The sequence below is a fragment of the Coffea arabica genome, chromosome 10c (assembly GCF_036785885.1).
Source record: "Coffea arabica cultivar ET-39 chromosome 10c, Coffea Arabica ET-39 HiFi, whole genome shotgun sequence".
NCBI classification, from domain to species: Eukaryota; Viridiplantae; Streptophyta; class Magnoliopsida; order Gentianales; family Rubiaceae; genus Coffea; species Coffea arabica.
Genome location: NC_092329.1, coordinates 3557173 through 3626662, shown reverse-complemented (window position 1 = coordinate 3626662; position 69490 = coordinate 3557173). Strand labels below are relative to the sequence as shown.

The 69490-nt window shown below is 37.4% G+C and overlaps 8 protein-coding genes, 1 non-coding gene and 1 pseudogene across 13 annotated transcripts; 5 read left to right on the top strand and 5 right to left on the bottom strand.

Moving 5' to 3' along the window:
- Positions 1-663: 663 nt before the first annotated feature.
- Positions 664-7225, bottom strand: LOC113714738 (sugar transporter ERD6-like 6). The gene is made up of 18 exons (XM_027238777.2): positions 6896-7225; positions 6515-6577; positions 6341-6430; positions 6145-6204; positions 5979-6044; positions 5826-5891; positions 5653-5728; positions 4622-4686; positions 4443-4535; positions 4113-4193; positions 3892-3976; positions 3486-3532; positions 3198-3260; positions 3061-3120; positions 2867-2932; positions 2716-2775; positions 1396-1510; positions 664-1019 (listed from the first exon to the last, which is right to left on the bottom strand). Exons 1-18 carry the CDS (start codon positions 7088-7090, stop codon positions 907-909), a joined length of 1464 nt encoding a protein of 487 aa, XP_027094578.1. The 5' UTR covers positions 7091-7225; the 3' UTR covers positions 664-906.
- A 1899-nt stretch (positions 7226-9124) lies between these two features.
- Positions 9125-11260, top strand: LOC113714966 (uncharacterized). The gene has a single exon (XM_027239107.2). The coding sequence runs from the start codon at positions 9140-9142 to the stop codon at positions 11153-11155; it is 2016 nt and encodes a 671-aa protein (XP_027094908.1). The 5' UTR covers positions 9125-9139; the 3' UTR covers positions 11156-11260.
- Positions 11261-13877: 2617 nt separating this feature from the next.
- Positions 13878-15098, bottom strand: LOC140016191 (F-box protein At5g49610-like). The gene has a single exon (XM_072069639.1). The coding sequence runs from the start codon at positions 15096-15098 to the stop codon at positions 13878-13880; it is 1221 nt and encodes a 406-aa protein (XP_071925740.1).
- A 5043-nt stretch (positions 15099-20141) lies between these two features.
- Positions 20142-22479, top strand: LOC113713459 (zinc-finger homeodomain protein 2-like). Its single transcript, XM_027237186.2, has 2 exons — positions 20142-20724; positions 20835-22479. Exon 2 carries the CDS (start codon positions 21168-21170, stop codon positions 22026-22028), a length of 861 nt encoding a protein of 286 aa, XP_027092987.1. The 5' UTR covers positions 20142-20724; positions 20835-21167; the 3' UTR covers positions 22029-22479.
- A 3057-nt stretch (positions 22480-25536) lies between these two features.
- Positions 25537-25609, top strand: TRNAA-AGC (transfer RNA alanine (anticodon AGC)). The gene has a single exon. It is a non-coding gene; the product is annotated as a tRNA-Ala (tRNA).
- Positions 25610-26037: 428 nt separating this feature from the next.
- On the bottom strand, positions 26038-28440 carry LOC113713445 (protein RADIALIS-like 3). Of its 2 annotated transcripts, none has more exons than XM_072069299.1 (2): positions 27693-28440; positions 26038-26319 (listed from the first exon to the last, which is right to left on the bottom strand). In XM_072069299.1, the coding sequence occupies exon 1, from the start codon at positions 28016-28018 to the stop codon at positions 27737-27739; it is 282 nt and encodes a 93-aa protein (XP_071925400.1). In that variant the 5' UTR covers positions 28019-28440; the 3' UTR covers positions 26038-26319; positions 27693-27736. The 2 variants fall into 2 exon arrangements, with proteins under 2 accessions (XP_071925400.1, XP_027092975.1); XM_027237174.2 differs by having other exon boundaries at positions 27741-28430.
- An 8551-nt stretch (positions 28441-36991) lies between these two features.
- LOC113714765 (uncharacterized) lies at positions 36992-40334 on the top strand. The gene is made up of 2 exons (XM_072069698.1): positions 36992-38190; positions 39079-40334. The coding sequence occupies exons 1-2, from the start codon at positions 37066-37068 to the stop codon at positions 40126-40128; spliced, it is 2175 nt and encodes a 724-aa protein (XP_071925799.1). The 5' UTR covers positions 36992-37065; the 3' UTR covers positions 40129-40334.
- A 212-nt stretch (positions 40335-40546) lies between these two features.
- LOC140016229 (CBS domain-containing protein CBSX3, mitochondrial-like) lies at positions 40547-42094 on the bottom strand. The gene is made up of 5 exons (XM_072069703.1): positions 41607-42094; positions 41431-41512; positions 41277-41350; positions 41122-41182; positions 40547-40936 (listed from the first exon to the last, which is right to left on the bottom strand). The coding sequence occupies exons 1-5, from the start codon at positions 41892-41894 to the stop codon at positions 40794-40796; spliced, it is 648 nt and encodes a 215-aa protein (XP_071925804.1). The 5' UTR covers positions 41895-42094; the 3' UTR covers positions 40547-40793.
- A 3336-nt stretch (positions 42095-45430) lies between these two features.
- LOC113713405 (tubby-like F-box protein 5) lies at positions 45431-48605 on the bottom strand. Of its 4 annotated transcripts, none has more exons than XM_072069702.1 (7): positions 48120-48605; positions 47829-47954; positions 47566-47645; positions 47029-47402; positions 46777-46864; positions 46399-46531; positions 45431-46324 (listed from the first exon to the last, which is right to left on the bottom strand). In XM_072069702.1, the coding sequence occupies exons 4-7, from the start codon at positions 47383-47385 to the stop codon at positions 45658-45660; spliced, it is 1245 nt and encodes a 414-aa protein (XP_071925803.1). In that variant the 5' UTR covers positions 47386-47402; positions 47566-47645; positions 47829-47954; positions 48120-48605; the 3' UTR covers positions 45431-45657. The 4 variants fall into 4 exon arrangements, with proteins under 4 accessions (XP_071925803.1, XP_071925802.1, XP_071925800.1 ...); XM_072069701.1 differs by having other exon boundaries at positions 47029-47406; positions 48120-48604; XM_072069699.1 differs by lacking the exon at positions 47829-47954 and having other exon boundaries at positions 47029-47406; positions 48120-48604.
- Positions 48606-57371: 8766 nt separating this feature from the next.
- LOC113714964 (putative pectinesterase 11) lies at positions 57372-61695 on the top strand (annotated as a pseudogene).
- Positions 61696-69490: the final 7795 nt, after the last annotated feature.

The window sequence follows — 69490 nt, the reverse complement described above, 5'->3', positions numbered from 1 at the left end:
AAGTACCCAAAAAAAAAAAAAACAACAAAGAAAAGGTCTTGCAACAAACCAAATTTTTGCGACGTATAAACAAATCCTTACCCAGCCAGAGATTTCCGTACTCGTATAATTGCTTAAAATGGCCGTGCCAAAATAATTTGACAGAAATGATTAATTTTTTTTTCTCCCCTCTTTCTCATTTCCACTTTATGGCCTTGTTTCTGCTTGTTTTAGATTTTACATAAGCTTGATTATGGAAAGTAATTATAGAGAATAATGAGAATCAGCAAAAATCGCTTTTTAATACAGCACGAATTTCAACTTTTTCGACAATTAAAAATTCTATAATGTTAATGCAAAGGCAAATAGAAATATGGAAAAAAAAAACTAATTATTTCGAAATCATAATTTATAATCAGCTACAATAATCATATTTCTTATAAATGAATATGGCACATCGCTTCTTATAATAAAGACATGGACCATGTACACAACTATATATTTCTTCAAATTTAGCTTTCACAGAGAGATAGCCAAGGCAAATTATTTCCACGTTTTAGAGATATTAAAAAGAAAATTCTCACTGCCGGAAAGTTCTGATGTTTCGAGGCTCAAAAGGATAATAATGGCTACGCATGCCTTTGGAGAAGGTACAAGCATCTAAATGACAATGCAACCAGTCAATGTGCAAAAAGGACTCACCGCAGTAGCAATGAATTTGAAGAAGCAATTTGCCAAGCATTATTTGTGACTGCTGTAGATCTAAATTTGACACTATAAAGAGGGCATATTACACAACATAAGAACCGCCCCATATGGATAAGAAGACAACAACAACAACAACAACAAAAAGAAATGAGGAAAGAGGGAAAAATTTTAGCAAAAAAGGAGGAGGAGGAGGAGGAAAAAGTGGTAGAAGAAATGCTGTCATCTGAATGAAAACTGTATCTCCTCTAGCGTTTTTCCTTTTGTCTCAGGAACCCAGAGCGCCACGAACACCAGCGTGAAGGCGCACATGATCGTGAAAAAGGTGAAAGTTCCTGAGGATAAGCAAGAAAGATTTAAAGGACGAAGGTTACAATGATTCATCACGATACTATGTCGAAAACTCCACAGGGTTTCACTCAAATAACCATAGACGACACACTTGATTACCAATTTCTGTCCTAATGCGGTCACATAAGCAATCTTGCATCAGTAATAGTGCAATATGTCGTTCACTATCTGCATAGTTTACCATATTGGCCGTGTGCAACCTTTACCATGTGTGGACTCACCGTAAATTATTACATATAATGCGTTTTTCATAAACCCTGATCGAATTTCTGCTTTTTTTTTTTCGGATGCAACCATGTACCGAGAATGAGCATATATGAATACGTAGAGATGCACGCATATAGAGCGAACAATACTAACCTCCATCACTCCAAGACAACAGCAAAGGGGTAGTCATTGTAATAGCCCAGCCAACCAACCAATTACCTAGCGTAGCTACACTTCCAGCAAGGCCTTTGATTTTGACGGGAAGAATCTGCAATGTTATTCAGAAGAAAATCAGTCAGACGGTTTTCATGAGGTTGAATTGTGCGCGTGCATGTTTTTTCTTTTTCTTTCTTTTTTTGGAGCAAAGGAATAGCTTGTATTAAGATAGAGGACTGAAGTTTACACGGGAGATCTGCTGAAGTACATCATAGACTCTCAAAAGACAGCCAACCTATTCTAAACACTGAATAGGAGGCCCCCATTCAATCGCTAAGTTCTAATTTTCCACCTTCCTAGGATTCTTTCCCCAGGAGAGCACTATGAGACTGAATTGTGTTGGTGGCAGAATCATATAGATCATGCATAATATATTTCTCTGAAGTTAACTCTCTGATTCAAAATGATAGAAGTCGTAACGTATTGAGGATTGTAGGCTTCTACCCTCTGCTATTTTCTTCTGTTTGGAACTAGAAACAAATGACAGGAATAAATTCCCTGCTTAAGAATTTGGTTCGTGCTTGAAAAGTCAATCACTAAAACAAGAAGTATTTCCAATTTATGTTCTCTACTTGCTCTTTGGATTTTCAAGGAAACAAAATAGATGCCCCATCTCAAAACCCAATTGATACAAAGAGCTCTTTTCAGGCTAAGCTTTTCACAGGATAATGTTTCTGCCACCAACTATACGCAGCTCAGTGTTACTCTCTTGTTTCAGAGCTGTAGATGAGCATCCATCTAAAAGAAGTAAAATAGGATATGAGTAGGCAACCCTGAAGCTGACATCTGACTCTGGCAAAGCTACCCAAGGTAGCAAAACACAGCCTCTTGGCCAGTTTTTGAAATAGGAACAACTCTTTGAAGGAGAGACTTAACAGCATATGAAAGGGAAGAGAACCACAGGTCTCTGAAGTTCAGATGCAGGAATGAAAATCTATTCCACACTCCAATAGAAAACTGAAGAAAAGACAGAAAGAAAGGTAGAACAAAGGAATCCCTCAAAGGTGTCTCTTCTGTACAGCTCAGAACAGTAGACATCAAACGGAGATCTGAAGGTCAAGTGCAGTAAAAAGATACTGTATTCTGACAGAAAAGAAGATTTAGGGGGGAAAAAAGGCAAATTACACGACACCTTAGTCCAACTAGAGCTACCACTTTGTTATTTACACTACAATATCTCACGTACAATCAAACTAGAAGATAGATTTCCATGACCATCATCTAAAGTGAGAGAGAAATAAAATAAAACAGCAGTACCTCAGACATTATGAGCCACGGTATGGGCCCGAGTCCAAGAGAAAAAGAAATTATCATCAACTGGAAGAGCAAGGTGGTCAAATCAAAGATTGATCTTGATAGAAATTGATGAAGAATCATTATAAACTTGTTTGAAATTTAGAAGGCATACCACAACACCAACTACAGGTAGGATACTGAATATACTGTAGATGGAAGAATCGTCTGATGCATGATCCTGAAATAGTGGTTAGATAGGGAGAAAAGAATGAAACTATGTAAAGAATACATGATTACATGAATCAGACCATGCACATATTCTTGTTTTCTTTATGACGGCACAAGAAAATTCCTAAGAAAAACGACCTTGATGAAGAATGAAACAGCAACCAGTAGGAGACTAATAGTCATCCCAGAAGAGGAAATCTGCAAAAAAAATTTCCCTTTTGTTAGGTTAAGCAACAAGTTAGAGAGCATATACACAATTATTTTCCACAACTCACGATCAGTAGAAGCCGACGCCCAGTTTTGTCCACCAACCATGTAGCAACAGCAGTTGCAACAACCTAACCAATGTACGTATTTCCTTTTTAGCACATTATTGAATGCTTATATAGGAGTCAGGCGATTTAAAAAAAAAAAAGGAAAGAAAATCCAAGATGACTTTATAAGGAACATCTCAAGTGACAACTAATTTTTCTTACAGTTCCAAAGAAGAACGGCGAGAGTTCGAATCAGAGATCTAATTAATAAGTGACATTATATTTCTGATACAGATTATTATAGCTTACCTGGATAGCACCCACTGCGAATGTTGCAATATTACTCGATGAAATTCCTGTTCACATAGCGTCATAAAATTAAAGCAATTCATTTGATAATTAAGCAAATTATTGTCACTTATTTAAACCAATAACTGAAATATGAGAATCAATTCCTGTGCAAAGCACTTCTTCTGGAAGTTTTGCACCAATATCTAAGGGACAAACACCATGAATGTATAGGAGTTTCAATTGGCTAATAAATAGTGCTGCATCATTTATCTTTTTCATCAACAAGGTTTTCAAAAATTTTACATCAGTTACTAGTGGTGCAGTGTTCAAGTTGGATTAGCAGTTCCAGTTAAGGGTCAACGTTGCTGTCATTTTCCTCAATCACAAGATATAAAGTGTTTGGGGAAAAGAAATAACCAAGTACCAGCTGATTCAAATATGCTAGTGGTATAAAACAGAACACCATTAACCCCAGTTAGCTGTTGCAGCATCAGTAATCCAATTCCCACCTGCCACGAATAAAAGGAAAGAGAAAATTGATAAGACAAGTTCACTATATCATACACAACGTTCCCATTCAGCAAATCTACAGTAAAGCCTAAACAAGAGAAAATTGAAAAAAAGTCAGCAGAAAAATTAAAATACCATTAGAGGGAACCAGTATCTCTTCTGTTTGAAATCGCCAAAACGAATAGTTGTTCTTCTGCTTGTTGATGCTACAGATCGCTACAAATAATTGAAAAAAATTAGGGGGAAAACTACTACTCAAAAGACACTAATAATGTGCATAACAAAGAAAGTAACTTCAGAATACTACCTTCAACAGATTCTAATACTAATGCTGATTTCAACATAGGACTTATGAAAAATACTCATGGTCCCTGCTGCCCCTAACAACAGTTTGTCTCCTTTTCCCTCCCTTAAAACAAAAATTGCAACATAGCACCAGTTTAAGAATAATTCACGAAATTTTACCTTGATTTCATTTACTTCAAGGGAAATATCTGCATCAAAACCCCGAAGAACTTGCAAAGAAACTTCAAAATCATCAGTCATTCCCATCTTTGCCTGTGTAGTGCAAATTCTGCATTAATCGCTTTAGTGGTGCATTTAACAAGAAATCAGGGGGGAAGAAGTAATTCCATGATGCTCACCAACCATCGAGGGGACTCCGGGATGAAAAATAGGCCAGGTATCAATATTAGACAAGGCAATATTCCTGTTGAAAGACAATAACAGTAAGTTGCCTGAGGGACTGCCAAAGTGACAACAGCAACAACGGATGTTAAAGGTGGAGAATAGTTTTGCTAATTCGCATGAAAATGGCCACTTGTCAGTGCATCTCATGCAAAAGGTCAATGCATTCTATGAATTCTAAAGCATCCCGTTAAATTTTTTTTCCTTGATCAATACTTGCACACAAACCACCCTAGCCCTTTTAGGAACACTATATACATACAGAGAGTGAAAACCAAAGAGAGATCACAACACAAATTGACTGCATTTGATAGCTAGATAATCTGTCTAGATCAGAAACTAAATAAAGCACGATAGAAGTACAACGAATTTCCGAAATGAATTCCCCGATTTCAGTAGTCATTGGCCAATTCTTGTTTCTAACTACACAAATTTACAACATGTTCTTTCTGACAACAGCTAGATTATCTGTTGGTTGATTTATGCATGGTGAGATTTAACTTCAAATATATAGGAGCATTCTTATAAAGCAAATCAGCTTTGAGCACCTTATTATAATCACTATTGCTGCCCAGAATGTTATAAGGTCTCTCACAACCATAAGTACAATCACTTTTTCTCAGCATTCAATTCTGGCTAACCAGTCATCTCACAAAGGAGGAGGTATGCAGGAATTGCCTTAGTTTCTGTGTTGCAATTTAATAATAAATGCTAGCAGTCTGTCAAAGATTTTAGAACTGGTGTTTCTCTGGAAAATATGTTTTCTTTCTCTTCTAGCCACCTTCTGTTATTAGTGCCTAACAGATAAGTTAAAATGAGCATTATTAGGTAAAAATGTACAACAAAATCAACATATCTTTGTCCTGGTGAATAAAAAGATAAAGTGTTACACGCTTTCATGTCCAAAACAGTAAACTGTAAAAACTGCAACACACGGGAAGGATATGCATAAATTGATATAGCAATGAAAAGATCTCAAGAGGATTACCCAGAACAGCAAGCACTCTCCAACTGCAAAAAAGTCCCAGCAGATAAGCCAGCATAATACCAATTGTGACAGCAAGCTATATCGACAAAAACAACAGGGCTTAATTTATCTCAACAGCATCTCCGTGCACGCAAGACCTATAGTTTAAGAGGACCTTGATAAACTTAGCCAACCTGGTTCACCGATCCCAATCCCCCTCTCATGTTCTGAGGGGCTATCTCTGCGATGTATACAGGCACCTAAAAAAGAAACAAGATATGCGTGAAGACTGGTTCAGTTTCTGACAGCTTAGATTAGGAGCTAAAGCTGAAAAGTGCAGTCTTTACAGTGTACGAGATTATTCCGACGCCAAATCCTTCCAATAACCTTCCCATATACAAAAATGATGCATCCTAAACATGGTAAGAGAAATAAAAAAGGATTAACTTAACTTCCAGGATCAGCAAAGAAATCAAATGTCGTTGCAAACCCAGAAAAACAAGAAAGATTTACCCTTGCAAATGAAATGGCAAGCCAACCAATGATATTGGGTATGGCAGCGATCATCAAAGACTGCAATTTAACAGGAAAATAAGGATTATTCCTGAAACGAAGCGCAGCTTGCCTCCCTCCGCTTCCTAAGAAGAGAGAAGAAACAAAAGCAACCACGACAAACAACAACACAGTGCTACAAAAGCAACAGTTATACCCCTTTTCGCCCAATGTAATCCGCAATCTGACCGCTACATATTGCCCCAACCATCGCTCCGACATTCGATAAAGAACCAAAAAGAGAGAACTGTCCCCCAAAATTGTTGGAGTCAGTAACATTTCTTTCAAAATCTCAAAATGGTATCACAGCAGAAGTATTGCGCATTCTAACCTCTGACACAGTGAGGCCAAGATCCTTTGTGATAGCATTTTGCGTGGGCGAAGAATAACCAGCCTTCATCATAGTAATAAACATTCACTAGTCAAGCAAGTAATTCAGACAGATAAACAATATTATAGGACAAAACAATGCCAACGAATCAAAAGAAAAGTTAACCCCAGCCTTGTGCAAGATTTGAACTTTTCATCAAACCTCATTTCGTTTTCTAATCTATGTTTCCTTAACATCAGATTGTTACGTACTAATCCACATCCGCAGTTGGCAACCCACAGGATTCTTCACTTGGGCAGCAAAAAGAAGTACAACAACAATAAAAGGAAAGACAGATTGAAACAAGTAGAGAAAGGTAAATGGTAAGTAAAGTAGTAATACAGTGAAACCGAACTGGATAGGCCCCAAAGCAACGATCAAGACACAAGCTACAACAGAAATTGAGCTGTCCCTAATAGCCTGAGATGACCCCATCATGCTAGACTGGCGAGAACCCATTCTGTACCAACTCCCAGTATGCAAAAATGGCTTCCTAATATCCCCTCTTCCATCGTCACTCTCTTCTCTGAAACTCATTCTTGTGCTTCTTCAACTATCGACCAAAGAACTCAACAACACAAGTCAACCTAGAAAGCAATAACAAGAAATATTTGTGTGTGGCTGTAAAGCTGTAGGATTATTAGGAGTAGAGGAATTGTCACTGGAGTTGAATTTCAGGTGGGTGGGGGAGAGTTGAAAGATACATGTACAGTTGAGTTGGAGGAGGAGAAGCGTGAAGGAATTTTTGGTTGAACTGATAAACATGAAGGATATACTTGTAATTTCAGATACCGGCCGTGAGTCAAGACTCGAGAGCGCCTGGGTGGCTATTTTTGTTGTGATGCGTCGTCGTGTCTGTATCTCACGCATCATGAGTCATGATTTGATTTGATTTGATTTATTGGCCTTTAATACAAACAGGGGTTAGGGGGCTTCTTTCAATTTTTTCCTTAGACGCCTAAAAATTATTTAACACAAGAATCCTGCAACTAGTCATCTCCAAGAAATGAAGGAAGCAAAACCAAAAACCAACTAGTCATCGCGAGTGTATTTTTTTTTAATAAAAGAACATAGAAATAAAAGAAATAATAATATTATAGCGCTTCTTTACGATGAGTTGTGATGTATGTCAGATAAAAATATTCATGAACAATGTATTCAATTTTGCTTACTCGAATAAATGGGGTAAAACACAGTAATTACAGAAATTAAAAGCAAAGGAAGTTGGTGGAAAAAAGATGGAACTGATCATTATTCAAAAAGAAATTAAAATTTTAAAAGTTGATTAAATAAATTGTGAAATATGTACACGTGACAAAAAGACACAGAGCTTACACGGTGTAAAACACTAGACCAGTCAAATAAAATATCACATATGATATGATATATGATATCATAGGTTGATTGAAAGTTATGATAAATGTATTGAATTTTAGAAAGAGTGAAAAGTATGCAAATGTTAGTAATAGCCCTTTGTGCTGTGGTGGGAGAGTGTTTGGACTCAAACACAAGATCTGGCTAGCAAAGACTCAGGATTTTGAAATAATCTGCAACAGATTTTAAGCTGATTAAGTACGTGTGGATCCTTGAAGCCTAACCCAACCCAATCCTTAAAGCATGTTTACTTGTGGATTTTGGGCTTTCTCTTCTTATTAGTTTTAGGAAAATAGGAATGTTGTAGTCATTATAATTTTGAAAGTTACATGATATGCCTAAACAGGCTCTGGTTGCTAAGGAGGAATGACAGTGTGGTATATAAAACCAAATACTAACAGACCAAATTAAGAATCAAAATTGTGAAGCATCCGGCAGCCTCACCAAACACTGACAGTCATCATCCCACAACTCGTTCTCATATAGTGTGCAATTCCGCCTCTAATTTGTTGATCCCATGACTCGTTCTCATTATATATATCATCCCATGAATAGGAATGGCAATCGGGGCGGGTGCTCGTGAAACGCGGCTAGAGGTGGAGGGGGAGGGGCATTTTTCCCTTTATAAAATGGGGCGGGGAAGTATAATCCCGTCCCATATGTATGCGTATAATTTTGAAAAAAAATTAAAAATGTTTTGAGCTTTGTGAGAAATTTAGGAAATAAATAAACATAGCGCCATCAAATGGTAGAATATGGATTAACGTATGGCATATGCCACTTTTGTAGTTTGATATTTTTGTTAGGAAGCCTCAGCTGCAAAATTTTGGACGATCAAATCAAAATTTCACGGTTTATATATAGTTCTGATACCCATCTTCTAATATGTGGACAGTGAAATTGAGATGTCAAATGATCCATTTACGTCTCATCTAATTCTAGATGACTTGGGAATCTCAGAATGTATATATGTCTAAATAAATCAGACGAGATGTGGCATGCGGCATCACAGAGTTCTGTTCCGCTAAAAACAAATTTACAAAGGTTAAACGACACTGCTGATTCACCCCAAGTGGATATTCTTCCCGAATATCTGATAATTCTTCTTCGTAATTTGTAATCTTCGCTTGGGATCGAGTTTCTGAGCTTTCAATCCTTTTTCATCTCTGTTTTGCATCACCCCATCACCGCTGTATATATAACAGCTTAGCCATGGCAATTCATTTCACCATCACCTCATCAAATTCTCCACTAAGATATACTAGCACAATGCACTTCGAGAACTACGATCCTTGTTTCCCTGATCAGCCAGTGGTTGATCTTTACCTCCAAATATGGGGAAAATTGCCAGCTTTCAAGTCCAAACCAGCTTTCATATGGGCCGAAGATGATTCAGCTTCTTCAGGCACCGGGGCTAGCACTTGCTCAGCCATCACCTATCAGCAGCTGAACAATTCAGCGGATTGCATTTCCTCCCAGCTGTTACTTCCGCTGCAAAGGGGTGATACTGTGGTTTTGATGTGTGCTCCAGGACTGGAACTCGTAGAGATCATTTTTGGGTGTCAAAGAGCTGGCCTTTTGTCTGTTCCTGTTGTCCCTCCAGACCCGTCTTTTGCTGAAGATAATTATCACCACCTCGTCAGAGTTATATCCCAGACAAAGCCTAAAGCTGCCATTGCAAATCATTGTTATATCGAGCGCGTTAAGCAGTATAAATCTTCACCTTCGACCAATAAACAACTCTCTGAGTGGTTGCAGAAGCTTAGCTGGATTTCAATTGAGGCTATTAAAGACAAGAAACTGGACCTGCACTCGAATTCAGTACCGTACAGCGGTTGCAAAGCTGAAGAGGTGTACCTGATTCAGTACACTTCTGGTGCCACAGGAATTCCAAAACCAGTTCTTGTAACCGCGGGTGCAGCTGCTCACAATGTTAGAGCAGCAAGGAAAGCTTATGATCTGCATCCCAATAGCGTTATTGTTTCTTGGTTGCCTCAGTACCATGATTGTGGCCTCATGTTCTTGCTACTTACCGTAGTGTCAGGAGCAACCAGTGTCTTAACATCGCCAGCTACATTCTTAAAACGGCCCCGAATATGGCTCGAGTTGATTACCTTTTTCAGGGCAACTTGCACTCCCGTTCCCTCTTTCACATTACCTCTTGTTCTTAAGCGAGGTGGGGTTGCTCGGGGAACAATTCCTATAAACTTGGAAAGCATGAAGAACTTAATTGTCATCAATGAGCCAATATACAAAGATGCTGTTGAAGAATTCATTCAAGTATTTAGGAGATTTGGGCTGAATCCATCAGCCATCTCTCCATCTTATGGCTTAGCAGAGAATTGCACGTTCGTTTCTACGGCATGGAGAATCGGCAGAAATAACAATTTGCCAACTCACAATAAGCTCTTACCTAGTGCGAGGCTCATTTCTTTTGACAAAGATGAGGAAGAAGATATTGAAATTCTAGTTGTCAATGAAGAAACGCAAGAGCCTGTCGAGGATGGAACAGAAGGTGAGATATGGATATCATCTCCGAGCAATGCCTCTGGCTACCTTGGCCATCCTTCTCTGAGTAGAGAGGTATTCAATGGGATGCTCAGCAAGAGAGTGGGGCGGTGCTATGTCCGAACTGGAGATAGAGGAGTTGTCATTGGAGATGATAGGTATTTATTCGTGACAGGTCGAATTTCAGACATCATTAAACTCCCAAATGGTCAAGAATTGCATCCTCATTACATAGAAACTGCAGCTTACAACAGTCATCCGAAAATACTCCGAGGAGGCTGTATTGCAGCATTTATGGTTTCAGGAACTCTAGCTATTGTTGCAGAGATTCAAAATTTTGAAAGAGAACGAAGAGCTATGAGGAACATATGTGAAGGGATAAGGAAATCTATCATGGAAGAAGAGAGCGTAGCAGTTGGACTGATCGTTCTTGCTGAAAGTGGAAGTGTTCCAAAGACTACTTCTGGCAAAATACGGAGATGGTTAGCTAAGGAGAACCTGATAAGGGCCAAAATTCGTACAATAATGCAGATGGAATTAAAAGAGGAAAATTGTGATTTAGCAGTTAGCAAGAAGATAAATCATTCAAGAGAAGAAGGGAAGGGAGAAACATGCAAACTTAAGGGGAAGGGTGAGGTTGTAGCAGAGCACAAGCTAGGAGGGATCATCCTTTCGCTATCAGAAGCTCCAACTAAAGGACCCTTGCTATCTTCTCTATAGGAACGTGAATGCTACACCGTCTTTATACAATCTTCTTCTTGTTTTTTTTTTTTTTGGGTTCAAAAGTCATCCTTGTCTTTATGCAGTCAATCTCTCAGTTTTTTACCTTTCCTTGCCTGTAATCTTTAAACCCTGCATTGTTCGGATTTTATGACATGGTTAAAAACTCGGCCAAGACCGAGACGATTCGGCCGAGTCGTCATCGGAATGGAGTTTTTCGATCCAATATCGGGACGAGATGACTCCGAGATAATGAATCGCCGAAAATTCAACCAAGTGACTGAAAACTCGACCGATACGTCTCTGAAACAGATAGAAACGACCGAATCGCTCCGAGTCATCCTGAGTCAACTCGAATTTTTATTATTTTTATTAATTTTTTAATTATTTTTGTTTATCATATTTTTTACAATTTTAGAATATTAAGTATTTCAAAAATTTGCGTCTCATCGAAACCGCAATCTATATGTCGGGACCATTGCCAAAACCGATGTAGAACGGTCCGGACCGCGACCGTGACTTTGAACCATGATTTTATCGGATGTCCCCGAAGGGACTTCTTCTTCTTTTGACTAAAGAGCAAAGCTTGGAGTCTCTCTTGACCAAGAAATGGGGAAGCAAGGATAACAAGAACATAACAAGGAAATGCAAGCATTTACAATTTATCAGAAAAATGCAACAATTATACTCTTTATCAGTCTTTTGAAGTGTCAAGAATCATATTTGAAACTAAATAGCATTCGGAGATTGAGGGATCAAGTCAAGCTTGAATGGAATTAGTCATGTACATTAAATTGTTTGTTTTCTTAATTTCAACATATTTGACGATTTCATGGTCAACTCGACTTTGGTTCCGTTTGATAAAACTGAATCTGAATTCTGAAATCTGAATACTGAAATAATTAATTTGCTGAATTTTAAGCACTGAAAAGAAATATATGAATGTCTGAATTTTAATGTTAAACCTATTTATACTGTTTGATAAACATTTATAACTGAATGCTTAATAAGTTAAATTTGACAAATTTGCCCTTATATCTTTTCATCCAAAAAAGAAATAGAACCTATGATTTAATTAGTTAAAAATATTAGGTATGAAAATGATAATATTTATTTTTAAATCAAATTAATATAAAGATGAAATATATTATATGAGGAGTATGGAGAATATGTGAAAATCATTCAAAAGGGAGAAAAAAGAAACAGAAAATCATTAGATAGAGAATATTAGATTGTTTAATTAGATAAGAATTTTGAACATAATTAACAAACAAGGGTAGATTTGGTAGATAAGATAAGGTAATTGAAGTAATTCTATTGATTCTTATCAGAATTAAATATTCAGTTAAGATTTTTGTACTGAAAAAAGTACATACAAGTTCAGCACTACTTAACAAGTTCAGCAAATGGATTTTCATTTATCAAACACTCAAAACATCTTAATATTTGAAAAAATTCAGATTCAGCACTTTTTTATGTTATCAAACAGACCGTTTGTCACAATAGATAAAAATTTTTTTTTAGAAATATGCACAATCAAGGGACGAGCCTTGAAGTCGTTGGCTAAAAATATGTAATCATAAGCAAAGCAGCGCATTGGTGAAAATTGACTAAATGGAGCCATAGCCACCCTTAGAATTGCTTTACAATTCCATTTCTTTTTTTTTTTTTTTTTAAAAAAAAAGAAAGGAAGAAGAAGGGTTAATTCCAATAAATCTCCTCAAACTTGCCTCATATCTCACTTTCCTCCCCATGAAGGTTCAATTGAACCAATGCACCCCTAATTTTTTTACAACATTCCTAATCAACTGCAATTGGAGCAGATAACCCACTTTGTGTCTAATTGAATCATATGCAGCTCCCGTGATCATGTGAATTGATTGAGTTATCCCCAAAAAATCAATAATGAAGCGTAATCTTTATGAACAATTTCATCTGTCTTTACCATTTTTTTTTCCTTGGGACAACGATACGGGCAAATTTATTTAAGAGTTCTGTAACCGTTAAATACTATCCTGAAAGCAGACCTATGGGTAGACGCTAATGTAAAATGGCAAGTTAAGTTCCCGGTCCAAAAGGGCAAGTAAATTTATTTAATTTATTTTGCTAGCCAAGTAAATTAGTGATTTTCTAGAGATAATTCAGTCAATTCACATGATCATTGCACTGCACAGTGCACATAACTCAATCAGATAGTACAAAATAGGTTATCCGTCCGAATTAGAGTTGATTGGAATTATTTTGTCATTAAGATTCTTTTATCTTGATTTTCAACGAAAACCAAACTTTAATCGAAAAGAAGCAAAATACTTCATTACTTATTCAACATATATACAAACATTTTAATTAAATTAACTAATTTTTTTTGTGATTTTGATCCATTTTGCATGAGCATGAAGATTAAAGGTGCAAAAAAAAAAAGGCATACATTTCTCACATGTGAAAGCTCAAAAAATAAGCAGCTCCTTTTTAAAAAAAAAAAAAAAAAAATTTCGAACACAAGTTTCTTGGTTTACAATGGAGACAGATATTGAAGATCACAAGGTAACAAACTAAAAAAAAGTGTTCCTTTAGCACCCTAAAAGCCTCGGCAAATTGAGCAAATAACCCCCAAGACGTGACTGCTACAAATCTAAAAATTACAAATTGAAGACATGAATGCTAAAATATGCCAATTACCAAAGACTTGTATGCTTTCTGATGTAGTTACCTAGGATCACTCTCACACAAACAAATTCACAGATTTGAATAAAAAGGGCAGAATTTTCTCGATTGCATAGTTCCCTTTAAACTCACCACAAGCCCAAACCTGTTCCAATTCTCGAGTCTCCAAGCTGTATGCTACAATTGTTCCAGGAGGAACGTGCAGATACAGCAATTGCAAGTCTTGATTGAAACCGCAAGGCTTAATTCCGCATTTAGCCCTCAATTTCTTTACCTCGCCATTGACCGTCCCATAAAATTCTTGCCATAGAAATTCCTTCAACGTCACAAAATGACTGAACTGCCACATGCAACAGCCCTCCATGCTGCTGTAACGACCATGTTCTTGGTCCATAACTTCATCGTCGCCAATGAATTTGTATATGCAAAGCCTCTCGTTCATTTGATAACAAAAATATATGCTTCCATCTGATTCCCACAAGAGTTGAGAAAGCATGTCTAATGGTCTCCCATAATTACCCTCCTCGGCCTTTGATGGCAATGGGATGAGCTTGAAGAACTCTGCCTCGTTATCATACACCAGCATGCATAGACTCCATATCCAATACAATCTTCCCCTGCAGAAGACGCTAGGGCCAAATAAATGTGCTACATCGAAATCCCTTTTCAGCATAAGGTCGGTGTTCAAAATTGTTGCTTGAAATTCTCTCCAATCCCACGTTGCTGACGAGAAAATCTTGCAGCCAATTGTGCCTCGAACAAAATCAATTTCTTTCAAGAAAAAACAGAGAACCCTGAAGTTTTCTTTGGATGATCCATCTAAAGCAAGGCTTGCACAAGCGAGTCTTGTGATGCTGTGGGCTCGAGGAAGGGCTAAACACTGATCAAGAAAAGGGCTACAGACGTAGTAAGCCCAAGAAAGACCATCATTTGCGGCGTAGAGGAGTAAGCCTTTGCATGAATTGATCAAGCGGACGGGAAAGTTGCCTTTGATGCACGCATGAGTAGAAAAGAATCCCTGTTGGCCTTCTTGGGTTCTGAGGAAGGTTGATTCTTGAAACTCTGGATTGCGGAGGTTTCGGTTGAGGTTTTTGAGGACGATTGTGAGGCCTGAGGCAGTGGTGGGAGGGTTGCGACGGCGGAAGTGTTCAATGAAATTGCACCATGTCTTGGAAACTGACTTCAATTTTGCCAGAGATTTGAGAGGGATTCTTGAGAAGATGGAGTCTACTACTTCAGGACAAAGATTTCCTAACTCAATTCTATCGGCTTCTTTCATTTTCGCTTGTCAACCCCTTGGGTTCAAATTTCGGTTGTTTATATACGTATAGGGCGGTTAAAGCCTTAAAGGCGGTGATGAAAACACTAATGATTGGATCAGTGAAGTAGATTTTTTATGTTTCCTAAAAAAACTTTTTTTGGAAGCCGGACATCTATCCTTTTAAGAGAAAATAAATTTACACTTGGGCCCCTAATATTTGGACCTTATCCCACTTAGCCCTTTAAGTTGTTAGTTTGAACATTGGATCAATACGAAACAAGTGAAGAATATTGGCTAGCAGTAAATGGACATTTGACAAGTCAAAAAGGCACCTTTAGAGGCCAAAGTACATCTGTTAGTTCGCCTGATGTTTTGGATCCTTGTGCTTCTGTCTTGTAGAATCATTAATGGGCTAGCATTCGTGAGGAATTTTGCAGTTTATATTTAATTAAGATGTAACGTGCTACTGATAATGACATGATCATTATCAACTAGGGTTTAAGATTTTTCATTTTATTTCAAATTAATGACTTTAAGATTTTTTTTTAAGTGTCAAGCAAGATCTCAAACTCGAAATCTTTCACTTATACTCCCTCTTCCATGCTCTTGAATTTAAGTTGCCTATTGCTGTTGTTATAAGTGAGTTTAATGGACAAATATTAGATTTTAAAGTGTAAATTTACATGCAAAGTACCCAAAAAAGGATGACCGGTATATTTGTCGGGACATGGCAAGCTTTTGCCTACACATTCAAAGATTGCTAGATGGAGGTGTCAAATTCAAAGTTGGAAAAATCACACAAATAGTGTGTATTGGCTCCATAGCTTTTATATCCCTCATTTCTGAAATGATGATTTTTCATTCTTAATATATTAGTTTGGTACCTTTTACGTCCCTTACGTATAGAAGATTGATTTTTCGTTTCTTACAAATAAAAAATGCATATTTTTAGTCCCTCGCCTTATTTCTACTCATAAAAAAAAATCACATGTAACTCATGCCTCACAAATTTTAGGAAAAAAAATGAAAAATTGAAAAGAAAAAGGGAAAATTGTCCTTCAAATTTCTTTCTTCTTCATCATATTTTCCTAGCCAAGAATGTAGCAACCACCATGGTTGACTTCAGCCGTTATGCTGACAATGTCGCCGTTGGCTGCTACCATTTCTGATTACAAAAATTTCACCAAAATTCAACTTCTCACTCATTTTCTTTTTCATGTATAATCTGATTTTAATATTAGCTTTTACACAAAAAAAGAACAAAAGTGGATGAAAAATCGAAAAAATAGTGGAGGCTAGTTGAACTTTTCACCTACGTTCTTTTTTTTGTGAAAACTAATATCGAAATTAGATTCCATGCAAAAAAATTTTTTTGAATGGAATGTTGATTTTTTTGTGAAATTTTGTGACCGAAAATTGTGGTGGCCGACGACAACACCACTAACATAGTAGCCGAAGGCAACCATGGCTGTTATCATATTCTTAGTTAGGAAAATAAAACGAAAAAGCAAAATATGTGAGGGGATTTTTCTCTTTTTCCTTATGATTTTTTTATTTTAGCATTGAAATTTCTGAGGCATGAGGTGCATGTGATTTTTTTTCTGGCAAGATAAGTAGAAATGAGTCGAGGAACTAAAATCGTGCGTTTTTTATTTTTTGAGGGATTAAAAATCATCATTTCATATAAAAGGGACATAAAAGGTAAAAAAGTAATATGTGATACACAACCAAAAAAAAACATAGGGTGTGTTTGGATCCTTGTTTTTGGAGCTGTTTTTGAAAAACTGTTTTTCACATCCCAAATGCTACAGTAAATGTGTATTTCTAAAACAACTCCAAAAACACCATATCCAAACATTATATCAAAAACAACTACATATGTATATTTCAGTTATGTATATTATATATATATATATATTATATTAATATAAATTGAAATATACAAAGTGAAAATTATATATATTATATATTATATAAATATTTATATACATTAATATTATACATAATATATTATAATATACATAATATAATATACATAATATGTAATATTGTATACATAAATGTGTAAATATTTATACATAATATACAAAGTGCTGTTTTTGAAAAACAACCCCAAAAACAGGTAATCCAAACGGAGCCTTATTTTATATGTAAGAGACAAAAAAAGTACCAAGTCAATATATAAGGGACTATTTGCATGATTATCCTTTCAAAATTTCCCAGCTCCCGCCAGGATTAATTGAATATCCAAGTGCTTTTGGACTCATTCCATAAACAATGTCATGTATCAATACACCAAGCACTTTTTCCTTTTTTCCATTTTATGTCTTGCATCCAATTTTTCTTCCCTAAATGAGTAAACCCAACTCCATGAAATGCTTGGTTGCATAGTCATAAAACTCTACTCGGCTCGACGGTCGAACTTTTCAAATTGGTGAACCGGCTATAAGATCGGATTAAGTCACTAATTAGATTGGATAAGTAATAACTCATTTACTAATTAATGATCCGATGGTTCAACTAATGAACAAAAAAAATCGTTTGTCGAACCATTAACTTAAAAATTTTAGTATTTTTGTAATTTAAAATATATTGTTATATTATATAAGATAACTACTGTCCAATCCACAGTTGAATTGCCCAATCCATGATTGAACCGAAAATCTGTTGAACCAATCACCTCTTTAGACCGAGGTTTGGGTTGGATTTTATAAATATGCTTGGATATCAAGCGTCCCATTTTCAAAATTTTTCTTGGGCACTCCATTTTCCGGTTTATTATTGTATAGCTTAAAGTTTTCTTGCTACAGATAATAATAATATAACAACCAATGTGGAAAAACAAAAAAGGCTGGAAAAACAAAAAAGGCCTGATGCGCAGTTTTTTTTTTTTGGTGAAATTCTGAGAAAATTTGTATGCAAGGCAAATGGTTAAGCATGCATGATCTGTAACCCACTGATGGACCAAATGTTAAGTTCAATGGCTCGCGTGAGTTTAGTAATTCGCTGATATATAAGAAATGGTGATATAATAAAGGGATAATTTTAGAAACGTTTCCTGAAGTTTGTGATGATTGCACACATCTCCCTTTAGGTTTGAAAAATTATGAAAACGTCCCATAAAAAATATGTTTTGGTAACAAATAGTGATATCAGTACAAAAAGTCTAATAAATATCTTATATTGCCTTTATTTGATTTACAAAACAAATTAAATGACAAAAGAAATCAAATATCAATATTACTTGCTAAGTAAAAAGATGGTCTGAGATAGTTCTTTGTAGCAAAATTTAGGTCATGTTTCAAAACATCATTTTTTAATATTTAGATTTTTTTTTCTTTGCTAACTAAGTTGTGAAGAAACTATTTTCAACAGATACATCCCTACTAGTCGGCTATCTATAAAACTAAGTAAAAAGTCCATTAAAATGACCTAGGAATTGAATATAATAATGTATTAGGTAAGATGAGCTTAGAATTTTTGAACCAAAAAAATTTAAAAATGCAGATTTTTTTTCTTTACACCCACTTTTCACTTAGAATTTGTAAAGTTGTCAAGACTATTATAGTCTTTTCATGACATTAAAGGAGTTAAGTATAATTTTTCAAACCTCAAAACTATTATAAGCCTTGTTTGGATTGCTTGTTTCCGTCGGAAAATATTATCGTTTCCCGTGATCATATTTCCCTATCACCTTTTTCCCTCACATATATCAAATCGTTACAGTAATTTTTCCATGAAAAATGACGAAAAATGCAATCCAAACACAAACCTTAGGAGAGGTCTATGAAATTATACCTATAATAAAATGCATGTCTTATTAGTTATTAATTATACCACATGTTTGAAAAATTTATGGTAAAACAGGTCTATCCAAATACATTTGGCCTACAGGTAGGTAGTTGGTAATCTTCATTTTAGTGATGAAGGAAGTTATCCAGAGAGTGACACTACTACTGATATCGCATCTCTCACCACCCGTAATAGATCAGTTAATTTCTTATCACAAATATTCTCTGAGCTAAAAATTCAGTTTATTTAATAAAATCTATTCCCCAAAAGTTGCACCCCATACTGCCTATAAATGGTTAATATTGCCCGTGAGTTTACTAGATCTAGGCAGCCATAGGACGCTCAAAACACTAGGGAAAAAAAAATGCTACTGAACTTCCTTTCGCTTTCACCTTATTTTCCTCATCCATCTCCAGCTATTGAAGCACTCACTAGCTAGCTTGATATTTAGCAATGGAGTCAGTCCCTGTTCCTTCTTTACAGCAGTAAATCAACAGGCCTAGCTGCTGTAAATAGTACAGTGCCAGTGAACTTCCTCCTTGAGAAAAGAAAAGTAAAACAAGAAACCAACAATAGAAGTAGGAGGGGAAAAAGGGTTTTTGGCTTAATGAAAGAATATTAACTGTACACAGCGACAACGAAAGCTCAAAAACTATAACCCGTCTAGTAAAGAGTAATCAATACTAAGAAGATGAAAGAATATTTATCTGATTCCATGGCATCCAGATAAATGGTTTCCATTGGTCAGTTTGCTGCACTGTACCACTAGGGGCCGGTATGCAGTAACCCAACCAAGTACCAAAGCATATCACAGATCACTGTAGTCCAAGCATGGATAGAGAGAGAAAAAGAAAGAGAAGGGGAAAGCATCGATTGTATCACGGAAAGGTAAAGACATTGCTTGGGGAAAGCATGGACTTGGCAGAGGTGCGCAGGCAGAACGCTGCAGAGAAGCATAGTGTCACACACACACACGGATACAATACAATAGCTAGCCTCTTCTGCCTTTCGGCTTTCGGAAGATAGGATGGATAGATAGATGGGAGAACTGAGCAGCTAAGTTTGGCTAAGCCTCAACTCAATTTCAACTCAAAAGGCACAAGAGGACAAGTGCGCCACTGTGGACCTACCTTCTAGCTCCTTCTCTTTCTTTTTCACCTTACCGTTTACTTTAACAGTTGATTCGTTTACCCAACAGGGCCAACTCGCCTATGCTGTTTTGTTACTCGTTAAACCGGGATCAAGACTCCATTTTTAACGACTAATGGAATCTAGAACCTGGGATTATTGGGAGAAAACATGGTGAGGGAGAGCATCATATCAAATCTAATGAAGAATCATGAGGCTACATAAGGCTGTAAGCGTCAATTGGGAGTGTCATAAACAAAAAAGAGAGGCGAGTACGTGAGAGAACTGGCAAAGATAAGAAATATATAGAAAGGGGCAATAATGACGGGGGAGGGATGGGACCAAGTGGCAGGGCGTGGGAGAGGACGAACATGACTCTGTCGGTTGTTTTTATGCTCAGTTGTTGTTAATCTCATCAGTTGTTTTCCACTTATCTCCTCCCTTAGCTTCATCACAAGCAACCAAGCTGTCTCTTGTTGGATACATAGTTGGCCTGTTGGAACCACTGAAACACTCCCCCCACGCCCTCTTTTCTCCCTCTACCCCAATTAACCCTCATCCTCCTCTTTTCTTCCTCTCTTTTCTCTCTTTCACTTTATCTCACCAAGAAAAGAAAAAACCTAAACCCTGCTTCTCTCCATGTTTTTTTTGGGACAACAGAAATCCCATTCGATACAATCCTAAGGTGGTGGTGGTGGAGGAGCTGCGGCAGGCTTATTCTAAGGTAGAGTAGTCAGGGCCCCATTCATGTTTCTGCACTCTCCTTTTCAAGATATCTTGGAGACTTCTCTCTTTTGTTTTTCTTTTAACTAGTTAGGTGTTTCTTCTATCCAGATGGCCCCCATCTTCCCTCTGTTACCTTCTTTGTCACTTTAGATCTTGATTCTGATCAAGCAAACAGTTTGAAATTTGGGGATATGGGTAGTTGAGATGAGGACAAAAAAGCTGAATATTATTGACAATCTCTAAGATTAGGGTGACCACTTAGATTTTGTACGAGGACGATTTAGTTAAGCTACTCTAGTTAACCCTTTTGAAAATCAATTATAGTAGTCAATAATTGACCCCATAAAATGCTAGTAGTAGATTAATCGTTGGAGGATTTTATTTGAGGGGCAAACATCAATCTACTTTGGGTTTGATATTATTATCCTCCGACAGACATAAATGGCTCTAGCTGGTGAGGATAAGGAAATGAGAATACCATCAGGTTCTTTAGGTTATGACCCACTTGAAAACCTAGAGCATAGCACCGCCACCCATCATAACCATCATATTCAGCATCCCGAAGACCAGCTGATTCACCAAGAGAAATCTTCCCGAGGCCCCGGTGCAACTGCAGCTGCACTGAGTTCAGGTGGATCTAAATCCAAAACTCCAACTCCCACAGCTGGAAGAAGTCATAGCACTAGTAGTACTAGATACCGCGAATGCCTCAAGAACCACGCTGCTAGCATTGGCGGAAATGTTACAGATGGTTGCGGAGAATTCATGCCCAGCGGTGAAGAAGGAACCCTCGAGGCCTTCAAGTGCGCTGCTTGTCACTGCCACCGCAACTTCCACCGCAAAGAATCCAGTGGAGACGGTGCAATTGTGGTGCACCAGCTCCCACTTCCGCCGCCGCTGCCCTCTCCGTCCATGAACCAACATCGTGGGGAGTCCATGAACGTGCACGCTAACCACTGGACTACTATGGTTCAGCCAGTGAAGATGGCTTTTGGAGGTGGGAGTGCAAGTGCAGCCACAGATTCTTCAAGTGAGGAGCTGAATTTCAACGCCTACCAGTCAACATCAGTTCCTCCACCCCCGCAATTTGTTCTTGCAAAGAAGAGGTTTCGGACTAAGTTTTCTCAGGAGCAGAAGGATAAGATGCTGGCATTTGCCGAGAAGCTCGGATGGAGGATTCCAAGGGAAGATGATACTGAAGTGCAAAGGTTTTGCAGTGAGGTTGGAGTGAAAAGACAAGTTTTTAAGGTTTGGATGCACAACAACAAGAATTCTGCCAAAAAGAACCCTCAAGAATCATAAATAAACGTTTTAAGGGGAATGCAGTGTAGCGGGATTCCTAGATTTATCTCGAGTATATTAGGTGATGTAGAATGGGTGTGGGTTTTTGTATAGGGAGAGTAGTAGAGATGAGAGATGGATTACGGGCTCCTGAGTTTCTCTTCTTTCATTAGTTAAGATTCATGTATGCTTTTCTGGGGATCGATCGAGGTGCCTTTCTCTTACTTATTTTTATTATTTTTAATATTTTTTTTTTGGGGGTTCAAGTTATTAAAGTTTCTCTCTAGCTAGCATATTATTACCAAGAACTTGGTCTTAATTTCTTGTGCCATTTCCTTTGCATCTTTTGTGTTTCTTTTGCAGTCCGATGGTCCTTAAATTCTTGTACGTACTAGAGGTTGGGGAGCGAAGACCAGCTCCCCACCAAGTCCTATATATGTTCTTCATTAGTGCCCCTTTTTTTTCTTTTTTCTTCTTTCTTTATTAATTATTATGGTTGCTTTTTCCACTTGTCAGTTCTCGATTCAGATTTTATTTTCCAAGAGGCCTATCAGGCAAGGTATAAATCTGTTAACGCCTGAACTTCCACTACTTCATTGAGACATGCTTTTGCTTTTTGCACTTGAGTTGACTGTCTTTAGCTTCCATCCCTTGGTTGATAATTATATGATGCAAAAGCCGGCAACCATATGATCTAGTCTTTTTACGCCAGTTCTTTACCTATTTTAGGTGAACAACAAAAGAAAATGTTTTGTGGGCATTGCATGTCGATTTCTTTGACCTCTAAGCTTGATACAACCATTACCGTGTCATTGCATAATATTGGTGCTTGTACGTCCGGCGTAGAACAGAGGCGTGATACAATGATAATTGAAGTTAATCATTCATGCAAAAAAAGGGATTTAATTCTTAGGTGACAAATATTTGCAATTCTGCATATCTAATACGGATTGTATGAACTTGGTGCTAGTGATAAAAGGCAAGGCGTGTGCTAGTGATAACTGCCGATGTCCCGAGATAATTCAGAGTTTAATGAGAGAAAAGATGAAAACAAAAACCTCGAATGAGAGAAATTGTTCAATTTCGGGAAAAGGACTGACTTGTTTTTTACCAACCAGCTCTAACATGACCCGGAAAGCACCATCACCATGATTGAAGATCAGTGCTGCGGCTGGCTGACTGAGTTGCATGGATCTGTCGAGAGAAGATTAAGGTTCGTTTCGTTTGTTTGGGATTGCGAAATGTCTCTGATACAAGTACTTCTAGCAAAAGTGCTATTATTAATTCATCAAAAATTGAGTTTCTTAAGTTACGGGAAATTAGTTATCAAATGCCTGCTTGCTTAAAAGCACCGTAACGTCAAATGGAGCCGAAGAGGGGACAACCTAGAGAAAGGCTGCACTTCATTTAACTAAACAAGCCCACTCCTTATTGTAATATTTCGAAGTCGGCCTCAACAATGGGTCAGTGAGTTGTGATTGGCAACTGTGGACTCATTTCTTGGCCCGGTCTCATTCTGAGGGTTTCACTTAACTCCGTCTCCTCCCGCCTTATTTATTACTCAGTTGGAGTCTCCCTCAAACGGGAAAAATATATTTATATTTTGGAAGTCTTCAAAAGAATGGATGTAATATCTCCGAAATACTAATATGGTTTTTGAGTAAAAGGCAAATGATCGAGAGGTTAGCAAAAAGTGACTGATACATACCAATGCCATATGGGATCCTCAGTGCCACTTTTTCGGTGACAATTCAGTGTCACTTCTATATTTATGCCAAGTGTTTTATTCATTTAATTTGTCATGTGCTGTTCATTTAAATTTCTCTAACCAACACGTGATAAGTGAGATTGGTATTGAATTTGGCATCGAGTAGTGGCATAGAGGATCCTATCTGGATACATTTATTTTAGTATTACGTTTGCTAAAAAGTGGTAGTCCAATTTACGGGAGTCCGAAAAATAGCAAGAGCTGGAAAAGTTTTGCGTTTAGAGCTTAATAAAGGGGAAAAACGGAAAAAGAAAAGCTCCAATCATTTAAAAAAAGTCTCCTAGAGAATAACTATCCTGAGAATCACATTTTGTCATGGAACTGAAATGTTTCCTTTCCCACTTTACTTCCTTCATCGCCAAGGTGTACGCAGCCTCGAGAAGTACGAGGATATATGTTTGCTGAGAAACGCAAGCCAAACCAGTACTGCCTCATTCATAAATCATACTAACTCCTCAGTCCTCCCCTTCCCCACCAAACCAAACCAAAACCTACCCATGGCTTCATCTGACAAGCAATGTATATCTATATAGCAGCCACATACGTACGCCACCCTTTCAAAGTCTCAATCTCCTCATCCGCCTTTTTATCATCTGATCGTGCGTCTTCTTCCTCGAAAAGACCAGGCATTATTCTTCCATGAACCAAGTTGTCTTTTGCTCATCGCCCCCTTTAAATGACACTCACTGAGTTCCCCATGCAAGTGGAAACCCTCGAACTTATCTAATCTTTCGACTTCGTGAGTCGTGAGTGACCATGCATGACCCACCTGGCCCACATTGAATTAGATCTTCAGTCCGCATTGGCCACAAACAACCTGTATAGGATAGCATGGCATTTTCCGGGACCCCACCAACGAACTTCAACCAGCCATCATTGCAATTCATGAATTGGAGCTTTGGCTCCTTTTGGCCCGGGGTCAAGGGTGGCGGTGCACCGTGCATCATTGGAATTTTTTATGTTGTGGGTTCAGATTAGATCAAGCTCGAGCTCGAGCTGAACTCGATCGATCCAAACGGTCAAATATCCTCTGCGATTGCACCTGCTGTAACTGCAGAGAACTCGAATATTCCTACTTTTGCACCTCAGTGTCACGATGGACGGCGTAAGTGGTGAAGAAGAGGATCGAGGGTTGAGGAGTCAATGATGCCCAATGGAGCCATAGATTTAATTGCGGTTTATGATAGATGGGGAGGAAGGAATGTATGGCGGTTTGCTTGCTGTCCTCGGATGATGATGTTGTGTGATGAACATGGGAAGTCTTTAATTTGATGGTTTGAGCTTTTGCGCCAGCCTGCGGCCGAAGAGGGTTTTGCTTGTCCCAATTGGATTGTCGTCTGATTATGAATGCTGAAATTGATGATGACAACAATTGTGATGTTGATGATAAAAAAAAAAAAAAAAAAAGAAAGTCTGGACCACTATCATTTGCCCGAAAATGGGGCGGCATTGTAACATTAGTTGTAGACTTGTAGTAGTAAACAACTGTATATTGACAATTTCACGTGGCCAATTATATTTATGTATGGTAGTAAATTAATTGACAATTTCACATGGCCAACTATTGGCAATTAGTCAATAATTATATTCCGGAAAAACAAAAATACAAATACGTATTAGTTGGCCAAGGCAGCTAACGCGCCGGCTCGCAGGACGAGCCGGAAAAGTCCTCTTCCTATACCCTCAGCATCGTACCAGAATATCAGCAAATCTATGTTAATTATCGCGTTTGAGGTACAAGTATGACGGACCGACACCAAAGGGGATGTAGCTCAGATGGTAGAGCGCTCGCTTAGCATGCGAGAGGTACGGGGATCGATACCCCGCATCTCCACTTGGGATACCTATTTTCCCTTTGAAGCTTTTGTTATATACCAAAAATAACGCCGCCAAAACAGCATCTTCTTATCGAACGCAAGAGCCAACTGCCAAGAGCTTCTTCAGTCAATTCCAACGTAGTGTAGGCGTAGGTCTACTTGCTGCCTAATTTGCGCACCAAATTCCGTGATTCTCTTTTTATGTAAACCTAAATTTTCCTGCCCTTTTCGCATCTTTTAATGGTTTACAACTGTACCGTATCCTCCAAAGGACTTCTTCCTCTGGTGAAGATGACGGTCGAAGCCCATCTTATCATTTGATCAGTATATTCTGCACTCTGCTTTTGATTGGGTTTTTTTTTTTTCTTCTTTGCTTTTTGATCATTGTTCTGTTAGAATTTCAAATACCGGACAAGAAAGGTTGTTATAGTTATACAACACAGAAGAAGAAGAACAAGACTGCATTAACGTAGACGTAGATGGATAATAGTAATACACATGATGCCTTTTGCACAATTGGCAGTTCTGTTTTGCACACCTGGGACCTATCTATTTTATAGTTAACACTTGGTAAGTACAGCTGAACAGAAGACAAAAAACACCACAACACAAATTCAGGATTTCTGAATGAAGCATCTGCTTTTTCTTACACCACATTTCTGACTGCACTGTGCCTTGATATGCTCTAAGTTTTGAACTCTACTGTAGCTTTAGATTCTTCAAAAGCCTGTCCAAGAAAACAGCTTAATTAGTGAAATAAAAAATGTCTGTCACCTATATGTATATGTATGTATGTATTGCATGTATCGTAGTCGTTCTTAAATGTCTTATTATTGAATAATACTCATTCTTACTCCTCACGCTATCATCCAACTTTTCAATAATATCACGTTAGGTACTAGAAGAAAGAAAGTTAGATAGAATGAGGTCAGACAATAAAAGAGTAAGAATGGATGCTGGCACTTGCTTAAAATTAATTTTCCCGGTACATATACTAGTTCTAATTGCGTATAAACTTTCGGCCCACAAGATTAATAGATTGACCTCATCTGTCACTTTATCCTGCGATATCTTCTTATCTCTAGGTCAAACCACCAATAAACTATTAGGAGGGAGAGACAGCATATTCACCACATTATTTAACTGTTCAGATAAAATTTTAAAATTTCCTCGGGAAAGGTTAATGTCTCAAAAATGTCGTACAACTAAAAGAAAGTCGTTATCTTCGGTTACAGAAGAATACGATGTATGGCAAACCAAATTAAACATGCTTATTATCGTCAGCACGAAATTGATCATGATCCTTCTAGCAGATGAACGAAACTGCCTTATGTGCTTGGTCCAAGAAATGCTGTACCTCTCGAGCAAGTCTTGGGATTATTGAAAATTTATCAAGGGATGTCAGGATTTAACTTCAATTTTGTTTGGAATCACGTGAGAATTCTTACTGAGACCAGAAACTAGCATTAAACTATATGTATGTTTTCCGTATAGTGAGGTGGGCGAATTTGTGGAGTAGGACCATGTGCATGTGCTCCAAAACGAGTAAGATTAAATTTCATGTGGATTCTTGTAGGAAACCTGAACCAATTACGTAGATGTTAATAAAATATCAAGAAATCAGGTTGGCAGGGGTAATCTGTTTGCTTATTTATTTATTTGAACGGATAGTATAGAAAAGTCTTTGGAGACAATTCTTAACTTTACCAGAAATGGAACACTTGGCCAAAAAAGCAACCAGAGATGGAAAGCTCTCCAAAGATTTTAACAATGCATGTCTTATTGTCGATATCTAGGGACATATTGCTTGTATTGACAGTATTCCATTTGGCTTAGATGATGGAAACGTATCATCCTGTTTTTTTTTTTTAAAATTAATGTTGATCTAAATGCACTTGTCATGCTTCAACAATGAAATGAAAGAAGCGGTTGAACTTAATGTGGAAAGAATTCAAGCTTAAAACACACACAGCGAGAAGTTGTAACTTGTAATTAATTACCATGCTTGATTTTTTCAAGAAAGTGAATGCAATGAGCGAGCTCAAAGATTCAACAACACATAATTGAGATGCATTACGATGCAGATTGCATGGAGAATACCTGGAAAATGTGCAAGGGGGGGCAAGAACATCAGTGATCAGGAATTACCTCTGCTCGTTAGCATATCCTCTGCCATTGCTTGCCATGGACCTGTAGTTAGGCAAGGGAACTTGGTCTGATTCTATTTGCATGATGTCCTTTACAAGGACCTCATAGTGCCTCCTGACTTCCTCTTCTGATTTTCCACCCACGGCCCTGGCGATGTTATACCAGCGATCAGGAGTGTCCTTGTCATAGGTAGCCAAGGCCTCCTCAAATTGCTTGTTCTGCTTTGCAGTCCAGGACTGAGAAGAGCTGCGCGAAGATGTCATGGAACTGGATGCCATTGCAGACTGAAGAGAGTAGGAGACTTGGTTACAAGTATATATAGATGGAATTCTCCGAGGGAATACTCCAAAAGACAAAGGCAAGAAATGGGATTATTATGGGATGAAACCAAAAAGGGGGCAAGGGAAAAAGACTTGGAAGTCAAGAGAGGATGTTATGGAGAAGCAAGTTCTATTCTAGCTCCTTATAAACTGGAGGCAAAGCTCAAAGGTGGTGGGTTGCAGCAAGTTGGAGAATAAATGGTTTTTCTTTTCTTTCTTTCTTTTTTTTTTTGGGCAAATTTCTATTGGAGATGGAGAGAGGTAGAGACCAAGATGGGGATTCGCGTGCTTAGGAACCACAACATGCCGCAGGGCCAAGAGGGCGAAAGAGGTGGAGGAGAATACATGAAGGGCATCGGAAGCCAAAGCTTTTTTTCCAAATCGTGAAAAGTCATTTTCTTGTCTTTTATAATATCATCAGCAAGTGGATTATCTGAGGAGCTCACTCCCAGCTGTGGGGATTAGATCCCCAAATTCCTAACCTACTAATTACGATAGAATTGTCGACAACAAGGGAATCAAACTTGGGCCCTTTCCCTCTTCTTCCCCCAAACCCCCCCAAAAAAAAAGGGGAGATTGCAGGTCGGCAAGTAAAATTACATAGATTATTATTAAAGCATTATTTATGGTATACCATCTCTTTTGTATTATATGGAACATGTATCTCCAAACCTCATGATACTTATACGTGGTCAAGTTTAGATTGTTCCATCTAAAAACCAATTGACAAATGAACGCTGGCTGGAATTCCTTGACATATTGATATGGGACATTTTATCTATTTACAACTATCACTTATATTGATAGTAAAACCATATGAAATTGTCACAAAAAACGTGTACGGGAAAAAGAAATGGTAAACGTCTTCTATTTGTTCTGACATAATTTGGTACTTCTTGGATAGCACTTCTCTATACCAATGGCAGTATATTGGAATTGGAGGGCAATCTTGTTTTTCTTTTTGGTCAATGATAGAATACTTCACCTTATATTTGTCTACATCTTCTAACCAGTGAGCATATGTCTAAAGACAGTGCATCCACAAAGGGATGGCGAGATAAATGGAACTCTTATCTTATCTTGTCCATCCATATATGTTATCTTCTTAAATACTCAACCAGAATACAATTTCTTGGCATTTTAATTTTCAAGTTTGGCTAGTATTTGCAGGAGCTGTTGTCCTGCAGTTGCAGAAGAAGGAAAAGATTAAGGATATTACACGTAGCCGCTCCTTCTTTGAAATATGGTTTATCTTTCCCTCAATTTCTCCGTGATTGGTGCTTGTATTGGTTACTCGGACTTGGAAATGGTGTTTTATCATGTTTTGAGCAACATTCCAAGAGCTTCAGTCCAGAGTTTGCTCCATTGATGGAGTTTTTTGTTTTTCTCCTCTGATCAGCTGAGGTAACAGGTCTGCAGCCCTTACACAAGTTGGACAGCCGCAGGTTGATGTCATCTGCCTATTTTTTTATCATATCTAGAAATGGGATGTTAGCTTCTCCCCTATAATTCAGCAAAACCCTCAATACTTGAAGCGAAATTTCAGTTTCTTACTGATATTTTTACCTGTATATCATATACTTTGTCCTGTTGTAGAGCTATTTTAGCAACCTTCGACCGTTGGACGTTGGTCTCAGACAGAACTGTGAAAGAATTAACAATTAGCATGACTGGACCAATGAATGACACTCTACTGTTACTCTTACATTTGCTTGCTTTTTGTGATTCTTGAAATCTAATATGGGCACAGGAGGTCCAGTGTACCTGACGGTGCTATCCTGCTTTTAAGTACCAGTTCTTCGCCTTTGCCCCTCAATCTGATCAGGATCCACCTTAGATTCGTTTTACTGTGATCTCCATTGTCTAGCTACATTTCTGCTTAAACTGGAATATGATTCCGTACTATGCTAAGTTGATCACGAGCAAATAGGGCATTAAATCTAAGATGCGACCTCAGTTCTAACTGCATGAATTGACACAGTACTTCAATAACTAAATTCAACAAGACAATTAGAATTTTGTTACGTTGCTGTTAAGCAAGTGTTTCCACATTCCATAAACAAGATCACCTCATATACACGTCGTCTTTGTGCTGGAGATGGCGGGTGGTCATTGCACAACTTGTAGTAGTAAATTTGGTAAGTTATGTTAATCCTTTCCTGAGATTCTTTGGCTTCTGTTGAGAAAGATATAAGGGCATCAGAAAAGTGAGCAGATTGGATTTGGTATCCTGATTTAGTTAAGCTCAGGTGCCTCATATATGCTTGCCGACCAGGGAGATAATAAATGGTACACTGGCACATTGCAGGTCCTGTTTATTGTGATTGCTGATGATTGAAGCGACTGTTCTAGTGGAAACGTTTGGGCCAATTGGACCGATTTAATAGATGCTAGATTTCTTAAGACTGATGGATCAAAATCGAGATGTAGAAGAGTTACTCCTTGAAGCTGAAGGTGATCGCATCTTGAGTGGACAAATCCTCATTAAGCTGTATTTTTTTTGTTTTTTGTTTTTTGGGGGGGGGGGGGGGGTGTGTGTGTGTGTGTGTGTGTGGTGATCTTCTAGGCTATTGGCTAGAAATTCGGTTCTCTTGACTGGAGCCTCCGAGTCGACTTTCAAAGTTCTGAAATTTCTCTTTCTGAGCGTCAGCTTTCAAAGGCGTGGTATTTTGACAATACAACACAAGCGCCTTTAAATCACAATTGGATTCTTGATGATCTTGACAGCAGCCTAATCCCGCCTAGACGCCCATAAGAAGAACAAGTCAATTCTCATATCAACCAGGCTCATACGTGGCCATGTTCGACTTTTTTTTCTTTTGGGATAAAATAAAACATACGACAGAATCAACAAAAGAAGGTGGATCTCACCACCACATCTCAGAATCAGCTGTAGACTCAGCCAATTTATGAGCCACTAATCTCTTTATCCAACCTTAGCTTAACGAATGAAACCGACTCTTTGCTAGTTGCATATCACAAATCACATGATAGCTATATCTGTGGTAAACCGAACCATAAAATGACTATTATGTGCCCTGAGTGTAACCAGCGGAAAGCTTCTTCTGCACTGATGTCTTCACTAAAATCTTGACTCTAGTCCATTAAAGAGATAACCAGTTAGACAGCAAAGTATTTCCTAGTAACTTGGTGTTCCCCTCAAGACTACTTTCAGTTCAAGACAATTGATTCATGTAGACATCTTAACATAATATTGTGGATAACAGACTTTAGCGTACAGGCAATTCTCTGTTGGAAAACCAGGATTCTTGCTCTCCAATCTGATAGGACGTTGCATTTATAAAATGATAGCCCTTTAACGACACCAAAAGAAATTATTGTTCTGTTTTTTTCTGTTCTAGGGAAGAGGGGTTGGCTGCAGTTAGAATTCCCAACTGCTGACCACATGTACCATTATATATGCAGATGTTCAAGACTTTTCTGTAGCCACTTTTCTTGTTTTCCTCTCGAGGGGCCATGATACATGTATATGTGTTATCAATAATGAGAGAGGTCGACATCCAACTCCAGACTTTTTATTTGTGGATTATCATCCAGCTCGCTAGGAGCCTAGGACCATTATGAGGAACTTCTGAAAATGAAATCAAGCGATTGAGAGACAATGAGATCTCCATAGTCGCCGTTTACTGTGCAGGGGAACATGGGAAATTCTCCAAAAAGGGAGGAAGGGGGTGGAATTCCCTTTTTAGACCACTTGCTAATTGGGTCCTGCGGTTTTGAGTTCCTGCCCACATGCAGGGTGGAGGGCCCTTCTCTTTCGCACAGGTAATATTCAGGAAAATTTGAGATAGGAATCTGCAATGCAGAATGCGTTTGCTCCCTTATATCAAGAATCCTTATCATCTTTAATCCTTTAGATTTTCTCCCTTTTTACCTTAGGAACTGGTGTGATCTTCGGCCCCAAGATCCCCTCCGTATGATTGGAAGTTTGGTTATAAGTTACAACAATTGGAGGATGTTTGCGGGAAGCCTTTATTCAAAAGTCAGAATTCTAGTGATATGGTGCTGATCCACTTTTAGTTGGATTAAGTCCCTCTTTTCTTGTATGATACCATGCTCGTAAGAACGCGTAGCATTGCAAAAACCTCAAAAAGACGACTTTCTCACGTGCAGGAGAAGTCCAAACTTACCCCGAAAACGTGGTCCATTGATGGTGAGATATGCCAAGAAAAGCTTGAATGCCACACTGCAAGAGAATCTCTGAAAAGAAAGGGGAATTTTTTATTTGGGAACAAAGATCTCTAATGGTTGAATCAACACACAAGCTAAAGGGATATTTTGGTGATGAAATGTTCCAAAAGATAAGGAGATAGAAAAAATATGATGATGTTTGTGAACCAACCTTTGCGGTGGTAGACATTCTTTCCTTTAGCAGATGGGACGTCAATTTAGTATCGCACAATAAATAAAAACGTTAGTTAATTAGAGATCAGTGAAAGTTCTCATGTCCCTCATAAAGGCCTCTTGTCTCTTGGGGTCAAACGTGTGTGCTGTTCAATATTTGTGGTTGCACATATAACATATATATATAACTTGAGCCCTCTTCACTTGTACTCCATCAAGAACTGAGAATTATGTTTCTCCGGTTTTTGCTTCTTCCATTTCCTTTGATGGGAAGTTAAATGGACTCCAAAAACTTTAGGGCATCAACCTAGTTTCATTTCACACAGTCTTTTACCCCACCACACAAAAAAAAAATGCAAAAAAAAAAAAAAAAAAACCTCTCTGTGACAAAAGTTTTAATCAAGCATTGTCACGATCACTCTTTTTACGCGATAATTAAATGAGAAAAACTCCAAGTCTTTTAAAGGAGAAGGACAAAGTGAGTGTTTAACGGTCTGATTACAGACCACACAGTAACCATCACTAATGTCGTCACAGTTTTGAGGACAAATGCATATAATTCCAATCAACTATCTCCATAAAGCTTGCAAGGAAAAATTGCTTGGCATGGGAATCTTGAATTGTACATAGCTCATCACCCAGTTTTATCATTTATGAGCTCTTTAATTGAAGTGCTGACCATGGATCACGCAATTCTTTGGTCATTGCTTCAACTTGAAGTACTTGGCACAGAATCAAACAAGTAGAGGTGAAGATTCTTTTGCATTTTGCATTGCCGAGAATTATGCTTCGTTTATTCACCCTTTTGATCTCCCATAAATCCTATGGGATCCGATGTTTTTTCTCCCTTAAATTGTTTCGGTCTCCTGCCTAACTTTTGATTACCATGTGAACCAATTTGTCCTACGAGAAGGAAAATTTTGAAAAATTAGGCCAGTTGCTAGAAACTGTTCTTTTCAAGAATATGTGTTACTAAATTTAATTGTCGAAATATACCATGACTATCCAGTATATGTACAAGAATATTTGCTAGAGGCACACAAAGACAAAGTTTAAAAAAAAAAAAAAAAAGAGTAGTAGCTTTCTACTTCAGAAGAATGCGTGAGACACATGATCCAGTCCTAAACTCATTTTTGAGGGTTCGAGGCAATGAATGGAATTGTGAAGTAGATTAAACTTTCTTTGTGAGCTTGACCATTGGGACAGTAGAGTACTTCCATGAGTGCTACATGTTCTACTCCGTAAATCTTAGAAGAATAAAGAATCCAACACATGCATTGCATAAAATAAGCGCACCACAAGTGTTGTCAAATGAGTCCGAGACCATACAAAAATATATGGTGGCATTGCAAATGTAAACTTGTTCCAGACTCTGTTGACTTTTCGATCGAAATCTTGGTCCACTTAATCAGGTCCAACACTAGAATAGAATACTCAAGTTTGTTTATTTACTTGCACGAGCTTGAAATTGGATTTAAATTTGACTTGTATCTTAATTAGCTAAAGTAAAGTGAATTTTATTCAAGGGTTAAATACCAAAAACCCTCATGTGGTTTGACTAATGTTCACTTTACCTCCTTATGGTTTGGAAATCTACAATTTGATTTTCCATCGTTTCAACTAAAGTAAAAGTCTAACGGAAAACATTTAAACTAAAGTCTGAAAGGAAAATGTCTAAATTGCCCCTCTATAAGTCAAACCCTTAGAAGAATGTTTCGTGCATTTGAGAATGGGTAAAATGCCAAAAACTCCCCAGTGATTTGCCAAATGTACACTTTATCTCCCTATGGTTTGAAAATCTACAATTTAATTCCCTGTCGTTTCACTTAAAGTGAAAGTTTGACAGAAATACCGTTATTATAGATGTTTTCTGTTAGACTTTCACTTTAGTTGAAACGACAGGGAGTTAAATTGTAAGTTCCCAAACCATAGGGAACTGAGGTAAAGTGAACATTAGTCAAACCACAGGGGGGTTTTTGGTATTTAACCCTTTAATTCAATGGAACTCAAGTGAGCTCGAGTAGTTTAAACCTTCTTATACGTAAATTTTAAATATTATACTAATCGAGCTAAATACTAATTCAATATGAAATTTTACTAAATATAAAATATTGTTCATGTTTAGTTTGATTAATAGACAAATCAAATTCGGACAAGCAATAATTGAGCTTAGTGATCAACAATTTCTACAAGTGCACAGGGTCGATCGTAATAATAATTTATTTGGAGTATTTTTGGGTCGAACCATAAGGACAAGTTAAATTTTTACTTTAATTATTCTAAAATAACAAAATCTGAATTCAAGGAATGGTTTTTTCTAACTAAACAATAAAGAAATAATTAATTCAAATAGAGTAGTGGTGAGAAAACAATAGATGCGAGTCTAGGATTTCAGGTTTTAATTCAGATTTTGAGTCAATTATTTAGTTAATTTCTCAATAAACCATGAATGCATCACATAATTGTATTTTAGATTTTCTCTTGATACATCTAAAATATGCCTAATTAAATCCTATGTCTCTCTCGAGATTGCAAGTATTCAATTAAACCCTTTAAAAACTTTGGTAATATAAGTGCGTCATACAAATTTTAACCTACTCTCATGATTAGATTAAACATGTTTATCTATCTAGTGCACGGCTGTATCTCCCTTCTCAATTCAATACAAACCCTAAGAGCATATCTATGGTGGCTAAACATAAACATGTAATTAAATCAGGATAGATAAATCACAGAAGAAGGCACGAGATTAAACTAGAAACATTAATCAAATTTCTTCATAAAACTAACCCTAGAGACAATTTAGTTCAACATGATTTGGAAATTAAAACTACGAATTCAAAGAGTTACTACAAAGATAAGAAACAGAATAAGAAAATTTCTCAATTGCTTACTCCAATCTTCTCCTAGCGTACTCTATTGATTCGCCTCAGTTTGATCTTGATCTCTCAAGAATAAATTATGAAAAGATATTAAAACTAATTTAGACTAATGTTTTCCACCCCTAAAAAGGTCCAAAATAGCTCCTATTTATAGTTTCTTAAAATAGTATCCAAAACGGGGTAGGATTGAGCTTATTGGAACTAAAAAGCTACAATTTTGCACATTTTCCAATGAACACTGGCCTAAACTCTGGTGCTAGAGTTCCTTTGGATGATTTGACCAGAAGAATTCCCGCATGAATATCGGCGCAATCTATTAAAGAACAGTGGACAGATCGTTTCAAATCCGCGTGCAGATCCACTTCAAGACTAAAAGTCTCTATCATTGAGGTTGAATCAGCTCTTGCTTAAAACATAAAAGTTGTAACTCTTTGAATTAGCTTTCCAACGCCAAAGAATCAAGTCATTTGGAGGTTTGGTTGCTGAGATATGGCCAAAATACTGTTAACTGGTTAGAAGAACTTCGCAGAGCAACTATACTCCAGTATTTTGAATATTTGGCTATGAAAATGTAAAAACCAGACTTTGATGTCTTCATAAGATTTGGAGAGCATTCTCTTAGTTTCAAGATGAATCAAGAATCATTTCAATCCAATTTGTGTAACTCAAGTTATCACCAAAAATATGAAACATGTCAATCCTGTCAAACCTGTTCTTCCATTACTTCTCCGCACCACATTTTAGCCATTTTCTCTCCAATTGAGATTTTGACCTATTAGAACAATATAAGATCAAAATTAAGTAATTTCAACTCAAGATAAAGTTCAAATAACATGATTAACTAACAACTTATACCTATAAATGTACCACAAATTATGCCCTATCACTTAGCTTAATTTGAGTACCAAAATAATTTGGTTCTCGTTTCATGCTATGAAACTTGACTATCTTTTCAAAAATAAAATTTGGAAAGGAGAAAATAAATTAATTTAAGTTTTAAAAAAAAACTACTAAGTTGAAACAAGCTATATCAAGCTCAAATACTCCATTTTGGTCGAATCAAGTAAGAATGCAGAACACATTTTTGAAATTTATATTAAAAGTTGATATGGTAAATCTCTTATATCAAAAGAAAAATATAGAAATAATCTTATAAAGAGAGGCACAACTAGATATAATAGAAGGACTCCACATAGAGAGCAATCCACGGCCTAAATCAAGTCGAGTTAAGCTGGCCTAATTTGAGGCGTGTGTTGCATAGTGTAGTTGCAGTGCGCTAACAATTATGCCAACCCATCCTCTCTGCATAACATTAACAAAAGAAAAAATCAGATTTATAAATTAATCAGTCAATTCTAATCTTGATTATTCAACTCAACCGTCAGTCAACTAGGGAGTTAAAAGCAAAGAAAATGAAAAGGAAAGAGAGAATAAATTTTCGACCATTATTTTGATTTTCTTTTGGTCTCTTTCTCTTTGTTAAAATTTTTCGTTTGTTTGTAAAACGGGTCCTAAAAGTGGTGAAATAGGTTTGAAGGAAACGTCGCTCCGGGAAATGGCTCAACCCATCCAAAACTCTATTGGATTTGCAGGTTCTTTCGGTGGCAAAATGTAACCCAAAAGAGAGCCCAAGGTTTGCAGGCTCCCAAAATGTAACCCAAGGTTTTGGACTCCTAAAACCCCTTCACCTCCTTTCAGCCAAGTCATCCTTCCCAAAGCAAAAGCAAACGCACCACAGCTGAGGGAGGAGGGTTAGAGATGCATCTCAAGAACCTCATTTGCAGGCAAACATTCAACAACATATCAAAATTCAATCGCAGAAAAGTTTCGTCTTTACCGCGACCATTGTTTAATTCCAGAAATACCAACTTCAGTACTTCTTCTTCCCTCGCCTACCGATCAAATCATTCAACAAGAGCTGAAGTCGATAACTTTGTTCAGCCCAGTTGGATTTTCAATAGATGTATCAGCACTTCTCAAGGAGCCCTTTTGAGGGATTCCTCTTCTAAAGACGATGAATCAGAGGAAGATGAGGCTACGAATGAGTTCTTGTCAAGGTTTGTTTGGATAATGCGGGGGAAGCTCTCTGAAGCTTATCCGGAAAGTGACAGGAAGACAATCGATGCGATGCTTTTGATTATTGTTGAGAAAGTTGTATCAGAAATGGAAAAAGGTGGTGTTGAAGGAATGACTGGGACAGCTGCGGCCACCCCTTCTGAAGATTTTAGTGAAGATTTGTGGAGAACTGTTTGGGAGGTTAGTCAAGTGGTTTTGGAAGATATGCAGAAAGCCCAGAAGAAGGAAAAGATGAAGAAATTTTTGCAGTCTGACGATGTTAAAGAAATGTGTAGGTTTGCAGGGGAAATTGGGATCAGAGGAGATATGCTTAGGGAGCTTAGGTTCAAATGGGCTCGCGAGAAAATGGAGCAAACTGAGTTTTACGAGGGTTTGGAAAAGTTAAAGGAGGAGGCTAAAGAAGGTCAAGAAGAAGTAAAATCAGAAAGCAGGGCTACTGAGGAAGACGGGGTTTTTCTTGGTGCTGGCTCAGATGATAGTGTGAATGAGGAGGTGCCTAATGTTGTAACACTTCCCAAGAGACATGGGAAGTTGAAGTACAAGATTTATGGTCTTGATTTATCAGATTCTAAGTGGGCTGAAGTGGCTGATAAAATTCATCGAACTGAGGAAGTTATTTTGCCTCAAGAACCACAGCCAATATCTGGGAAATGCAAAATTCTTACGGACAAAATTCTTTCTCTGCAAATCGAAGATGATCCATCTCAGCTTTTAGCTGAATGGGTGGAGCTGCTTCAGCCTGGCAGGATTGACTGGATTACTTTGCTTGATAAATTGAAGGAAAGAAGTACAGGCTTATACTTGAAGGTTTGGTCATACTTTTTTCCTTCAACGTGTAACAATTCATTACAAGGTTCTTGATTTGTCATCATAGTTTAGTCTTGCTTTGTCTTCTTATTAAGGACTTTTTCATATTCTGACCGTTATGAACTAGAATTTCTTCAAGGATAATACCTACAAAATAATTTTGACCAACATCCTGGTTCATTATATATGACTATAGGGACAGCACGGTACTAATTATTCTACGGTGTTTCACTAACCTTATTGACCTCTTAATCTTTTCTCTAGATCAAGGGAATTTTGACCAACATCCTGGTTCATTATATATGACTATAGGGACAGCACGGTACTAATTATTCTATGATGTTTCACTAACCTTATTGACCTCTTAATCTTTTCTCTGAGCTGGAAATGAACTTCAGTTTACTAGATTTTCAACTTTTGGCCATGTTGGTTAGGTACTTAGCACAATAGTTTAATTGGAGTCATGGTATGTGGGGATATAAGTCTCTTACAGCTTTTGTGGGAACGAGCAGTTCTGCATAGGGAGACACTCTTCTGAGCTACCTGATCCTTTCTGTTCCCTAATATATGGAATTCAATCCTAACCATAGGATGGAAACTTTATCTCACATTTTCGCAGTCTTGTAAATGACCTTCTAGTGCTTTAGGACAGAAAATATCACAGCCCAATATTATAATAAGATGAAAGAATGCATTTCCTTGACATGGAGTTGGTGTTTGAATTTGTCTTATCACAAGTCGTGCTGCTACAAAATCGGGACATTATTTTGTTCAGCTGATTTATGAAACTCGTGCTTTGATGTGGGAGTAAAACAGAGGCATAGTCGTCTTCTTTATTATGCTGTCATGGTTGGTTATATGGTGTTTGCTGATACATTACTGCTTCAGATTGCAGAGCTTATACTTGGTGAAGAGTCCTTCCAAGCAAACATACGTGACTACTCAAAACTGGTTGATGCCCATGCTTGTGAAAATCGCTCAGAAGATGTTGAGAGAATTCTTAAGAAGATGAATGAAAATGGAATTTCACCTGACGTTCTGACATTAACAACTTTGGTCCACATGTACAGTAAGGCAGGCAACCTTGACCGTGCCGAAGAGGCATTTGAAAGCTTGAAGCATCAAGGATTACACCCAGACATGAGGGTATGCAACTCAATGATCATGTCCTACATCAATGCTGGCCTACCAAAGTCAGGGGAGTCATTAATGAGAGATCTGGAGAAATGGGATATCAAACCAACTGAGGAAATATATATGGCATTACTTAAATCATTTTCTCTGCTTGGTGACGTTAATGGTGCTGAGAGAATTGCTTCCAGTATGCATTTTGCTGGGATCCAGCCTAATTTGGAGTCTTGTACATTGGTTATTGAAGCATATGCAAAAACTGGTGACCTTAATAAAGCGAGGCAAAATTTTGAAAACATTATTAAACTCGGACTTAAGCCAGATGATAGGTGCACTGCTAGCATGATTGCTGCTTATGCGAGGAAGAATTTATTGGATAAAGCTTTGCATCTTCTGTTGCAGCTGGAAAAGGACGGCTTTGAGCCTGGGGTTGCTACTTACTCTGTTTTCGTGGATTGGTTAGGTAAATTGCAAATGGTTGATGAAGCCGAACAATTATTGAATAAGATAGCCGAGCTGGGCGAGGCTCCTCCTTTTGATGTTCACATCAGCCTTTGTGAGATGTATTCGAGGGCTGGGATTGAGAAGAAGGCTCTTCAGGCTTTAGGAGTCATGGAGGCTAAGAAGGATCAGTTAGGGAAAGAAGGGTTTACGAGGATTATACAGGGGCTCAATGATGGAGGATTTGTTGAAGATGCTAAAAGGATGCTTGCGTTGATGAAAGCTGAAGGAATTTCAGTTCCTGAATCACTCAAAATATCAATGATGTCATCAACCATAGGCCTCAAGACGCAAAGAAAGAGTTAGCAAAATTTCAGATACTCATGTTTTGTTTGCAGTTTGCACGTGGTCAATTATGATAGTGCTAAACGCTTTTGCTGATTCTCGGAATCTAGTCAAGATGTCTTTTGTCGTTGTAATTCCTCCAGCATGTTCTTTTATATCTGGCATTCTAAGTAATGCCAAGGTATGGTCCTCCAAATGATTTTAATGCAGAATCCTGCCGTTCATTATCTCGGCTACTGTTTGGAATTGTGCTGCAGGCGTCCTTAACCTCACTTGTATCATTGGTGTATACTTTGTAGTTTTTTCTGCTGTTTTTTTTTTTTAATATTATAACATCTTTGAAAAGGCATCAGACTAGTTTTTTCACACGTTATACTTTGAAAAGGCATGTTTGCCGTCTGTGGTACAAGTCTCGTTCCTATCAAGAAAGGTTCAGGAAGATATGAGAGTAGGAAGCCATCTATTGTAATTTGTAACAGTCAAGGGATTTGCAAACGACGAGAAATCATCACTACAGGTCATTGTAGTGACCATCAAATTACACAAACATGAAGATTATCTTCTTATTTTCTCTGCCATTGTTGATCTTTGGTCCACGATTGAGATAAACCAACGATAAAATTGGCCATTGGAAGTCCCAGCTGATTTCAGGAGTCCCTGCTGCTTGCTTCACCTGTATACAATGGCTAATAGTATTCACCCCTAATGAATTCATTCAGCCGCTTCATATCTCCACTTTGCTGCTCCACCACTGCTCGAACAACATCTACAATGGATATCATTCCCGCGATCTTTCCATCTATGACAGGGACATGTCGTATGTGGTTTTCTGGAACACATAAAAAATGTTATCCATAAATTTTTTTGCAGTCTGGGAAAAGCATGCACGAATGCTGCTAGTATGGAATGATTTTTGTTTTCTGAATCATTCTTCAAGCATTAAGGAGATATTATATTTTAGTATCATTTGATGTGTCACATGCATATAATTGAATCAATCAGTAGAATAGTTACCGGTCATGAGTTGCATCGCGTGGAGGATGTTTGTATCAGACGTCACTGTTACTAAATTATCCTGTTGAAAGGATGGAGATTTTAGACCACATATGGAAAAGAAATGGCTAAAGGTATCTAGGAGATTTTAGTATTGAGGACAAGGAAGCATTCACCTGATCAGTCATGATCTCCCCGACTCTTGTGTATTTAGATGACCTATCCTGCACAACTACCTTTCGCAAGTAATCTGTTTGCCATTTACTTCCACATTAGCAGATGTATTACTTGCAAGAAATTTGTAATACTAGTCAGCAAAGATTCCATTACCCCTCTCCGTAAGAATGCCAGCGATGAGTTGTTGCTGTCCTGGTTTGAGAACCACCAAAGATCCAATATTATTTTGTGCCATCTGCAAGATTATTGCTTTTCTCTGTTAATAATCACTTAATTTACCATTACGAGTAAAGAAATAGATTATTTATGCGCAATGATGCTTCACAGACTTGCTTCACAGCATCATATACAGTGTCGTCCGCGCGACAGCTGAGCCAAGATCCAGCCTTTTCGCCTCCCTTTGTCATTAGTACTTCTGCTACTGTTACATTCTCCAACCCTTTGTGTTGCAAGGGTGAAGACTCCTCCGCTGGCCTTGTGCCCTCTTCAACTGTCAGATAAGAGCTGATGGAACCAAGTCGCAAGAGATTGTTTTTCATTGCAGTTGTACTCCTCAAAAGTGAATGCCCTAATAGCTTTTCTTGGTAAGATCTAATGGCTTGTAGGAAACCTAGCATGTTGATTCTGCCACAAAAAGAGTTAATAGAATGCTAAGAAGTGAGAATGCATGAGACCTTAATGTTGCGATAATTGTTGACGCTGCTGGATATATTAATATTCTTGCTACTTATTGCAAGATGCTCTATAAACTTCAGTGGATGGGTGTATACAAATGATGATGAACGTGCAAATTTCATACGTTTTATCATAGGTGTGGCTGGTGCAGGCATGCCAAGTCTAAGGCAAGCAACAAATAGAACATACCTTGTCGTGCAGGAGCAATCTGCATGAGCAACAACGCTGGTCCTATTTGAGAATATGATGAAGCCGTTACATGGGGTATACCTCTTTGTTCTTTGCTTGAGCAACAAATGTTAAGGAAGGCTACGTTTGTTCAATTTTTGTTTTGACGCCCCATGCTACTTTGCTTCTTATTGTTGCCAAAGGTAAAAAGTCACCCCTTGTGTTTTCTGTCTCCTCTTTTGGTTTGATTGTTTCTTTTGTCCAAAATTTCCCTTTCTTTTTGTATCTTTTAAGCTTTTTCCTCATAGTATAATAAGGTTTGATGGATCAATGAAATGGACTTTGCATTACATGCCATTTCCTTAAAACTCTTTCCAAGAAAGGAATAGATCAATGTCTTTTTTTTTTTCCAAAAAAATAAAAAATTTCTTTATTCTTTTTAATAAATCAAGTATTAATAAACCTTGGCATTAGTAGAGAAAATGTTGTTCTCAACACAAAAAGTTCCCCACATGTTTCACATGTATGTGGCGCAAACTGTTGGGTTTGGCCAAGAACGAGAGAAGAATATGCTAATCTACTCTCCAGAGGAAGAGGAAAATAAAACAGCGTAAGATCTCACCACAAAGTTGTAAAGACATGCCGTGATGAATTCCCAAGAGTGAGTTCATTGGCCTACTGAAAAAGATGCTAGCTGATCTGCCAAGGAAAATCAGTTTAAGGAAGGAAATCAGACAAGGCAGGCAAAGAAGGAAACAATGGCAAGTAAGCAGACCAAATGTATTTACAAACTTTCCAAAGAATCATATGAGAAGCTATATATGTTGCATTTCGCTCCGTATGCCAGGCAACCAACTCTTAGACCTCAAAATTCAGTTATTTACTTCATAGGTCACTCCCATAAACCTCTATGGCAGACCAAAGACCAGCATTCCGCTTTCGTCTTCCCTGGTTACCAGCTGCACCACCCCCACGTCCAACAATTTCCCCCAGGCCACCTGCCCAACCTACTGCTGCTACAACCCCGCCCCAAACAATGCCACAAACAACTGCAACCCCAGCCCCTCCCCAGCCCTCCGTCACTGCCACCCCTCCCCCAACCACGCCACAAACAGCTGCAACAACCCAAGCCCCTTCCCAGCCCTCCATCTCTACCACCGCTCCCCCCGCAATGCCTCAAACAGCTGAAACCCAAATCCCTTCCCAGCCGAGCACCACTACAACCCCTGCTCCCACTACTCAAACAGCTGAAAGAGCAACAGTTACCCAGCCTACGATAACTACAAGACCTGCCCAGACACCCACTCTGCAGGCACCTGAAAGGCCACCATTCAGGCCTCCAGGGGTAGCCCCAGCACAGGGCCCTCCTCCTCAATCTCAGACATCCAGAACTGAATCGCAGCCTTCATCACCATCTCGTGCCATCACTCAACCCAGAGTCCCTTCTCAGCCAGCGTCTCTTTCTCGTGTAGACACTCAATCACAAGCTCCTTCCCAGCCCTCGACTCCACCTCATGCAGCCCCTCAACAAGAAGCTGTATCTCTACCCTCATCTCCATCTCGCAGATCAACCCAGCTCCCATCAACACCCCAAACAGCCACACAGCCCAGGTCCCCTTCATTAGCCCCTATCCAGGCAGGCCAGACATCTCCACCTCCTCCATCTAGCACAACCGCTCAACGGCAACCTACAACAGCAGCTGCCACCCAGCTCACTTCTCCACTGAAAACAGAGCAAAGCCCAACTAAGAAGAACTCTCAATCTTCTGCCAGTTCCACTGAAGGGTTTTCTCCCTCTGATAGACAAGAACCAAAATCAGCAGTATCCGAATCACTTCCTCTCGAATTTCAGCCAAAGACAGCAGTCCCTGCAGATAACATTCATGACTCTCAAGATCGAGCCCCAATTAAAACCAGTGTTCAACCCAATGAGATGACACAGCAGCCTTTAAAAGAATCAGGGAAAATAGCAGCAGAAGTGTTCACTACTACTGAAGGTCAAGAAACACCTGTTGTAACACAGAAATCAACTTCTTCGACTATCAATGGTAAACCTGAATCATTTTCTGAAGATATGAAACCAGAGGAACCCAAAGAGGTGAAGGAAGTCATGCAAGACATTAAAGACAAGGCACATGACAGAGCCAGGCATATAGGAAGTGACCTTAAGGTGGAACAGGGGCAGACAGTGCAGACTAAAGACCTATCTACCATTCCATTTCAGTCAGAACAAGCACAGAAGACTATTGCCAGAAAGGAGATGACAGCAACATCTGCTTCTAATGGTAAAGAAAACAAAATACCAACCACCCATCCAAGAAACAAAACCATGTTGGCTGACAGTCAACAGAAACAAAGTAACTCCAGTGGAGACCACACGTCCCTGCACAAAGAGATCAGAGACGACATTTCAAAGCTTGTTAATAAGATGGCTATTGGGGATTCCAAGCACTCCATAGATGACAGGCCAGTCAGTGTAATCACTCTTGCTGGTGAAAATAGGGGAGCATCAATGCATGTAGGCTTTGACACATCAAAGAAAGAAGGGTCAATCCACATTCGCAGAGGCTATAAGATCAAACCTGATGACAGTACCGAAGCAACAACTGATGGAGAGGAGAGTTTCAATGGACAATCTGACAACTCAAATGCCAAAGAAGATCAAGCATCAGAGGCATATGTGAACAGCAATGCACAGGGTATCAACAACTCAATTTTATTCAACGCATCCATAACGGAAGGAAATCCTGGTGTCCACCTGATTCACTCGCATTGTCCAACAGAATTAAAGAAGCCGTCTCAAAAACCAGAGCTCATTGAGACACGAAAGGCTGAATTCCACATGACCCCCTCCCAAAAACTTACTCATGAGCCTACAGTCAGAAGAAGATGTCTCAGAGGCCTGTTTCTGGAATCAAGTGATTCTGACTTGGATGCTGCGAAGCCTCGACGTCATGGTTGTCGTGTTGGCTGCAAGGAGAAGAGTAAAGAGAACAACATTGATGTTCTCTGAGCAAGCAATATCCTGAACACCATACTAGCATGCTAATACATATGAAATAAATGTGCATACATCACATATTCAGAACAAAATCCTCATAGTATCTGTGAAGACATTCTTTAAATCGAACAAAAGTAAATAGTAGTAAGGATGTCATAGGTTCCAGAATGATATGGTTTTACCTGCATTATGTTGTTGAATTCATTATAAACAAGGATATTCTGTGGTAGTAAAATTACATATAAATCTCCAATCCCAAAAGGACTCAGTTAAAGCTACTAGCCAATCTTATCTAAAGTTAGATCCTACTTGCAACATTAAAAATGTAAGACTCCAATAACTTTGAGAACATTACAGACTTCTGGGAAATAAAATCACGATAACTTACACTTTCCAGGATCAGATACATTTGAAAACTGAACATAAATGTTTGGATTTTCACACATAATCGTCCTATCTAAAGACGAAGCTCAAACAGGCTTCCTTTGGTATATTTACACACAAAAACTAACTTTGGAAAAAGCAACATGGTACAACTACTCGCATGCTGGTTTAGTGTCAAAGCTGCTTAAACAGATTGCGAAGGCCTGGAAGGCAGAGAGGGGGTATCGATAGTCCATTGTAAAGATATCCTTTCCAATCTTTCCAAATTGTAGGATCACCTTATCTTGTTCTTCAACTGGAATAATCTCGGATGGATTCATGGCTGCCACCAGCTGAAAGTTCTTGACAGAGGCCACAGTAACACGCCCTTTGAAATTTAGGCACCAGCATTGCAATTGCTCATGCCATCTAGGCGCCTTGTTTCTCAAGACCAGTGGATTCTTAGTGCTCTGAATTGATTCTGGGGGCAGAGGGAGTTTAATGAAAGTTGATTCTTGAGTACTCCCTTTTACAAATGAACAAGAAGAGGATTCTCCATCCAGGCAATTCCTAAATGCTTCTGGAGCTGGAGTAGCACCCCCTTCTTGAAGTGTAGATGCAGGAATTGAATGCATGGTGCAATGCATTCTTCTTGGCCCTCTTGTGCGAAGAACATTCAGCTCATAGCATATAGAAGCTGTACTGTAGTTTCCAAGAGGTAACCTTGGCAGGACCTTCTTTGAAGGGATCCTTACATGTGATTGGCCACTTGAAGAGACTGGAGAGTTGCATGCAGGATAAGAGTCGTACACAATAAACTTGGTGCCAAGGAAATTGGACCTATTAAAGGAAACTAATTAGTTCCATGAGAAAAATCAAGGATGACCCAGAAAAGAAAATTTTAAAAAACCAACCTCAACTTTCCAACGTAATAATCATTAGCTCGAGAATAATCATCAGCAGAATAGGATATCACAAAATCAGTCTTTGTGGCTCTTCTAATCTTTTTAGCCGCTAACAACAGTTTACTAGCATTTCCTGAAAGTGCTGTTATAACATCGAAATAACCAGCTCATGTAGTAAATAGATGGAGGCATGCTGTAAGTATCTGATTTATCAGTTCTAAGAAAAATAAATAAAGCCCAATAAAAATCGGGTTATGGATAAATCCTTCAAATGTGGAAGACAGTTAATTCCACAATAAAGCAAAAAGTAAGGAGGACAAATCATATAAAGTTCCTTAAATTAAGAAGAATAATAGTAATTGTTAAGGCGAGGATAGCATCATTTACCAGGACTCAATCCAAGATACAAGCGAAATGTCGAAGTTCCTCTTTCTCTTCTGATAAAGCATTGGATTGGATAATCCCTTGGCCCAGGCTAATAGAAGTACAAAGGGTAGCACCCAGAAGAAAAAAGAAACTGTTAGTTACCCTTGCCCTTGGACATTCAGGGTGGTACTTCAATCTTGCTATGTGCTAGAAACTAATACACCAGACAGATCTCAAAAGACAAATAAAAGAATTTTGATGCTGACGGATTACCTGCTTCAGTGACATGGGAAAGGTGAGCAAGCCACATTGCTCAGGAGTCCTAACAACTTCCTTAGTTACTTCTCTCCAGGACCGGCAAACAGCAGCACAAACAACCACATCCCTTCTGGCAGGCCATGAGGTCTCACTGGACTCAACTCTGCGAATGATATCAAAAAGCAACTCGATAGGCAAATTCGCCCACCGACTTTGTTGAACAACTGCAAATACGGATGGTTGTGGACTTTCAGGAGCTATATGTGATCTCCCGCAGCCTAGGACAGACTTCTTCTCCCCTTGCTTCCTCCACTTAGTCTCTCTGCCACTGCTTATTGCCCTAAGCTCTCTAAAAATGGACTTCAACGACATTCTCCAAACACTCTTATCTTTCTTCACACAAACAAATTTCACAAAATCCAATTCCAAATCAGTAAAAGTCAATCACGCATCCCAAAATTTATAACAAAAGCAGCAAGACATCACCAATCAGAAATAATAAAAACAAAACCACGATTCTTTTGATGATAGCTTTTTTCAGCCTTTCTTTACCTGAAGATGAGTCTGAAAGTTCAGATTTTCAACGAACAGAATTTAGGGCCTGCACAAAACACCACATTCCACACTGCAACCTGCGAAAAACAGCCAAGCGAAACACTCAAGTTCCAAGTTTTTTCCAGTTAACACCGTGACCAGTAGTGTTCATTAAACTCAGAAACCTAGCAACTTCTGCAAGCGTGCTTGTAAGATAAGAAACAGTGTACTTAAATCAAGAAAAGGAACTATTCAAACTTTAAAATAAAAATCCTTATTACTTGCGAATCAAAAGGGTAGTTGATATAATGCCGTGCAAATAACAAATGGAATCACAAAATTTTCGCATCCCAGTTGTGATTGCCATTTCAAAATCCTTTCTTTTGCTCCAAAATTTTCTCAACAGCCTAACAAAACCAGTCACATTAGAAATCTTACTCAGTCAATGCAGAGACAGAACGAGATAAAGATCCAACTTTTTCACATTCAGACAATAATAATTAGCACATACCCTTACAAAGTAAACTATACATTAAAAAGATAAGAAAACGCAGATGCCAAGGGGGACTTACTCTACTTAAAGATAAAACCCATTCACGTTTCGATGTCTCCCACACACAAAGCACAACCCAGCTTCTGATTTCTACGATACCCGTCGTCCCCGATGTTTGCAAAAAAGAATATACGTAAAGGAGAATATTATATAGTACTTCAAAGTAAATATTGAAGTATGACTATTTCTGGGAGAAAACAAAAGCCAACAACAAATTGGCAAATGCCAAACGAGTACTCTCTCGAAAGGGTGTGCTTATTATGTGAGTTGTTTATACTTTATAGAAATCACATTTTTTTTTTTAGACTTGAGAGTAACCACCATCACCACAGCATACGGCGGAAAGAACCACCGCGAACCACTACCAAAAACGTCTTGTTAAAGGTCATTTGAGCATGGAGGGACGGATACGTGTTCTTCATGTAATCGTGGGATTGGCGGGGGCTGTGTTGGGTTCGTGGTTGGGGTGGGGTGCGGGGGTGGTGGTCGGCCTTTTTTACAAGGAACGTCCGTTAAATTAACGCTGGAGGGTGGGTTCGGTGAGGGAGTTTTATGGGCTACGTGGAATTGGTTGGGTCTGGGGGTCGGGGCCCAGTACCATACATCTTGATTAGTTCGTCCTTTCGGGATTTGCACCCGCCACCTGCACCGTGGGCCCCCTGCATTTAGCACTGTAGATCGTATTCAATATTGCTTGATTATTTGGAGTGGTTGATTATGGACCAAAGGGATTTCACCGTGCCAAGCTTTAGTGGATCTCAATAGCTTAATTAATCCACACACTTTGTAGTAATCTAATCGAGCTAGAAGGGGTTTTAAACATTGAAGAACACAATATAAATAACTTTTTTTTTTGTTTCAACTTAATACAAATCATTGGCAATGAGAAAATTTGATTGGAGAATTAAGTAGCTTAATTGACATTTCAATTACCTACTTATAGATTTCAATTCCTTATAAATACACTTGTTGTCGTTCAGCAAATTCTTAATCAACATTTACTTATTAGTGTTTAAAGCCAAGAACAAGAAATGAGATATCTAAAAGTATAAATTCGACACTGCTTAAACGTAAAATCGATATTACCTTACAGTAATATTCACGTAATAGTTAATTTTCTAGATCAGCGTTCACATAATGGTAGTATGGTTAGTACTAGCACTCCCTGCTCAATGTTGAAACTGTTTGATATGATTCAATCACACACTCTATTCTATTAGAAATAAATATCTTTCAAACTCCAATTTGGAACATGAGTTGATCGATTGTCTTTGAGTGGAGTGAAGCTGAAAAGCACTTGTGAATTGGCCAAGTTTGTTTACCTTGCTGCCCTACCTGTATATGGAAAAGTTTTTTGTTTTAGGTTTGAAGTGTTTGGCAACGTAGGAGGAGCTGAGGAAAGGTTCATTGCATCGACATTATCAAAAAAATTTGCAATTACGTTTATGGTAATGCAACCAAAAACATACTTCTCGTGCATGCATCAAAATGTTTCTCTTTTGTTTTTCCTTCTTGCCCTCATAACCTCCTCCGTCTCTAATGAGCTTCAAACCACTTTCACTCTTTTTTCCGCTGATAAAAAGCAAAAAAGATAGATAAGATAGCCCTTTTCGGGGATCACCATCTTCTACGTACTCTCAATTGAAAATGTCTTTTCTGTTTTTCAGCCCCTTTAATTACAAGTCTATACTTTTAGTAGTAAACGCCTAGGCCTAGCTAACATATAGTTAAAATTTCCCTTCGCTTTAGATACATATGTATATATATATCTTCCCGTACGTACAGAGTGAAAACTCGGGCATATTTTCAAGTCCCGGACAACGTTAACCAAGCAAATTGCGGGCAGGTCTCTCCGACAAGCGACTTTGTGCTGTGAGATACGCTGTCAATTTGAGTCGAAGGCGCACGTGCGTGCATCTCTCCATCCATTTTACTATTGCTGCCTTCCAATCTCAATCGACCCCTTTTGCATTTAAGTTTAGACTAGGTGGTAACACCGCGCTATGCGCGGTGGTATACATGCCCAGTTAACGTTTAGCTAGTAACACAGGGGAGAATGAAAATTAGCAGCACAAAATGGAGCTATATTATATAGGAATATGAGCGAAAAATCAGTTGTACTGGAAAGGTGTAATTATATGGGCATTGTAAATATGTAAAGCAAACAAAATAATATATCACCGTATAATGCTGCCTTAAATTTTTTATGTACACAAATACCTGTGACTTTGTAGCTCAAAATGAAAAAAAAAAAAAAAAAAACAGCCCAATGTAATATTGCATCAAGGCTTGGCCTTGTTATTAGAATCTGATACAACCAATCACCTGTTTTCGTAATTACATATCAACCTTAGTGAGATAAACTGCATTTGACCAAAAACGAAGGAGGATTACTAATGCAGGGTGTATCCTGTCAATACATCAATAGCATAGGGGATGGTCAACTACTTAACACACACAAAAAAAAGGAAAAAGGAAGTTACACAAGCCTTGATGCAATTCTACCCTTGATTATTGGATGGACGTCAACAGTTAGAATCCCATAAAAGGAAAGATGAGTGCATGAGATAATGTACATTTATGAAACTTAAGACCAGTAGACCGCAGTTCAGAGGTTCTCGTTACATATCAAACCTGTTCCCGAAGAAAAAATAATGCAGTGTGTAGTGTTGCATCAAGGCTTTTCCTTGTTATTAGAATCTTACACTTCAAACTAACCCAAGGACCAAAAAACACATTACTGTGTAATACAATAACCAAAAAGGTTTTCATTAGCCTGTAACTTAAAGAAATCCGATGAAAAGAAACTCTGCTTACATATCACCTTTAGTGGGATAAATTGCATTTGACCAAAAAAGGAGGAGGATTATTAATATAGGCCACAATTCTATCCTCTGAATACATCAGTAGCAAAAGGAATGGAAACTCTTGGTACAAAATAACTGACCAAGTTGTACAAGATTTCAATCCAAACAAAAATATCATGATAACACCATCCACGTGAGATATAAATCCACGTGAGATATAAAGCATCAAGAGCTGATATACATTTATAGTAGGTAATACAGAGATCGCATAGCTACTGTTAGTGCAAAAATCTAGTATCCAGGGTCATATGCTTCCAGGCTTTGATCTTGATAATGCTTCAAGGATGGCCGATTCTGCTTCCTACATAACTAAACACGTAGTTTTGTTAATCAGATGGCAGAAGCATTCTTGAGTGGTACTGCAAAAATCCACTTTATACGGTTAAATATTGGCAGCAATTACCATATTTTCCAAAAGTATATCATAGTTTTTTTTTCTTTTATCATTAGCCCTCCCATTTTAAGCTAACTTTTTTCACTTACAGGAACATCAACATCTGTGTCTATCTATGCACCTATATGCCAGACAAGCTTTTTCCATATAATTATCCCTGAAGGCAAAAGTATGGGGCAAAGGTTTTTGTACAATTCATAGGTTGGGGCATACTGCACCAGTGTAGCCAAATAATAAATGAACAATCTTCAATTACAATATAAAACATGCAATAACTACAAATACACAATTTTCGATTACATTATTATATACACAATACAGACACCGTTGTAAAAAAAATTTCCATTCATAGAGATAGTTATATTAAAATGAAAGGTGAAATAAAAAAGGTTACAATCAGCACTTTAAAAGTAGTAGAAGGCCATTATTTGCTTTATTATATGTCGATAAATTTAATACCTAATTCCATCATGAAGAGCCCGGTGTCCATCTAATTTAATGCTAAATAAGGACACAAAGAAACCGTTTGCAAGTTAAATAGCAGAAAAGATAATCAACAGAAACTTAATCATTTTCTCTTAATCAATAGAGGTATCTACTAATTATTAATATACAAGCACATCCATTTGACTAAGATATTTTGCTAAATAAAGTGTAACAGCTTACCTGTCCAAAGCTGAACTATGCTAAAAGCCCAAAGCTTGGGCTTAGACTGACTGATACAAAACAAAGCATTACCCCTATAAAATTCAACCCAAAAAGTGAACAACAATAAATATGAGCAAAAATAAATTGTTCATATGCAAAATGGAAACAAATAGAAAAAAAGAAGGTTATAAAATGTTACACAGAAATAATTACCAAGTTTTTAGCCAAAGACATTGTGCTTTGAACAACCCATGAATCCAAAACAACCAAAAAATACACCAAGCAATTTTCCCATACATAATAGAAAATCACATAAGTTTGTACAGGTGCTGTAGAAGGGCAGGGAAAAAAGGACAAATAAGTAACAGGAGAACTATTAAAAATGCGTGTAAAAAAATAGTGAAAAAACTGAGATCTGGAAGAATGAAACTGAAAGAAGCAAAATCACATACAATTTTTCTTGATAATGATCTTCTCTTGACAGCCTCGGTCTCCCAAGAAAGCATGGACAGAAAATCAGATTTCCTTGTTTTTGGATTTAATTCTTCCAACCATACTCCTTGTTTTGGAGAGCGAGAAGGGATCGGCGAGAGAAGAGACGGCAACCCTTTGGGATTTGAAGGAGATGATGTCGAGATAGGGTTTCTGGAACTACAACGTGGGTGCAAAAAACTTTATAAAATTTGTTAGTAAATCCTTTTTAATATTTTTTGGGCAAGAGCAAAATCAAGATACAATTTCTTATAAAGGCATTAGATCAGGAAAAGTTCCAAGAAACTTTCTCAAATTTATTAAATCCTTTTTAATGCTTTTTGGCCAACAGCAAAATCAAGATACAAATATGGCAAGAAAAGGAAGAATACAAGGCAAAAGAAAGGGAAAAAAAAGAGCAAAGCTAACCACGTGTTTTAGAACCCAATTAAAAAAAAGGGAAAAAATCTCAGTCTCACAAGAATGGTGGAAAAGATTCGAAAATTTTCACCTGCAATATTAAAAATATATACCAATTAGATTAGATTAGATTAGACAACTAAAGCTAAAAAGAAACACAAAAGGCTAGAGAAATTCAGGGAGGGAAAGGAAAAAAAATACCATCTGTTTTGGTCCTGATGTTGCCGGTTATGGAGAAGAAAAGAGATAGAAGGGCTTTGGGGGCATTTAGGAAAATGAAGAAGAAAACAGAGAGATGGGCTTAGAGAGAGGAGAATGGCGATGAACAAGGAAAAGAAATGGGAGAGCAAGTGACCTTCTTCAATCAATCACATCTGCGTTTAAAAAGAATGAAAAAGTAAATGAAATGGGAACCTAAGAAAGGCTTGGACGAACACTCTCCAAACAATCACATGTTGCGGCGTCAGCAGCACAAGCACCCTCTTGAGGCATTGCATTCCCCCTTTTATATACATGTTGAAGAAAACAAGCTATGAACCAAAATTTGAATACATCAATACATTGAAACTGCATATAAGCAAGCTAACAAATGAATTTCAAATCAAATATTAAATAATGTGCAATAAATGAAAATTTTCATAAAAATTTAGAGACTACAAAATTACAAGGATCTCATGGTAAAAGAAACATAAAGTAAACAACAATACATCAAAAGACTAAACATACCTAATTAAGGAGAAAAAGGCTAAACATAAAACAAACTTAAGTAGCATTAAAACTGGTGAGAATAATCCAAGCAGATTCCCTCCTGGTGAGACGTGTCTTTGGTCAATTTAGGATAAAAGTGAAAGGCAAGCCACCACTATCAACTGTCATCTCCAGTCATCCAGCTAAAGCAAATAAGAAAAGCATTATAGAAGCGCGTCTTAGGGAAGAGCTCGGCGAGACAGAGGCTTTGGACTAAACAAAGTAAAAAGAAGAAAACAATTGTACATGCCTTAGTAAAATGTAGCGTTTGAAGGACCTAAAACGCACAAACAAACCACATAAAAGTTGTTGCATTCTGGAAATATAAGCTGGACAAATAGATATGAGACCCAAATTCATGCCTTAGTACAAGAAGTCACGAATGAAGTGGAAGGGAGGCATCCAACCTCTCAAGTGAAAACAAAGATTTCTAGCCTCGAAGACTTAAAATCTTGGAGTTCTTGAGGCCTAAGTAAACACTTATAATCCAAAATAATACTGTCCGTCCCTTGGGTATGGCGAAACCTCCAAGATTTTAATCGACTTTTAATTTAAGCAAAAAAAGCCACTGAGATGTCAAAGTGAAACACAAGAAAACGAACGATTGAATAACAAAGCATACCTGTTAACACCAGCTATCACTTCTTGAAGGAGTGCAGAAGAGAGGTTTACCAACCAAATGCAGTGTTTGAAGAAGCACCTAAATCCACAAACAAAAACACATAAAAGTTTTGCATTTTGGAAATATAAGCTACTAACAGATGCAAGACTCAACAATTCAGAAATATCCTAAAAGTTGTGTACGAATCAGAATTGTTCACTTTAGTAAAGAAGCATTTTTCATGTGAGATTTTAAAGTAAATAAAACAGAATAACAAAACCACTAAACAAAAATAGGTTACGGCACATAAGTTGCCATCTTCACAGACAATTAAATACAAATTTATACACAATACACATCAAGTAGTCAGGACAACCCATCATTTACAAGCAATAATAGGCCCCTAAAGAATTATAGAATACAGGTTTGACAAACAAAGCAAGGAAAGGGGAAAATGTATAAACAACAAATTATCCCAAAACTATATGCAAGCAAAGGAAAAAGAAGAATTAAAAAAAAACCACAATATCATATAAAAATAAACGGCATTTGATTATGCAGGGAGCAAACAAAGAATGGAAGGTTGTTAGAAAACAAATTTAAGAAAATAAAATCAAGCTTCTAAATGCAGAAAGAATTCAGTTAAGATTTAAGAATATTATCGAATCAATTTGCCAAGCGGCCAAAAAGAAAGAGACAACACAAAATATTGCGTTAACGATGCCAAGGAAAAATATGCATTTACATTTGAAAAAAAGAGGATAGATTTCAAGTAAAATGAGAAGGAAAAACATGGAACAAGAATAGTAAGTTGGTATTAGGAATAAACCGACAAATTAAAATGATACAAATAACTAATTCTGAAAAACAAAATTACAGAACACGGAGAGGCAAGCCAAACCGGGAGGTTCAGAAACCTTCAAGATTTCTCAAGCCTAGGGTCAGAGACCTTGTTTCAGGATTTCCTGACTCATTAGCAATTTTTATACCTCAGAAATCATATACCCACCTTCCCTATCATTTAAGAGTCCTCAACATTGTACACTTAAAAAAAATATGTTTGTAGTAAGAAACCATTGATAATAATCCCAGCAGGGCCTCGTATGGTTCTACTTTGACCATCAAGTAAGATCACTTACTTCAAAATTTTTCAATACAAAAAAATTATACTCCAAGCAATTTAAACTACCAGTAATTTAAAGCAAATTATACTAACATAAGGATATTTGCAGTAAAAAAAATTCATAGTTGAAACTTAATTAATCAAAAGTGGATTTAACAGATAAAAACGGACACTGACAGAAAGAGAGAGAGAGAACCCTTGGGTATGATATTCTGGGAAGCTTTCATTTTTCTCTATTGTATCCTTTCCCTCCAAACCTGCAAATTTACCGTCAAATTCGCCTATTAATTCTTCATTTATACCCTAACAATAACAAATAAACAAATGAAAACACAATAAATCAATTCATACAAATACATAAAACGACACTTCAAATTTTTCTGAAAGATCCTAGATCTCTTGGAGCATATTAGTTAACAAAAAAATACAAGAAAATAGAAAGTGACAATTTTTTCCCATCTCTTTCTCACAAAAAAAAAAAAAACTAGAAGTAGTCCTTAGGCAAGAAAAGGGGAAAAGGGGTTTCCTTTCTAAAGAGAGAGAGAAAAGTAAAAAACTCTGACTTTTGCTTCTCCAAATAACCCATATAAAACATCAAGACACGAGATGGGGTTCCAAAATTCTAACCATAGGATCTATGCAAAATCTTGACAGTAAGGGCTTTTTTGGATCCCAAACTCTAACCTGAAAGCTCTTTAACATGTACATTCCAGAGGATTCCACTACCAGTTGCTCAAAAATCAGGCAATAACTTAGGAAGGAAATAGAAAAACAAACTCACTCTCATCGCGATGCTGGATGCTAAAAGACAGTTCCATTTTTTTTGCACCTGCCACATCAAAGATATATACAAATTAATATATAAAAATTTGACTGCTAAACCCCCACAAAAAAAAGATCCAAAAGGCTAGAGAGAGAAAGAAGAAGAGATTAGAAACCCAAAAAAATCCCAACCATCCTCGTTGTTGTTGTTGTTCTCAATCAAAATCGGAAAGAAAAAAAAATGACGAAGAAGATGAGAGAGATGAGCGGATAATTGAAGAGAAAGATCAGGAAAAAAGAGACAATGATGAAGGGGGGAGGGGGGTTTGGAGCAAACAGAGAAGTAACCGATAATAATAACAAAAAGAATAAAAAAAACCACAACAGATTGATACGAAAGTAAGTAGAAAGGAAATTACCTGTAGCAATAGACAGGCGAAACCTGAAGAACAAGCTAGACGAATCAGCTGAAATGGGTCTGCATAAGCAAAAGGAGGAGAAAGGAAAAAAAATTATGCGGGAAAGAAACCATACGAAAGCTGAGAAGCAGCTGTACAAAGCAGCAAGCAACAATAAGCAATTTACAGCAAAAGAAAGCAAAGAAATAGTGTAACTGCAGCATACAAAAGGCATATGGGGAAAATTAGAGAAAACAAAAGGGGAACACATACTGATTCAGCAAAAATGGGGGGGGGGGCGAGTGCAGGGGGAAACTGGGGGGGATTAATGGACAACAATTGTGGGGCAAAGGAAAATGCAAAAGGGAAATCGGGGATCGGGGGGGGGGGAGAGCAGGAGAGGAACGGAAGCGGAAAAGGAGATAAAAGCAGATGAACAAAAGAGGAAGAGAGGTTACCTAGCGCAGCGAAAAGGGCAAGGAAGGGGAGATGCAACAGCGGCAAAACAGGAACGAAAGAACAAATGGTTGATTGTAGGGAGAGGTAAGGAGAACCAACAAAATGGGGCATCATGGCGGTAACCTAATCTGTCAGCAGGCAAGAGGAGAGAGCAGGTGGAGAAGACGTGTAAGGAGGTCAAGGGGAACAGTAACTCGTGAGGGGAAGGAGCTGCAGGATGGGAGAGAAAGCGGGGGAAAGATGCGTGGGCAGAGCAACCTAGCAGAAAAAAGATAATTATCTGGAGAAAGGACGTGTGGAGAAGATAATTTTATGAGTGGAGAGAGAAGCAATTCGTGGCCGAGGAAGAAAGTAAGAAACGGGGAGAAGGACAGAAGCAGGATGGAGCCGGTACAGAGGAGCTGGGCGAGCGAGCAGAGAGGGGCCCGATGGGCAGGAAAGAACAGCGCATGCAAACAGGACCAAAAGACACGGCAGCAGAGAGGAAGAAGAGTGGAGGAGGAGGAAAAACTTGGAGTGGGTGGAGCCGGTACAGAGGAGGCTGTCAACCAACCCCCTGCAGAGCAGCGGAAAACAGTGCCAGCGAAAGACACAAAAGCACGACCACGCAGGGAGGAAGGATCGGGTGCAACGAGAACACTCGACAACCAATGCATTCAGCCAACGTCACCATCAAACCAATCCCACGCCGCCACGCGGAGGACGACCACGTCCACGTGGACACCGGGCTTCGCCCCTTAGTCTATATGGTTAATGATAACGATGCCTGTAGGGCTGTAGGTTTTATACAGGGGAGGAAAATTAATGGTCCTTCATTTAAAAGGGAAAAAGAAATATTATTGATTGAGTGTTCATAATCATATGTGTGTCCTTCGTAAATTGATGATGACTGTAAATTCAGTAGAGAAATGAAATTAATATGATATCAATCCAGCTGTTGCGAGGACCATCAACTAAAATTTGGACCATTTAATTGATCAACGGACTGTGATAGCACATCATCATTTGAGTAGTTCATATGATTTTCCATCAATGAAGTCTACAGACAGGAATTTTAATGTAAAACTAATCAAATTAAGTTGAGATCGTGAAACAAAAAAATAAGGAGCCGGGCCAAGTTGTATTTATCCAAATCTATTGTGGGGGTGGGGGAGCAAAAAGAAGAGGATCCCAAGAAAATGGAAAAGAAAAGAGATTTTGCCATAAGTGATTAATGAAAAGCTCGGTGTATATCACCTAGTGGTAATGACCATGGCATTGTGCTAACATTCATTAGAACAGTCGGTAAGGATAGAGCATTTTCCAACAAAAGGTCTTGGATGTGCAAGAAACCCTCTGTCTATGATTCCGGAAATATGTTTAGACTCCAATCGTGATCGGAGTGATTCTATCAAAAAAAAAAAAGAAGAGAAATGACCATGGCTTCGTTAAAGTGCACCACGAGTAGTCAAATGATTGAATAAGATGATAAGACGTGAGAAATTGCAAGTAGGAACTTTTGGTTCAAAACCTCTCACTTACAAATTATTTAAAAAAAAAAAGAAAAAGGTGTGCACTACGGGGAGAAAACCAAAGTGATAACCCCAAAATTATTTGATTCCTCGCTTCATCTTTCTTGTGGTTCGTTACGCCCCGCCATCCGATTGCTGCTGTTGAAGATATTGTCGAACTGGAACGTGCGGACAAGTGACTTCCAGACGAGAAAATTTAAAGGATGGTGACATGAATTTGACGGGCATCTTCGACGCTGTATGAGGTTAGGAGCTATGTCCCAAGAGGAAACAGCTTGAAAAGTGTTTTATCAATAGCAGAATTTAGAGCACAATTAGGGGGAGTTCTGAGCGAGCAACGACATGTACCAAATTGCAGTCCCTACTTCCAGAAGTGCATCATCACGTCTTCTACAGAAGCCTTCCCAGCTAAGGCCGACATTTCAGACAGAATTGATATGTGGTGGAGTGACTACTTTTAAATATTAAGTGCTAAGTGATCCGAATTCAAAGCCAATGTCGATTACTCTATCAACTGCTTGTGCCGGAGAGGACTTTCATACTAGTTTCTTTTGCCGTTCATCAATACCATTCAATCCCCTCATATTTTTTTTTGACAAAAATCAAAAGGAACCAAAAGAAAAGAAAAAAAAAAAAAAAACTTTCGGAGAAGAGTTTCAACTTTCAAGGGTCGAAGCATTTACTCTAACACAGTTACAAGCTAGTGTGTAGTTGGCAAAATTGTAAGGATATTTAGGATGATCAAGTTTTATTACCCTTGTCAAGTTGAACACAAAAAAGAAGAAAAAACAGAAGTTGCGTTCCGTCGATCTTTCTCGGTCCAAATTTCTGTCCTGGGCCTCCTGGCTTCCATCTTCTTTGAAATATGCACAAACTAGTTATGGGTGCTAAGTACCAGCTAACTCGAGTGGTTTTTGAGCTGTGCAAAGGTAAGAAGAAGAATGTAACTTCATCCTGTCCGAGTTTTCTTCACAGAGTTAGCTTACTTCTTATATATCTTGCAGAAAATGCGAAATGAAAAACAAGAAATCGCCATTGTTAACAGATGAAGATTACGACTCTAGGTAGGTAAAAGATCCATATCTGCTGATCTCCCCTCTTGTTGAGACAGAAGAAAGAAAAGCAGTAGTATAAGCTGAGAAAGAATGCGGAGACCGACAAGTTTCTTGGAAAAAAATGGTAGAACTGGAAAAATATTTTAGTATTAGTAACAAGGAGTCAATGAGAGAGACCTATGATCAAGACGTGGCCACGTGGTAAACAAAGCCCAAGCCCAGAAAATGTGCATAGTCCTATCCATGAATTGATGAGTTCCCAATCCAATCGCCACTGTCGCTGCAGATCCATGAACTTGGCCAGTTCATTGTTCAAGAACGATCCCGGAATTAAATCGGTCGCTTGCTCGATAAAATGACGTTAGCCAGATCGAATCACATCAGTCCGGTTTGATCTAAATCATTCTAAATATCATTCTAAATTTGAAATGAACAATTTAGATCGAACCAAGTTGATATAATCTGATTTGAATTGTGAACGGAATCCTTTTTTTTTTTTTTGGTTTATTGACTCAATGTCAAGGGAACCTACCTTTATTTTCCCGCAATGGTATGGTTGCAAGCCACAAGTACTCAAACTTGCTTGCTTCAATTGTATGTAGCAAAACATGACACGATGACATCAACCTTTTGTCCTTTTGAAAGAAGAAGGACTATTTCCCATTTCTGGCATCATATAAACGGAATGGCTACATGGACCATTGTCGATCCTGGTTCAATGAACCGGAGTCTTTTTCTGCAAAATGCCCTTGAAAAGTTCATCAGTTATAAATAATTCACCTGCGTAGCTAGTAGTGCTAGTACAAACAAACACGTATTCATGATCTTTCGTTCAGGAATAAAAACGGTGCTTCTTGTTTACACTACTGTTGTCATCTTCCTTTTCAACATTTTTATCCTTTCTCTGTAATGGGACTTCGACGGCCAGCATTGTTATGAACGTCGACCAGTCCGGAAAAGGAGATCACCGCAGAATACAAGATGCCATTGATGCTGAACCGTTCAATAATTCCCACCATGTTTATATACTGGTCAACGCTGGAACCTACAAAGAAAAAATTGCTGTGCCGCCAAACAAAGCCTTCATAACACTGAGTGGCATCAAACCTGCTACATCGAAGGGGACACTAGTACCTTTGTTTGGATTGCATTTTTCTGGATTTTTTAAGAAAAATTACCCTAACAATTTGATATATGTGAGATAAAAAGATGATTGGAAAATGTAGGTGAACCTTTACGAACTTATTAAAGAAAAGGAAAATTGAAGCTGAACCTCTTAAAACTGTGACACTCATGATTTTTCCACATGATTCTTTTGCTAGAATAGAACACTCATGGCCCGGGAGCCAAAGCAGTTGCACTGAGGGCTTCGGCCGATAGGGTATCATTCTTCTCATGTAGAATTCTATCTCACCAGGATACACTGTTGGATGACACAGAAACTGCTACATCGAAGGGGACACTGATTTCAGATGTGGAAATGCCGCTTGAGTCTTCAAGGTACCATGACCGGAATGAGCATCATGGACTGGATTTTTAGCGTTTGTCTAATGTCTACGGCTAAATCTTGTTATGCAGAAATGTCATTTGCATTCAGTTTCTCAAGGAAATGGGGCAATAACTTCCCAACCTAGGCAATCATCATCTCAGGAAACAGGCTTCATCTTTGTGGGTTGTAAAGTTAGCGGGGCAAAAAGTGCCCTACTGGGACGACCATGGGGTGCTTACTCCAGGGTCGTATTCGCCCTTTGTTACATGTCAAACGTGATTATGCCTCAGGGATGGGATGACTGGGGCAGCTCTTCCAAACAAAAAAAATCTATATTGGAAAGTTTTCAATATCTCATGCATTAGATTTTGGCTGCGGCCTTCTGGTAATCGATCAATCCTACTATACTTAATTGGAAACTAATGTGGTTGATCCGCTGAAGGGTATACATGCTGATTAAATGAACAAGCGTCTAGCTACGCCTAATCTTGGGCTCCAGGACGGTGTTCTACGGGGAGTACAAGTGCTATGGACCAGGTGCAAGGTCCTCCAAGAGGGTGCAATGGTCCTATGGCCTGACAACGCAAGAAGTCGCACCTTATTTGGGTTGGGGGGGTTATAGGTGGACCAAGTTGGATCCTATCTGCTAATTATGCCCGCATTAAGAGAATTTCTACAATAATCTCCAACAATTTTCATGGGGGTTGAGACTGTGAGAAGAATGGTAGTGGTTAGTAGCTAGCATCAGTGTGAAATACAATAGTATTAATAATTAAGCGCCTTGATCACTAGCCACTAGGATGTGTTGCATGTACCAAAATGCAGGGTTACATTTTAGCAGTGTAATCGCACCACTAAGACCACTTACTGTGTAAATACAAGTATCGGTGTAAATACAAGTTAGAGGTGGCAATTTGTCCCAAGTCCCAATGGGTTACCCATGCCCATGGGGACTTTGGGCGGGATGGGTATTGGAATTTGGTATTGGGTTTAAAATGGGACAAATCCCAATTGTACCCATTAATTGATGGGAAATTTTGGGAAATACTTGAGTACCCATTGGGCTCAAATAACATGGCTCCGTTTGGAGTAGCTGTTTTTTGGGGTGTTTTTGAAATATTTTATTGTATCAGTGTATATGAAAAATTTTTACTATAAAATTTTTTTGAAATATTTGATATACTAATATGGATGGGATGTTTTTTGAGTTATTGTATATTACTGTAACATTATATTTGAAAAACTTGTTTTTTGAAAAAATAGCCAATCCAAACGGAGTCTTAGATTAAAAAATTATCTTTAACAATTTTTATAGTCATACGAGCAAATATAATCTAGCAGTCTTCCTAGTCATTATCCACAAGAATTTCCAACATTTCAGTTAGTTTAGACCTATCATCCTTGGACAATGACGAGGATAAATATTCAACACCCTAAGTGCCTTGGTCATCTTGATATATGTTAGAATATGGCTGTATATCTATCTTTTCCTTTATTTGTTAATCCAATTTTTTGTGGGAATCCTGAGTATAAAACACTTGCATGTTTATTTAATAAAACTAAAAGAAATTTAATAAAACAAAAATATTAAAGTTATATAAAAATAAAAAATGAATTAAAGAAAAAAAATATGTAGAAAATAGATTTGGGTATTGGGCGGGATCAATCTAAACCCATCCCAAAGTGATCCCGCCCAAGTTAGTCCCAAAACACATATGGGTAAGGTTGGGCCAAAACTCATATGACTCGGCTCCATCTCAAACCCAATCAAATCCCGCCCATCCCGCCCATTTTGCCACCTCTAATACAAGTATAAAAGGAGGTCTTCTTATTACTATATAGTAGCTGTTTGTCTAGATGTATTTGGTGATAAAAGAGCCTGGGGAAATTTATCTTGGAGTAAAAAGTTGAAAAAAAAAAAACATATTTTTAGAGCTTTACAATAAGGATTCTTTTTTATCGAGAGAAAATCATTCAAAACGTCCTTCATAATTCATCAAATGAATTTTTCATCTTTTATTTTTAAAATAGTAACTTTACATTAGTTATAAAGTCAAATGGGTAAGATTTGGTCCAAATCTAGGTTTTTTTTACTGTTTTTACCCTGAATCCATTATGTAATCCATACATAATCATTTTTTTAGTAGCAAAAAAGTTAGATCCTATGTGTAGTTAAACAAGTGATTCAATCGATATTCATTTCTATCGCTGAAAAGGTATGATCTAACTTGAATCGTATTCATTTTTTTCCTAAAAAAGTAAGATTTTACTCTATCTATATTCAGTTTTACCCAAGAAAAAGTAGATCTAATCTTTTCATACATAAGAAAAATGACTGCATTTGGGTCAAGTTGTAATTTTAGACTAAAAGTTGGAATCAAATTTTGCTAACTTGAATTTGTAAGGAATGTAAAACTAAATGAATGACGAAAATTTTTTTTGACAAAATGCTAGGGACATTTTAAAGTTTTTTCCTTTTATTAATTAATCTTATATCTACTATGCACACAAAATCAAATTTAAATACTTGACACATGATACATGTATAAAATTTAGAATTCAAATTCAAATTAAGATTTGTTATCATACATTTAACGTTGTCAGTTGTAGTATATACACTTTCTACCTTCTCTTGTGTAGTTACACTGTAAACTGAGACATATTATCGATAAAGCCTTATAAGAATACAAAGGATCAATATAAAAAAAAAAAAAAGAGATCTTTTCAAGCTCTAAATTCACATTGAAATTGACGGGCGAAAAAAGAATAATGCACTTCTAAAACTATGATATCTTTTCTCCTTTTTTTTTTTACTAGTATATATATATTTTTTTTTTTTCTGAGGTAATAATATGCCTTTCCTTTTCATCTTTTCCTTTTTCCCGCCCCACAGCATCTAAAAGATGGCATCTGTGGGGGGCTTGGAGATGGGATAGGTCCTTGTCATTATTAAGGACTTCTACATTAGGATTTTCAGCCAGTAACCCACTAATTATTGGTGCCTGGATGCAGGGTTGTAAATGAATTAAATTGTTTGCGAGCACTCGTGAGTCATTCAATCAAAATTTAATTGGAGTTTAATCAATATCAAGTTCGAGTTGACCTCAAACTGATCAAGTCAAATTCAATATATATATATATATTGTAAAATTACATATACATCTCTAATATTTATTATTTATTAAGGAAATTTTTTTATTTTTAAAAAATAAAATAATTATTTTTTTCTTAAGTTCAACTATGCTCGAACTTGAGTTTGACTCAACTCAAATTTAAAATCGAGTTCAAATTTGAACTTTATATTGAAAATTTATTAAGCTCGAGCTTCTGACAAAATTGAGTTGAATCAAAATTCAATTCGATTAAATCAAAATTCAATTCAATCAAAATTCAATCAATTTTGAATTCGACTCGAAATCAAAACTTTACTTAATTAAATCAAAATTCAATTCGACTTGTCTTATTTGTGACCCTACCGGGGCCTGAGCTTGTATTTGATGTCATAACAGTTCCGTCTCTCGTTAGTGGAAGACAGTGGAACGTGAGAATTCCTCTTAAGGCTTTGGCTGCGCATTTGATGTGGGAAATTTATTAATTCATTTATTTTTTTAAGTTAGACTTGGATATTTATTTAGCAAGAGGCTAGGATGTCTTAATCTGGACAGCAACAGCCTTGGATCCAAATTTTCCTGAGCTCGGAAAAGATAAAGATTACCTTGAAAAAGAAACAAATGCATAATTTTTTTCAGGCAGAGACAACTGCATAGTACGATTCCTCTTCATTGGCTTGTAGCCCTGTAGGCCGCTGAGATGCCTCAGTCCAAATAGTTCCAGTGAGGTGGAGGATTAACGTGGAAGAGGTTATAGGTAAAAAGTTTTGAATTTAATTCTCTCATTTATAAAAAAAAAAAATTGTTAAGAGAAATGATTGAATTGAGTGATAAGTTGAGAAGAATTGTATACAAAAAGTGATAAATTCAAGATATTCCATTTATTTAAAGGAGAAAAAAAGGTAATCACGAAGACTTGTCTACATTTGAAAGGCCTTACTCTTGATTGTTTTAGATTTTGTAAAATTGATAAGCAAAAACTACTCTTTACTTAATTATGAATTTCAGATTTTTAATTATTAAAAAATCTATAATTTGAATTAAAAAATAAGCAATAACATCATAAGAAAATAATAAATGAGAATAATCAATCGAGAACAATATAAAATAAACTCACTTGGCTTTGGGATAGCCCATTCGCGAAAATTCAGCAAGATAAACTGGTAAAGCCTAAAGGTGAGATCAGCCACACAGGATTAGCCAAGATGGGATTAGAATTGGCATGACATGACACCTTGAAGCCACGTACTTTAGCCAGCGGTGATATGTACAAACTAGGAGAGGAACACCGCACTATGTGCGGTGTGAAGTTACAAGTTTAACATGCCCAGTAGGAAGTTAAAAGGTTAATATGACCAGAGCCCTCATTGGCTTTATTTTCCAACTAAAAATTATTTTTTTATCATTTTCTGTATGTGGTAGATAATGAAGCATTTTGTCAACATTTCAATTAAGAAAAGAAATAATACTAATAAAGTTGAAGAGCATAATCACACATAATTGAGATAAGCTCTCCAACTGTATGATGTATCTCATTAGCTGTGAAAAGTAAAATTTAAGATATAAGATACATTAATCCAGAAATATTGACTGCTATATCTAAAAAATGCCTCTCGTCTTTTCTTATCTAGCGTCGCGTTCAATCAGCCAATTATAGTGGAACTATGCATTAGTGGTCAAAATTTCAAAAAAAAATAAAATTCATCACACAGTTTGATATCTATACTATAGCAAGTGGCTGTTGAAGTAAATAATGACTTTTGGTAAAGATATTGGAAAGGATAAAACAAAGTATCAAGCATTCATGACAAAATTCCATGAGCTTCCATTAGCTTCCAAGTTCCAGCCATCTAAATATCAATCAGATCTGCCAAGAAGGAATCATATTAGAATTTAATAACATTTTGTGTAAATATTAGAATGACGATCTTGTTAAATCACAGGTAAAGCATCCGTAGTTTTCGCCACACTTCATGGCAAAATTGTAAGGAAATACTAAAGCATGAAATATAAAACAAAGTCGTCAAGAACACATTTCCTACTCCTAAGTTTGAGCCACCAATATATTTGAATAATACCTCTTGCCATTCAACTTTTTCTCAAACATTAATGTTGGATATATAAATAAAGAATAGAAAGCCAATAAACAGCAGATGCATTTTGAGCCACCATCTTATTTGGATAAATACCTCCTGCCAGCCAATTTTTTCTCAAACATGAATGCTAGGTATAAATAAAGAACAGAAAATCAAAAACAACATATGCATTTGAGCCTATAAATCATGTAGTTATATTTCATTCATGCCACATTTTCGCCAAGACAACATGAATGAACATAGGACATCAATTTAAACTGAAAGAAAATTTTCTCTTCTTTCTTAAAAAGCTCAATGACAAAACAAAAAGCTCCAAAAAATCAAGCAAAAGCTACAGAGAAATTTCAATATATTAGTTTGGTATTTGTTAGAGTTTATTTTTTAAATCCTAAAACGCAATTTATTCTCTATGTAATTCTTAGATTTTAATTTTCTTTTTTACATAAAGGTATTAGAAAATTCTAGTTGCCTAATTGAGAAAAGGTGGAGAAGCTAAGGAGTAATCACCACCTATTGATCATTCCCCACTATACACAATTTGGCTAGAAATTTAGGGCGGCAATATTTAAACTTACAACTGGGATGGAGCACATGAACATTTTTTTTCTACATACAAAGATCTTATCTTAAGGTTCTTTTAGCCATTTCAGTTACATCATTCCGACTACTCAAACATGAAAGCATTAGGAGGGACAGGACAGCGAGTAACAAAAGCTACAATCAATCAATGTACATCATTTTCTTAGAAATTACTACATCTAAAGAGTTATTCAAAAATGACACCATCAAAGTAGAGAAAAAATTTATAATGATTTCATCAGTAATCATAACTTTAAATGAAATAGGGTGAAAACAAATGCTATTAAACCTGGACTAAAGATCTTAAAGGAATGGAGCAGCCAAAGAAGACTTGCAACCTCTTAGTGATGAATTTACTAAAATAGGTAAAATACTAAAGAAACTGACTCTAAATCAAAAGGAAATGCAGTATCTTCACAAAATTTCATACTCCACTTTTTCCAAGAATAGTAAATAGGGTAAAGTGACCAGAAAATTATAGTAAAATGCTAAGAAAAAAATGAAGAGAACACTAAAACATCAACAACATACCATTAAGGCTAAATGGAAAAATTAGCCTCCTTTTTGCTTTGTTCCTTCATCTAACAAAAATTTAGTATACATAAATATCAGAAAAATCAAATTTATTAGGAAAAAAAAAAGGAAAAATGAAATCATATTAACTTTTCTCTATGGGAAAAAGACAGAGAGTCGATATAATGCTCACCTTGAGAAAAGAATTCGCAAATCTTAACATCTCAAGCTACAACAAACATTTGAAACTTATGAGAGAGCATAAATAATTAATATGCTAGACCATCAAATCTATCATAGGATATGTGAGACCACAGTAAGGAACAAGAAAATGACAATAAAGCATAAGGATTAGCATGAAGTGAAGAAATTGTGTTTCCCAATTAATAACCAAACATTTAGCACTAAACATCTAAAATGCATTTCCAAAATTTCACATCCAGTTCATACCGATGCAATACTTTTTCAAGTTGAATATATTCCTTTTGTAATAAAATCCAAAAGCATAACATGCAAAGGACACAAAGGAAGGGAGAAAGGTGATTTGTTGCTTTTAGCCAAGCAAAAATCAGCAAAAAAAAGTGCCAGAAAAAAAAAAACCAAAGGCAAACCTGAAGTGAACATTTTGCCAAAAACTGAACTATTCTTTCCTTCTTCAAGATATGCATTAGTCTTCATTAGTCTTCAAGATAATAAGAAAACAAAATCACCTTTTTTGTCGATCTAGGTAATAAGAAAACAAAACAAAATATTAACAGATCGTGATATGTTTAGCGAGTTAAGGAGACTTGCCTGTTTTTTTTGGAACACCCTTTTATTTCCTCTTTTTAGAGGCCGAGGGAGATTTTTTGTGGCTCCCAAAAGAAAAAAAAAAGAATTATACAGAAAAGTTATGGCAAGCAAAAAAGGAAGAAATTATACATAAAAAAGGGAAAACAAAGGTGAGAAGATAAAACCTTTGAGTAGTCAGATGAAAAAATAGTGAGCGATCTACAAGATCACACAAAAAATTGTGGTCCAAAAAAAAGTAACAATTGATGGTCAAGGATGCAAGTAATAATGCATCAGAAAATGCATGTCAAGGATGTACAAATTAAAGGATAGAATATAGAGAAAAGGGTAAAAGAAAAGCAAAATTAGAATAACTAACCAGTGTGTATGAAGAAGTCCAACACCGCACAACTGAATAATAGCAGAAGCTATCAAAGAAACCACGATCATGTAAAAGATAATAAGAAAGGTGACAAAAAAACAGGAGAGTAAAAAGAGAAGCTGATTCGCTGATAATAATTTTGAAGGGACAGAAAAAAATTAAAATGGTCGAACCAGTGCTTGAGAAAAACAGAGAAGCAAGCAAGAAATAAGAAACAAAGCAGTATGACAGCAATTCCGAAATATTTGAAGAATTAGAGAAAAACAAAGGAAAGCGAAGCGTAAAACCAACATGCTCACCAGGAAGCAGCAACGGCAACACCAGCGCAAACCAAAACCAAACCAATAAATTGGGAAAAAGGAAGGTTCAAAATAGCTAAAGAAAAATGAAGAACAATACTTATGAGGTAGGTCTTTCTGTCTAGCAAAGGAACAAGAGCAATAGAATAGGGAAAAGAAAGCAGTAGATGCATCGTTACCACTGATCATGATGATGATCAGTAGAAAATCTGGTGTGGAATGATCAGTAGAAAATCTGGTGTGGAATGATCAGTAGAAAATCTGGTGTGGAAAGCCAGAGAAACTGCATAACCATTGCATCATGATCAGTAGAAAATCTGGTGTGGAAAGCTAGAGAAACTGCATAACCATTGTGCAAATGTAATACACAAAACAATGTCAATCAACGGGAGCAAAAGAGCTGATAGTTGACAACGGGGAAAAGTTATTTTTTTGCAGATTTACAGACATAACCCAAGTAAAGAACAAAAAGACTATAAGAGCTTTTGAGTGGAAGCGTAAATACAGTCAGAAGGGATGGGTAATATAGTGAACAGCTCAGGTACAATCAACCGTCAACAAAAAGAGGCTGATGACAAGAAGTGTGAAGCGGCGGATGAAGAAATCGAGAAAGTATGCATCAAAACCAAACAAACAAAATACCGGCTACAAACAAATGGTCCATAATTAATTGCAAAGAATTGGTAATTAAGCAT

What these genes read in the sequence shown, in the direction of transcription:
- LOC113714738 (XM_027238777.2), bottom strand. Translation starts at nt 7,090, where the DNA reads ATGAGTTTCAGAGAAGAGAGTGACGATGGAAGAGGGGATATTAGGAAG. An exon ending in TCGGAATAATCTCGTACACT is followed by an intron (nt 5,892 to 5,978) that starts GTAAAGACTGCA and finishes TTTCTTTTTTAG; the next exon opens with GTGCCTGTATACATCGCAGA. An exon ending in TAGCATATTTGAATCAGCTG is followed by an intron (nt 3,533 to 3,891) that starts GTACTTGGTTAT and finishes CTATGTGAACAG; the next exon opens with GAATTTCATCGAGTAATATT.
- LOC113714966 (XM_027239107.2), top strand. Translation starts at nt 9,140, where the DNA reads ATGGCAATTCATTTCACCATCACCTCATCAAATTCTCCACTAAGATAT.
- LOC140016191 (XM_072069639.1), bottom strand. Translation starts at nt 15,098, where the DNA reads ATGAAAGAAGCCGATAGAATTGAGTTAGGAAATCTTTGTCCTGAAGTA.
- LOC113713459 (XM_027237186.2), top strand. Translation starts at nt 21,168, where the DNA reads ATGGCTCTAGCTGGTGAGGATAAGGAAATGAGAATACCATCAGGTTCT.
- LOC113713445 (XM_027237174.2), bottom strand. Translation starts at nt 28,018, where the DNA reads ATGGCATCCAGTTCCATGACATCTTCGCGCAGCTCTTCTCAGTCCTGG. An exon ending in GGATATGCTAACGAGCAGAG is followed by an intron (nt 26,320 to 27,740) that starts GTAATTCCTGAT and finishes TTTCTTGGACAG; the next exon opens with GCTTTTGAAGAATCTAAAGC.
- LOC113714765 (XM_072069698.1), top strand. Translation starts at nt 37,066, where the DNA reads ATGCATCTCAAGAACCTCATTTGCAGGCAAACATTCAACAACATATCA. An exon ending in GTACAGGCTTATACTTGAAG is followed by an intron (nt 38,191 to 39,078) that starts GTTTGGTCATAC and finishes TTACTGCTTCAG; the next exon opens with ATTGCAGAGCTTATACTTGG.
- LOC140016229 (XM_072069703.1), bottom strand. Translation starts at nt 41,894, where the DNA reads ATGCTAGGTTTCCTACAAGCCATTAGATCTTACCAAGAAAAGCTATTA. An exon ending in GGGAGATCATGACTGATCAG is followed by an intron (nt 41,183 to 41,276) that starts GTGAATGCTTCC and finishes TCCTTTCAACAG; the next exon opens with GATAATTTAGTAACAGTGAC. An exon ending in CGCGATGCAACTCATGACCG is followed by an intron (nt 40,937 to 41,121) that starts GTAACTATTCTA and finishes TATGTGTTCCAG; the next exon opens with AAAACCACATACGACATGTC.
- LOC113713405 (XM_072069702.1), bottom strand. Translation starts at nt 47,385, where the DNA reads ATGTCGTTGAAGTCCATTTTTAGAGAGCTTAGGGCAATAAGCAGTGGC. An exon ending in TTCCCATGTCACTGAAGCAG is followed by an intron (nt 46,865 to 47,028) that starts GTAATCCGTCAG and finishes TACTTCTATTAG; the next exon opens with CCTGGGCCAAGGGATTATCC. An exon ending in TATTACGTTGGAAAGTTGAG is followed by an intron (nt 46,325 to 46,398) that starts GTTGGTTTTTTA and finishes TTCCTTTAATAG; the next exon opens with GTCCAATTTCCTTGGCACCA.